Source organism: Barbus barbus (genome assembly GCF_936440315.1).
Source record: "Barbus barbus genome assembly, chromosome: 4".
In the NCBI taxonomy this organism is placed as follows: domain Eukaryota; kingdom Metazoa; phylum Chordata; class Actinopteri; order Cypriniformes; family Cyprinidae; genus Barbus; species Barbus barbus.
The window spans coordinates 15,243,232-15,315,320 of NC_136732.1; the positions used below are offsets into that span (position 1 = coordinate 15,243,232).

At 34.9% G+C, this 72,089-nt stretch overlaps 3 protein-coding genes across 3 annotated transcripts in view; 1 reads left to right on the forward strand and 2 right to left on the reverse strand.

Moving 5' to 3' along the window:
* Positions 1-33,395: 33,395 nt before the first annotated feature.
* Positions 33,396-36,895, forward strand: LOC306861271 (large ribosomal subunit protein mL64-like; the record flags this gene model as incomplete). Its single annotated transcript, XM_079403455.1, is given in 3 exon segments — positions 33,396-33,701; positions 33,705-33,787; positions 36,562-36,895. Coding segments are annotated over 3 exon segments (699 nt in total). The 5' UTR covers positions 33,396-33,419.
* A 773-nt stretch (positions 36,896-37,668) lies between these two features.
* LOC306860305 (tetratricopeptide repeat protein 39A-like) lies at positions 37,669-57,131 on the reverse strand. The gene is made up of 18 exons (XM_079401931.1): positions 56,889-57,131; positions 55,414-55,518; positions 52,598-52,729; positions 48,117-48,175; positions 47,817-47,884; positions 46,768-46,832; positions 46,463-46,562; positions 46,305-46,370; positions 46,074-46,182; positions 43,097-43,164; positions 42,682-42,741; positions 42,314-42,475; positions 41,105-41,196; positions 40,692-40,812; positions 40,457-40,568; positions 39,203-39,317; positions 38,999-39,115; positions 37,669-38,868 (listed from the first exon to the last, which is right to left on the reverse strand). The coding sequence occupies exons 1-18, from the start codon at positions 56,921-56,923 to the stop codon at positions 38,757-38,759; spliced, it is 1,698 nt and encodes a 565-aa protein (XP_079258057.1). The 5' UTR covers positions 56,924-57,131; the 3' UTR covers positions 37,669-38,756.
* A 4,296-nt stretch (positions 57,132-61,427) lies between these two features.
* LOC306865825 (tetraspanin-1-like) overlaps positions 61,428-72,089 on the reverse strand; it is a 13,869-nt gene continuing 3,207 nt past the window's right edge. The window contains exons 2-8 of the mRNA XM_079410653.1: positions 70,353-70,431; positions 65,924-66,139; positions 65,503-65,577; positions 65,311-65,418; positions 64,807-64,932; positions 64,591-64,683; positions 61,428-63,736 (exon numbers count right to left, since the gene is read on the reverse strand). Of these exons, the coding sequence (XP_079266779.1) occupies positions 63,677-63,736; positions 64,591-64,683; positions 64,807-64,932; positions 65,311-65,418; positions 65,503-65,577; positions 65,924-66,139; positions 70,353-70,409 (735 nt within the window). The 5' untranslated portion in view covers positions 70,410-70,431 and the 3' untranslated portion in view covers positions 61,428-63,676. The remainder of the gene's footprint in view (positions 63,737-64,590; positions 64,684-64,806; positions 64,933-65,310; positions 65,419-65,502; positions 65,578-65,923; positions 66,140-70,352; positions 70,432-72,089) is intronic.

Genomic DNA, 72,089 nt, shown 5'->3' on the forward strand with positions numbered 1-72,089 from the left:
AAACAGCAAATGTATTACTAATTTAGTTTAAACGAAATTATATTAAACAATGTAATTATTACATATGCTTTTAATATTCTCACGATTTCATTATTTAACTAAGGAAGAGGATGTGTGACAATAGACTACTGGAGAAAAAAATACACTTGACTGTGTAGAATTAAAATATAGCTAATATTTAAGCAATAACAGCAAACTCTTAAAAAGTGCCATTTAAATTCCGTCATTATTACGGACATAAAAAAAAAAAATCGCATGTCAAACTGTCCGCAAATTAAATTATTAACATGAGAATAGAGAATTTGTGTTGGATTGCTTTCTTAAAATAAGTCTGAACACTAGAATGCACACGATTACAATTAAATAAAGCGCGTGGAAAAACACCGGAATCATGAGCACTGACTGAATCATCGGCTGTTGATGTTGTCATATTTTCCCAGCCATTTTTGAACGGTAAGATCCCAACTAAACTTTGGACTGAAGGAAGAACACACTGATGATGTGCAGGTGCATTTCAAACTGACTAAAGAAGACCTTCAACCGAGAAAAAAAGCCTCTATAAGCATATACTGTGATTATAAATGATGCACAAACAGGTGGGCTAAACATTGCGTTATTGATTTTACCACCACTGCAAACGCTCAATAAGAGAGGAAAGAAAAGGCGTTTTATTGTAATTTACCAGGGTTACAACAACCAGCTGATAGCTAACTAATCTTTATTAAAACTGACAGTATATTTAAATTACACAAAAAAAGTAAAATGTGTTATTGAATGCACGATTTCTTTTAACATTTTGGTCTAAAAAAAAAAAATGCTTGGAAGAAAAAAAGTAGCCTAGTTGAAAATAGTAGTACAAGTAAGTTTTTGTTTTCTTTGTTTTCACACACACACACACACACACACACACACACACACACAATTGTCTGAGCAATATGACCCATGTGACCTTTACACCTAAAGGCCAAAAATAAAATTTCTTGCAGCTGTATATAATTTATGAATAATTGTTTTTCATATATTTATGATTCATAAATTTTTAGCTAAAAATATATAAAAATTTTGGTGTACAGTTTATCAAAACAGGCCAAAGTTGAACACATTTTATTGTCGGATTGAATGCCGTTGAATGCAACAACATTAAGACATCATAAGACTGAGGCTGAATCCCTCTCAAAAATAGTTTGCCATCACACCTGATTTTTGTAAGTTCAGAAATCAACTATAATAATATAATAGCTTTACTAAAACAAATACACTAGGACATTTCACTATAGAGCATGTTATTTAACCCTGGTTTATTTTAAAATCTAGATGTATGATTTAAGATTAAATGTACAAACAAAAGACAAAGTTTTTTTTTAAGTTTCCTTCTTTTTTTTTTGAAGTACTAGATAATGTCTGCTTCGTTCTTCCCTGAATCGCTGAAAAACAGGAGGGTCATTTATTTCATGCAGTGCAGATTGAATTTAGGCTCTGCTGCTTGTTCCTTGGCTTGGCTTTAATTTCTGACTGCCTGTCTTTAATTTAGCAGGGCTACTTGGAGCTGAAAAGACAGCCATGAAGCTCAGATTCAGCTAAGCAACGGCCGGGGCCAGGAATGCTGACCTTGACGGGTGAACCGGGCCAACGACTGAGGTAGTGCACAGCTATAATCACACATCCCTCAACCTAAAGCTCAAGAAGCATCTGAGCCATGAATATGCCTGGATTAACCATTACACCTCCTCTCCCGTTACTGTGCATGTCCAAACATCTACTGTATATACTGTACATGCACTGCCCATGTTACAGCGCATAATCTACACTGTGTAATGCATAGAGCAAGCATCACTATTAATAATTTTCACTTTAGAGATGATAAAATCCCATAGACTTTCAAGAAGGGGTCCGGGCCAGAGATTAGAATATCAGAAATAACTGAGGTTAAACACCCTAGTAACCACCTAACAATAGCCTGATAACAATGCAGCAGAGCATTGTGTGTCAATGTTCTGAACTCAATTTCTTCAGAAAATGTAAAAAAATAATTCATTATTATAGTGCTAAATTAGAATTGTACATGGAAAATGGACAGTGTCATATAAATGTTTAAGATAATTACATATTTTGAATTAAGATGAAAAAAAGGAAAGTAGTTGAAGAGAAACATTTTCTCAACATTAATTTTTTTTTAAATCTATTTATCTTCACTATAGTGATAAATCATATTTGTGTTATGCTCATATCATTACTTGTGTAATCAAATCATATCATTGTAAAATAAAATAAAGAAACTGAATGAATATCCAGTAGTGGTGACATGTAATCTTTCCCACAAGACCTTCACACTTATAAAGGCAAAGCTTTTTTCTTGTATTTTTCATTTTAATAATTGGATTAATAATAATTTTTTTTTAAATCAACTAAATTTATTATTTTCTAGGACTCTGTAAAAGAGAAAAACAAACAAGCGTGACATACACTTCACCAAAACAGGCCAACTAACTAACTAAATATGATAGAATAGAAAATGTGAAACCTGCAGCCAACATTTACAGACTGACTAAAAATGTACAAATCACTTTATTACCACTGTAGTAATAAATCATACATGTACATGTAAAATGGACAATGTAATATAAATAGGTTAATTGTAAAATAAAATAAACAAAGAAAAGCAGTTGACTATATATCCAATAGTTAGATATATACTGTAATCTATATTACAGTTAATTAATTTTGAAATCAAATCAAATACTTTGATTGTAAGAGAGAAACTGAAGATGACTGACATACACTTCAATATCACATGTGAAGCCTGCAGCGCACATTCACAGACTGACTGCAGTAGAGAAAAATGTCCGAAATGTGTTACCTTCAAAGCAAAGTGTGTTAACCTTTGTGGGCTCGGGGGACAAATCCCAGGGAACTGTACCTAATTTAAATGTTCAAAGTGCCCTTCATCTTAAAGGTGTATGTTGCCGTCCCCTGAAGAGCACATGTTTAATCTGGCAAAGGCTGACAAGACTTTGAAAGCATTTTGAAAAGTGGAACGAAGCAGAGGCTGATAAAACGTGGTGAGATTAAACTATTTGACTATTAAAAGCTTTACAAATATATCAGAAGTTACTTTAATAAAGGTTTCATACGTTCAAAGTCCAAAGTGAGCTCAACATTGGTTTGTATTGCCATAATCTACCATCATAACCTAAACCAGTACATGTGTGGCTAATGCATCATAGAAGCGGGATATAAAATCACAATGCTTTAAAAAAGACTGAAGCCTCTCGGCCTGACCCGAGCAAGTCAGGTAGATCACGTATGCTCAGCGATGAGATAAACAATGGAAAGCTGCGCTGTGATTGGTCAGCGGCCATGAGGCTCCATCGGGATTGGAGCAGAACGCAGCTCTCTCACCTTATCAGGTTGGTGCACAGCATTGCTGCAGGAGAGCGAGTCTCTGGAGGAAACGCCTGCGAGCTCCGCGCTTATCTTACACCAGCAAGAGGGCTTCATGCCTCTGATTAAGAGAGAGAGAGCCTAACTCATGTGTACCTTCAGGAGACAGTGTTCTGGGGTGACAAAATAATGCATGTCTAAATATATTGTATGTTTTTACTCGATCATAACGCACACTTTTGATTAGGAGGAGATTATTTGAATATACAGAAGTTAATATATTTTTTTCTAAATATAAAATTTAAATATTTAAAACATAAGACTACTGATCAAAAGTTTGGGGTCTGTACGATTTGTTTTTGAAGGAAATGAATACTTTTATTTAGCAAGAATGCATTAAATTGGTTAAAAGTGATAGTAAAGACGTTTATAATGTTACAAAAGATTTCTATTTTAAACGAATGCTCTTCTTTTGAACTTTTTATACATCAAAAATTACAGTTTAAACAGCTCTTTTCAAGATTGACAGTAATAAAAAATGTTTCTTGAGCAGCAAATCAGTATATTAGAATGATTTCTGAAGGATCATGTGACTCTGAAGACTGGAGAAATGATGCTGAAAATTCAGATTTGATCACAGGAATAAATTACATTTTAATATTATATATATATATATATATATATATATATATATATATATATATATATATATATATATAAAAACAACAGTTATTTTAAATTGTAATACTTTTCACAATATCACAATATTACTTTTGCACAAACGTTTGAAAGGTTGTGTACAGTATATAAACTCTAAAAACTAGGATTATACATTTTCTGAGGAAACGTATGTGGTGTTTGCTCATGCAAAACTCACCAACATGTTGCTAGGGTGCTGTGGGTGGTTGCCAAGTCGTTACTATGCAGTTGCTAGGGTGTTCTGGGTCGTTGGTCACTGGCCCAAATTAAAAGAGCCCACTTCATGTCTCTGTGATTATCCGATCACAAGATATGCTTTGAGTGCCTCCCGTTTTCATTCGCTTTATCATCCATGAGGCAAAAAACGCAAAGTCTAAAAGTTTAATACTTTGGGTTAAGGGTTTTAAAATTCTTTCAAAAATCAATAATAGTGATGAATGCCTTAGGAAAACTCCATGAATGTACACTGTAAACTTTGAATATCTGACTTCTTATGTGGCCGAGCATGCTAATGGAGAAAGAAAAGATTAGAACGAATAAAAAAACAACAAGAAATGCAACACACTGGCCTGAATATGCATATTAGTGCAGCAGGGTCAAAAAAAAGTCAAGATCAAATCCATCAGATGGGTTGGCTGGGATGTCCAGTGTGTGTGTGTGTGTGTAGTAGTGCTGCATCTGGTCTGGATCCAGGCTGGTCCAGGGGGATGCAGAGCATTAAAGCCAGTGGCTGCTGGGGGAGAGGGGTTGTCCTCCCCTGGAGAGACTGAAAGAGGAGGCCTGCTATAATCTGCTTCCCTGGCTCTTCATGAAAGAGAGCAGAGGACACACACACCAGAGACTGACCCCCTCCTCCAGCTCCAGCCTTTCTCATCTGTTATCACCATACACCTCTCCTGCCCCATCTACCGTTCTGCTCCTTCCCTCCATTCTTCCTCAATCCTCATCTGTCTTCCCTTCCCGGCTTAGTTCTTCAGTGCTAAAACCTGCTCCAGCCTTTTTAATTTTACGGTCTCCATCCTTCAAGACTTTTTGGTTGGTGCACAGAAGACTTTCTATAAATGCACAATGTGAAACGTAGGGGTGCTTCCAAAAACCCTGTTTAATTGCTCACAGGTTGAGCTTTCATAGTTCAGCCAATAGTCAACATACAGTAAGAGTATAGAGCTATAAAAGAGCATATGCTCTTTGATGAGAAATGTTCAAGTTCACAGTAAAAACTGCAACTTTGTCTCAAGTTTGAGACATTATTGAGATTTTTCTCAGGAGAAACATAAGGAGACTTTAGCAAAGTCCATTTAATATCATCACTGTCTAGGAGAAACAATTAAAATGTAAAAGAGATTGAATTCGTATTTGTCAAATAGCCAATGTGTCAAAATTAAGTACCTGTAAATGCATAATCAAAAACATGTTTAATCTAAAAACACCACTAAAGACATTTCCAGTGGAACCAACTTGTTTTGAAACATCTAAACATATTATTGGTCTATTTTGTTCACTCACTTGTGAATATGAACTCCAAAACGTCTAAATTATGGGCCAGTTTTTATCAGATCTCATTAGGGATTTTTATTTTCTGTGGCAAGAAACCAATATGTGAATATGAAGAGTCTTTAAATGCATCATCAAAAACACATTTAATTTCCATAAAGACAAATGTGTTCCAAAAAGAACCACTGAAGAAACTTATTTTTATCAGTTCATTTTGTTCGCTCGCGTCCAATGATGGATCAAATTTTGTTTTAGACCTCATTAGGGATTTTTACTGTGGGTAAAAATGAAGAATATGGGAATATGAAGAACCTATAAATGCATCAAAAAAATTTTCATCTCCAAAGAACCATAAAGACAGTTTAGTCTCATCACTAATTGGGAGAAACAATCAAGACATTAAAGAGATGTCATTAGGGATCTTTATTTTCTGTGGGAAGAAACCAATAAGTCTCTATGAAGAGCCTATAAATGTATTATCACAAACATGCATAATCTCCAAAGAACCACAAAAACAATCCCAGTGTGCCCCAAAGAACCTTATTTAAAAAATAAAAATAAATAAACATCTAAACTCATTATTAGCCCATTTTGCTTGCTCACTTGTGAATATGAACTCCAAAATGTCCAACTGATGGGCCATTTTTTGTCATTTTTTTTAATTTTCTATGGGTAATACAAATTCATGGTTAATCTCCAAAGAACCACAAAGAATTCCAATGTGTTCCAAAAAGAACCACAGAAGAAACGTTTATTTTCAAAGGCAAACATCTCAACCGATTATCGACTCATTATGTTTGCTCACTTGTGAATATGAACTCCAAAACATCCAATATGATGGCACAATTTTTGTTTAGATTTCATTTAGATTTTTTTTTTTTGTGGGTAGAAACCAGTATGTCAATATGAAGAATCTATAAAGGAGTCATCAAAAACATGTTTAACCTCCAAAGAACCATAAAGACAATTCCAATGTGTTCCAAAAAGAACCACTGAAGAACCTTATTTTTTAAAAGTAAACATCTCAACTGATTATTGCTTCAGTCTGTTCACTCACTTGTGAATGTCCAAATGATTGGCCATTTTTTTGTCAGATAAAATTTATCTTTATGAATGAAATTTGTTTTGTTTTGTTTTTCTCAGCGTTTCTCCATATATCTCAGACGGTGTGATAATGATGATACTTTCTGGGATCGTCTTCCGTTTTCTCTGGCTTTTCTGTCGGCTGTCTTTCACAACTCCTTATTTTGTGGAATCAGGCCACAGAGTCTGGCCTAGTCTCACGGTTCCTCTCTTCCACCATCTCATCGAGGGGAGGGGCTTCCTTGGCAGTGCCAGGCTCTGTTTGGTAGAATGGGTCCAAATTAACATGAATATTCATGAGCCCACCCCTCCCTCTCCTCTCCTAACAGCGCATCAACACTTGGTAGCAGCACATGGCGGGACAGCTGTTGCAGGCCAAAGCGGGCATCTGTGCACAGAGAGACAGAGATATGGACCGGGAGAGAGGAAGAGGTGTGGACATCTGTAGCCAGGGACTGACAAAAGATTGGATGGATGAAGAAGAGAGGCGAGACGAGAAGGAAAAAGAGAGGAAGTTGGACTAGGACAAGGGAGCAGGATTATTTGAACAGATGACAGGGATGTGCTAGTGAGCGAGAGGAAGAGAGATCGCTGGAGGATTGGAGAAAGATGAAGCGGCCAGGAGTCAGTGGAATATTAAAAACTAGAAATTCAATTATAAAAGATGCTTTTATAGATCAAAACAGTATGGAAAAGTTTCTGCCATTATGATATTTATATACTGTTGCTAGGTCAAAAAAGTCCACCACCAGGATCTTTTGGTCTCATGTGGCTCAAGTCCCTTGTTTAATGCAAATCTATCGGAGTTTTTAACCTGTTTTATCGTCCAGGTCTGGGCATTTAGAAAAATAACAGCAAACCTCTCAACATGATGTGGGGAATATTCTCCACAATATAGTTTAATACTTAGGAGGTTAAGGTTTGTTCAGACCACTAACCCTAAGTATTCTCTAGTAAACTCTACTAATAAAAGTTCTTCAACGCTTCTTTAAGACCTTGAAGTGAAGAACCATTTTTAGTTACCGCATTCTCACAGAACCAAGTGGTGAAATGGAAAAAAGCAAGCTCTCAAGATGCATTTTTAAAAAGTTGAGCTGACTTAAAACATGAGCTGAGAAACACAACAAAAGACACAAGACACAAGGCATGAGCACAATGGTCAAAGACATCCGTCTAGCACAAATATACATGGAAAAACAATGGAAAAGTAGTGCAGTGAAATCCAAAAACAAAATTAATTTTAGTTTTTTGTAATGTTTCTCTATATATCTCAGGTAGCATAATAATGAGGATATCTACTGGTCTCTATATGGCTCAAATCACTTGTTCAGTATAAATCTGGGATTTTTTATCCATTTTATTATTCACTAAGTAAAAGTCTGAAAGACATTAAGGAACATAACAGCAAACCTCTCATGATTTAGAGGAATATTTCTTAAATAAAGTTTAATACTCAGGGTTCAGATCAATAAGCCTATATTGTCTAAAGTTGCATTGAAAAACACAAGATGCAAGCAGTGAAATGCAGAAATAAATAAATAAATTGAGATGTAAATTGAGATCCTTCTTGGGTCGCGTCAATTTAAAAAGAAAAAAATAGGGTCGCTCTGAAAAAAGTTTGAAAACCACTGCTTTAAAGCACCAATACATGGATGGTTTTCCTATAAAACTAGAGAATAAAGATTATGTGGAACTCAAACAGGTTCTTCTATGACGTCAGGCTGTAAAAGACTTTTTGGTTCCAGTTGGAACCGAAACCAAACTTGCTCAATCTCTAGAAACTCCAACCTCACACAAAGCCATTTCCTTTATAATCTCCCTTTTTTTGCCACCCTTCAACATTAAACTCCAATGTGCTCTATGTTTTTCCTCAAAAGACTTAAGCTCTCCTCCAGTCTTATTACACACACACACACACACACACGGGGCGCCTGGTTCTCGCTGCCCTACATAGGCAGTAACACAGCAGGCAGTCTCTACGAAAGGCCCATGAGGTTTAAACTGTGTCAGATCCCCCGATAAGGCTCTGCAGAAGTCTCTGAAATCTCTCATCTAAAGACCCTCTGTGTTTAGGGGTTGTGCTTTACATCGCTTTCCATGATTAATTAGACTTAATTGAAAAGGGGGAAGTAGTACAAAAATGTAAATATTCTCAGATCCAACATGGGCAAACCAACAATTATACAATATTTTGATAAAAAAAAAGATGCCCTTTTGAAGCACTTAACTTAAATTCAATTAACCAAATATAATTTAACATTAAAGAATATTAATTACTTTAATTATTAATTAATAATAATCAATGTTATATTATCTGGTTTTTGTCTCTCCAGGAAGGCCATATAATGTTGTGAAAGGATCGAAGCAAGGGAAACTGTATGTTTTTGCTATTTCATACAACCAATAGTATAAAAAGTGAACTTAAATACTTACTAAATCAGAAAAATAATCCAATCAGAGTGCATAGCAATTCAATACACAACAAATTCATTCACCAGCATTAAATGAACTTCATCCAAAGAAAATGCAAGCACCAACAAATCTAGATAGATAGATAGATAGATAGATAGATAGATAGATAGATAGATAGATAGATAGATAGATAGATAGATAGATAGATAGATAGATAGATAGATAGATAGATAGATAGATAGATAGATAGATAGATAGATAGATAGATAGATAGATAGATAGATAGATAGATAGATAGATAGATGGAAAAATTATGTTTGATTGCAGTCTGGTGTAAAATGAGTTTCAGGAAGTGGTAAAAAAGTGGGAAACAGTGTGCTAAGCGAGTGAAAGAGAGCGAAAAGAAAGAGAGGGTGGTCATACCATCAGCCACGACCTGGCAGAGAAGTCATAACACAGCTGCCACCTGAACCCTGGGTCATGCTGCCTGTCCAGCGCCATTCCCGCGCCCTCCTGCCAGAAGAAATCCTCTTCCTGGGATGGCGGAAAAAATTAATAAATAAAAAGAAGAACGCAGAGCGAGCACCAATCAGGAGGAACGTGCGGGCAGGATGCAGCCAGCATGCATGCCTGTGTTTGTGTGAGTATGTGTTAGCGAGAGGGAGAGAGGACTTTGACATAGAAAACACCAGGAAGTGCAATCCGGGCAGCTGTAGCCATACGGAGCAGCGCCAGCCGCCAGCCGCCCGCCTGCCATCAGCAGACGCACTAACATACCGATCCTACACAGCCAACCAACACTGGGCTCTGGGTGTCAGCAGAATGTTTGTGTGAACATACAGACAAATATTTACTTCAGAGACAGCGTTTGCAGGAGTAACATGGTTCATGCTGGATGTGCGTTGACGTGCTGGTCAATCTACACACTTCCTACGTTTACCTGCCTCTTTTTTCATTTGAATTTACCTTAGTCAAATTTAATTGCCAATACTACAGCACAAACATATTGTGTTTGCTCGTTTTTGCTGTCTGACACAGGTTCTTATGAAACGATCAAATGAGGCCTGTTGTACGCGATAACTGAAAGCCAACGTGTTTTTCAGATCGGTTGGCTGGATAAATCATGATCCTATAATAATTTTAAGTATGTTTTACAGTTCAGCTACACTGAGAACTTGCCTGATGAACACATGATGTCTGAAACTGTTGTAAAATGTTCTAGCAAATAAATAGAACCGCTCCCTAAATATTAGGCCAATAAATCAGCAGATATTTTGCCATAAAAAAAACTAAACTAAATGAAAAACTACAGAAAGTTTTAACAATGAATTACACGTTGCGTTTTGATTAAAACATTTCTTGTAAAATAAGCATTCATTTGAATAAATTATTTTTTTATTCATTTGGTTGTTATAGCACACATTTTTATAAATAAAAATAGACAAATTTTATTTAAAGCTTTTAAAACTTTAAGTAATATATATATTATATATATTAAAAATATATATATATATTAAAAATACATAAAATTATAAAGTCAAAATAGATATAAAACAATTTCAATTATATAAAATTATATTGAATGTAAACCAAAAAAGACAAATAGATTTAATATTATTTCTGTTATTTTAAATATATTAATAAAATATATAATAATAAATAAAAATAATTTTAAAATGTATTCATTTATTTAAAATATGTAAATAAATACAAAAGTAAAGACAAAATGTATTTAATATTATTTTAACTACATAAAACATAAATCAAATAAAAAAACCATAAATAACATAAAATAAATTAATTTTATATTATTTCTGTTATTTAAAATATATAATTTACAATTTTGTATAAAGTAATAAAGATAAAATGCTTACAGTTATTTAAAATATGCAGTATAAATACAAAAATAATATTTAATGTATTTCAAATAATTTCAGTTATTTAAAATATATAAAGGAAATAAAAGTGCATTGATGAAATGTTTTAACTGATTTAAATTATATATATATAAATAAATTAAATTAAATACAAAATAATAAATACAAACTTCATTTAAAATGTTTTTGATTATATCAAATATATAAATAGCATAGTTTTTAAGAAATACTATTAAACTGTGGACCACTATCATTTAAAAAATAAAAACAACATTGTTTGATGTAGTCCATGGTAATTATTTTGTCAGTACTGAAGTTACCATGGTAAATACTCATGCTGCAGTAGCTAATGAAATATGTAAAGAACAAGCAGGCGTCCTTCAGTTTTCTTTAGGTTAGGAGCAGCATGTCAATTCCTTCTTATTTTTATTTTTTTTAATTAAGTAGCATTCCTCAGTTCAGACTAGTTCATTGAAATATTTGCGTGCTGATTATCTGATTATCCTCGTCCAGCCGCATCTAAACGGTGCAGTCATGCATGCATGTAATGTGTGAAAGTGAATAACAGAGCACATGCAGTCCTGGGAGCAGCAGCGCTCTTTAGAGATGCACAAAGCTGTGATGAGGACCCTGCGTGTCAGATGAGGCACAATTATAAGTCTGCTTATGGTGTGATGGCTGCTAGTGCAGGACTTGGCACGGCTCCCTAATTTAAGGGAATCAAAACACGCTAAACAAGAGTTCTTTGTGTGCGTGTGGGAGACTGTGTGATGCAGGACTGGCACTAAGCTGGCATGGCGTCAGAGAGAGAGAGAGAGAGAGAAGGGAAAGCATCGCGTCTAGATCACCTTGGGTAATATGGAAATCACAGGAGAAGAGATGTTATATTGCGACCGGCTTCAGTTGTGTTTGTTTGAATGCACATGGATGCACAGAAATACTGCGGCCTGTTATGGTCCATAAATGTACTTGTCTTGTACTCTTGTACTTGAACTTTACAGATAATCAGGATGTCAGCTTGAAGTCCATTTTCATATTTTTTAACCATCTATTAAAATGTTTCCAACATCAAACCAATTTGGTCATTCTAACATTATGACATAAACCCCGTAAAAATCATCAGAATTCATCAAATGCACTGCTGAAGTACAACTGAGGTACGTGCTGTTGTTTTCCCGTAAAAAATGCCACTTCCTTGACAATGTCATAAAGGAACTGATTTAAAATTCCACTTACGTCCACTTGTATAATATTGTGATAAAATTGTAATACTGTGATCTAATATGATGTCTATGTTTTTAAAACAAACAAAATGACATTACTTCAATGTAAGTGTTATTGTGCATCATAATCGCTTAAGGATTGGGTTTGGATGGTCATTATCACCTTAAAATTAGGTTTACATACTGCGTTTTGATTTAAACCTCAATGTAAAATTTTCTCGACAATTTGATTTGTCAAAATCACGTAAAGATTACTCATCTTTTATTGGAAAATGAAACAACATTTCATCAAACTTTGATAATTGCATTAATATTTTAAACAACAGAGAAGATATTGAACTACATTTGAGAAAAATCACCTTCAGCGAGTGAAGAACAAGCTTACATTCATGTGTGTCATGTATTTTTTTCTGTTAGGCCACTATTTTCACCTTCTTTTTCGAAAGCGTTCACACAGGCTTCTCATAAATACTTTTTTGACAGACAAAATGTTAATGCAGCTGTCGTAAATTTGTAACAAAAATATTTGATCTAAAATATAAGATCCTCTTGTAAATAATAGTGAGAAATCACTTTTTAGATGTTGTTCCATTAGCACCCCTTAGCAGATTTTGACTCATTTCTGTGTGAAACAGATTAAAAAAAGAAAAGAAAAATGCTAAATCTTACGCATCCATTTAAAATATTACCTTAATTTTATCCATCAGAAATTGATTGTATCACAAAAAGTGTTTGGAAGGCTTGTAAAATAAGACTTGGGTGTTGTTTCTTGCAAAGGTTTCACGGTAGAGTGAGTATTTAATAAAAGAATACAAAGACAAACAATACAACTGGACTAATGTGCAATGATGAATCTTTCATGATGAGACCAGAAACGTACATTAAGAAGCTAAATGTTTGGTTCTTGGGCTCCAAAAGAAAATTTGAGTTACATGAGACAAACCTCAATGGATTGCACCCCTAAATTGACCAAAATAGGACTTGTTCTTTAAAAAAGCAGTAAAGTCGGTGTATAATTCACACTGTTTCTGAGTAATTTGCACATAGAAACAGTAAACACTAAACTTTGCGGTTCTCTCTGCTCTCTCTCTCTGAGCCTAATTTGTGAATCCACTGGTTTCACTTACTAAATCTCAAAGGTTTCTGGGCAACGTGGGTATAAAAAAAAAAAAAAAAAAAAAAAAAAAAAAAGTTACCATGGCATTTGTTTGGCACACCAGCGCCCGCGCCGTGCCCAGGACAGGAGGTTACCATGGCATCAGCAGGCGCCTCATAAAGCAAATGATTGTTGGGGGGTTTGTGTGAGCGTGTTTTCTGCGTGGCTCTGTCGCCCCAAATACCTAAATGTTATGCCAGCATCCTTTAAATACTAAAGGGCACGGGATAATGCCAGGCTGCTTCTTATCCTCGCTAGCTTACCATTGCTGTCTTTCCACTGGAAATCATTTATCTATCTGTCCGTCCATCTGTCTATCTCTCGAGCGCTCACCTCACACTTGTGGCACGGCCTGCCAGCTCATCTGCCACTTGATTCGTCTCCAGCTGCCTTCACCCAACAGCAAACCAATTTAATAAAAGTGCACATCAAAAGAAATCCAGCCAAAGTCTTGATCAATGATGGGCGATACCTCGCAGCAAGGAAAGCGCTTTTCTTATGCAAAGCCGAAGGATCTGGAAAATGTGCATTTCTTCTATACGCTGCCTTGTATGTGCAAATATGTCTCGTAAAGATGACCAAAGCATGTAAAAGGTGTATTTTTGAGCCAAATATGGATATTCCCTAAGTGTGTAAGCTGTGCAGAGCTAGTACAACACCTGTCCGAGCACCTGCTTCATTAAGAAACTGATTATACGGATCCCAAAAAATGCTGACTTAATTGATGTATGACATTATGAACAGACACAATAATGCGTAATCCCTCAGATTGCAAAAATGTAGTTGAACGGAGCACAAATGCTGCAAAATCAGAATGATATGATTGTAGAAATGGCAAAACTACAAATATTTAATATCTGCCCAGAGGAAAATAATATCTAAAATAAAAATACTCCAATTATAAAGAGTGTAAAATAAAAAGTCATGTTGGGAAAAACAAATTGCATGGGATGTGATGCATGGAATAAAATAAAATAAATACAAATTAAATTACAAATCTAAAATAAAATTTAAATAAAGCAGCCTGAGGGTAATGTCTCAATCCCAAACGCTCCACTGCCAATACATAAAATAGTAGTAAATTGTAAAATGGACTTAATGAGACAATCAAAAAACAGGTTAAAACCTCTTCTGCTAAAACCGCTAATGATACATTATTACTTTTCAGATTGCAAGAAGACAACTGACCTCTAATGCTGCAACATACAAATGATATAACTGAATAAATGACTCCAAATAGTGAAGCCTGTCCAGAGGAAAATAAAAGAAATCAAATCAAAATATAAACACAATAAAATTTTATTAATGAATTATATATCTACTTCTATATATATTATATATCTAGTTCTATCCACATTAACCAACTTGCAGTTATAGAGCAATATATTAGATATGTTCTCCAATCATGATCTGGATTTTCCACAGAAACTTTTCTTTATTTTATCAGACAGTATACTTCAATTTCTGATTGACATGTGCATGCATGTGCATTCAGAAAATAAAACAAAAGCTGCACGCTACATTTCATGCTAACAGCCTAAAAACCTACCCACAAAAAATGAGTCACATTATTGAAGAGGGAGAGAATGCACTTTCCATTCAAACCTGTCCTCACAGAGACTACACAATATTTCACAAATCTGACCTCTTGACAGTTTAACCAGATGTGAATACATCAGCCAGAGAAAAAATGATTTCTGTTTTTCTAAATGATACAATTTGGATGAAATCTGAACAATTAAGGAATCATTTATCCACATGCAATTTAGACACATTTGAGCTATTTTGCTTTTGACAGTCATAAATGAATAAATAAATACTTTTTTGTTAAGTTTTTTTTTTTTTTTTTTTAAAGGAAAGCATGTCTGACATATATGGCTGATAATAAAGACTAAACTCTTTTCATGTTTGGATACATTTCACCTCTTAGAAATGGGTTTTTTTTGAAAAGAACAGAATTGAACAGGTTCTTTCAAAAACTGAAACAAATGTCTTCAAGGAGGCGTTTCTGATTAAATCAAGAGAATCAATTTCTGAGAAATGTTTAGGTAATAGAATTGAGTAACATTACACAGGTCAGCATAAGGAGTCCATCATGCTGTTTTGGTTTTAATACAAACATCTGTTGATAATCACTAAAAAGCAAAAGGCACATGTTTACTGTAACGTATCATGTGGAAATTCCTGCCAAATCCGATGACAAACATTTGGATAAATATTCAAAATAAAGGAACAAGACAGAAAGCCTCAGTTGCTCTCATTGAGATTCATTTGGACTGATTTTGGAAAATATTGATTTAAAATATAAATACTTTAATTCACAGTTTGTAATATTAATATTTGTGGGTCTAAAAGGGTTACATATTAAATTACTATACAAAATCAACACTACAAAACTGCCTTAAACAAATATATCTTATTAAATCACAATATAATGATGAAGTTATTATTTATAAAATTATTCATGCACTGTTTATTTATTGTGATTAAATATAAGGTTTCCACTATTGACTGTGTTTTAAAACACTAAATAACACTCTTCACTATTATTTCTATGCGTATTTGTTTAATGCAGTCTAGTAAAATGCAGTTCTTTTATTCAATTTAAGGACATAAAAGCCGGAAAATGTTCCATGTCATTACAATTCTCAATGAAAGTGCACATTTCAATGTGTTTGGAATTGAAACACATCTTACTATGTGTGAAAACATGGTAACAATTAGTGGTTTGACTCACTGTCACTGTTATAGTACATAACATGCAGTAAGAGCAGGACTGGACAGGTGCGCGTGCTGCAGCGCCCCCTGCTGGATACACACGCGTCTCATTGTGGGTCTTCAACCTTTTTAAAGACCCCTTGAAGTATATAGAGATGGAGCAGGAGTCAGGACCTAGTGTTAGATTAAACAATCATTTGTGGACCACCTGCAGACGACCTGTTGATACACTATGTAAGATTATTAGAATATAAATATATGTGGATAAAATAATGGTAAATGTAATGAAATTATGCAATAATAAAATATGATTTTTATGCACCAAACACTAAAAGAGTAAAATCAAATCTACATGCTAAAAGAAGTGCTATTTATTAATGAGATACTATTATAGTTTTTTTTTGTAATATATATATATATATATATATATATATATATATATATATATATATATATATTTTTTATTTTTTTTATATATTTTCAGTTTACATTTTAATATTAGTTTAGTTTGTGTATGTGTGTGTTTTGTAATGTTTGCTTTTAATATGTTTATAAAGTTTTTATTACACCTAGTTGAATTTTTTTATATATATTTTGTTTTATTTCAGTTAATGTTTATATTTTAAGTAATGAAAATGGTACTTGAAATGAAAGCATTTAAAATCTTAATAAATGAATGTCATTGAATTATATAATATATCAAAGTTTTCAAGTTATATGAGGTTTTAGTGATTTTATTGCATGTTTTTTTGTGATTTTTATTTACTTTTGTTTTTTAATATGTCTAGTTATTAATTTTAATTCAGTTTCAGTTATTTCTGTTTTCAACCAAATGAAAATAAGAAATGTTGCTTTGCTGAAAATGCGTTAATTTTATTCAGTTAAAAGTTATTGCATTTAAAAACAAAAATGACAATTTTATGATTTTATCATATATATAATTATAATGCCAAAAGGCCTTTGTAAGATAACAACCTAATTACAATAAGTTATTTTTCCCTATTCAACATTCAGTGGCTCCAAATAAAATAATAAAAAATTTAAATCTTAAAAATTAATGAATGTCATGAAATAACATAACGAAATAGCAAAACAAATGGCATTTAAGTAAGTGAGTAAAGGGAAAGAAAGCATAAGTACACTAAAGATATAAAAACTGATTAGGTCACTGAGCAAAAATAGACATTAACAAAGCTGCACCATCACGTAAAGTCACTTGCGTTGACATTTTTGATCTAATTTCACACATATGATAATTCCCATAATGTCTATAAGATGCATGAGACAACACGAGTAACCGAAGGCGCTCTCTCATGATCACATCAGGAGTCTGTTACTGTAAGAGACAGACTGCAGTGAGAGGAGGGTTAAATCTGAGGTGTTTATTTTTTTGGCACATGAAGGTCTTGACTGTTTTATACATGTGGAAAACAGCTCCAAACTGATTTCAGAGCAAGACAGGTGCCAACACAACCATCTGCTTTGAGTTTCAGCTCTCCTCTCCTTTCTTTCCTACATGTATTGAACCGAAGTGCTGCTCAATGTCAGCCAATCACAGAGCAGCGTGTCTCACCCTATATGACACACGGGTCACTCAGGACACCTTCCTGCACTGCGCTCACTTGTTATTCTTCCTGTATATCGGTGCTCCTCAGTCATGTGTTTCTCGTCTGCAGTTGGTTCAAAATGCTGCAGCTTGGCTTCTTTATGGGAAGCGCAAAATCAAATATGAGTCCATCACGCCTGTTCTTATTTCATTGCATTGGCTGCCAGACAAACATAGAATTGATTTAAAAATTATACTGTTTGTCTATAAATCTCTCCATAATCTGGCTCCACAGTACCTATCTGATCTGTTACAACCATACACTCAGTCAAGAGTACTCAGATCTGCTGATTCTGGTTCCTAGGGCACGTCTCAAAAATAGAGGTGATCGTGCTTTTTCTGTTGTTGGACCTAAATTGTGGAATAGTCTCCCAATTCATATCAGAACTGCCTCAACATTATCTGTTTTTAAGTCTACTCTTAAAACTTATTTCTTCTCCTTGGCATTTAATATTTTTTGACTTGCTGTGCAATGATTTTTTTATTTTAGTGAATCTCATCAATTTTACAGTTTGTTTTATATTTTCTGTTTTATTCTTTATAAACTTGTCGACTTGTTTTTGTTTTGCATACTCTGTGCAGCACTTTGGTTGTTTTAAATATGCTATATAAATAAACATTGTATTGTATTGTATTGTATTGTATTGTTCACACTAGGCTTTTTAAGTATTTTGAAAGAGAACTGAATCAGTCACATATATCTCCCAGATGCAAAATCTCTGCTTTTATTAATACTGATCTATATACTACAGTTTTCAGTTTCATTAAACTTGTTACAGGCCAATAATTTCAGCTATTTTTAAATGCATATTTTTCTAGGGATTTGCTTTATTATTAAAAAAATGTACCGTTCCATAACCGATAGTGGATTTCACCAATAACGATAACTTAAGTTGGACCACACTGACTGATAACTGAATAATCAACTGATTTTTCAAATGGATACTAAATGAAAACAAACATAACTCTCCAAGTAAAACAGTGCTGAAGTGTATTACAAAAAAATAAAACAGTACCAACCCATAAAAATGTACTATACATCGTAAAAATTAATCGTGGGTCTTGTCATTTTAATTTACAAAATTAAGGTCATAATTAACTAACAAAAAAGTTGTGGTCCAGTGTTGTAAAAAAATACTGAGAATATTTCACTAATAAAACCAAGAGATATATAATACTAATATAACCAAGAGAAACTTAAGCAGTTTTGAGGCTTGAATTTAGGAACTGACATAGCTGATAAAAATGAAGGAAAGAAGCCTACCTATTTATTTTAAGAGAATTAGCTCAATTATTCAGTTTTATTTTGGCCGTGACCGTTAGTTCCCAGCATGCTTTGCATATGGCTGGATATGGAGAGTAAATGTTGTTTAAATTAAGTGATATTTTATGTGTTTTTGAGTGAAGGGAAACATCTGTTAATGTTTAATGTTTAGTTATGTTTGACATTTGAAAGCGTTTCTGTTATGTTGACGTTTCTGTAGTTACCATTGTGCAAAAGAGTACAAGGTTATGGATAACTATGTACTAACACTATGAGAAATGGTGTTCAATGAGCAGTAGCATGCTAATGCCAGTGCAGTTACAAGATTTCTCCTGCTTTAGCTGTCTACTTACGTATAGAGTCTTTTAATTGTACAAGATAACTCAAAGTCTTAATTAAAATCACAGAGGTTTGAGTATCAGCTTAAAATAAATGACTTTTCTAATCATATTAAATTCATTGTGTCATAGATTCAATCATTTACAACCCGAATTCTGGAAATATTGGGACATTTTTTAAATTTGAATAAATGAAAACTAAAAGACTTTCAAATCACATGAGCCAATATTTTATCCACAATAGAACATGGAGAGCATAACAAATGTTTAAACTGAGAAATTTTACACTTTTATCCACTAAATGAGCTAATTTCAAATTCGATGCCCGCTACAGTTCTCGAAAAAGTTGGCACGGGGGCAACAAAGGGCTGTAAAAGAAAGACATTTTTAAAAGATTAAGCTGGGAGAACATCTAGCAACTATTTAAGTTAATTGACATCAGGTCTATAACATGAATAGCTATAAAAGGGATGTCTTAGAGAGGCAGAGTCTCTCAGAAGTAAAGATAGGCAGAGGCTCTTCAATCTGTGAAAGAGTGCATAAAAAAAGAGGAGACCTTCCAGCGTGTTATCAGCGTTCAGTTCAAAAGCCAGCATCTCTGATGGTATGGGGGTGCATAAGTGCATATGGTATGGGCAGCTTGCATGTTTTGGAAGGCACTATGACTGCTGAAAGATAAAGGTTTAAGAGCAACATATGCTCCCCTCCAGACGACGTCTATTTCAGGGAAGGCCTTGGTTATTTCAGCAGGACAATGCAAAACCACATACTGCAGCTATTACAACAGAATGGGTTCGTAGCTGAATTGGCCTGCCTGCAGTCCAGATCTTTCACCTATAGAGAACATTTGGCGCATCATTAAATGAAAAATACGTCAAAAGCCCGATTCGGACTGTAATTGTTTCTCAGGAGGACGTAAGTGATTTTCACCATATGCAGGGGCAAGTTGGTGATTTAATTGCCGTCCGAATCCAGGACATTGGTGTTTTTCTCTCACCACCCCCGTAAAAATCCCCGGCCGAATTACCTACTGTTTTTTTGACAAACACCAAGTTTGTGTGGTAATTTAATTGCCATCCGAATCCACATCTCTGAGTTTACAGAAGAAATCGATTCAAAATTCAGCGTTTAAACTCTTTTTGAACCCTCCCGAACACCGTACGGTAACTGTTGTACTTCGGTGCAATTTGAGAAACAATTACCGTCCGAATAGGGCTAAAGATGACCACGAACTCTTCAGCAGCTGGAAACCTATATCAGGCAAGAATGGGACCAAATTCCAACACCAAAACTCCAGAAACTCATAACCTCGATGCCCAGACGTCTTCAAACTGTTTTGAAATAGAAGAGGAGATGCTACCCCATGGTAAACATGCCCCCGTCCCAACTATTTTGAGACCTGTAGCAGGCATCAAATTTGAAATGATTTCATTTTGTGCATAAAATTTTTTAATTTCTCAGTTTAAACATTTGTTTCGTTATCTATGTGCTATTGTGAATAAAATATTGGCTCATGTGATTTGAAAGTTTTTTACTTTTCACTTTATTCAAATTTTAAAAAAAACTTTCCAACGTTTCCGGAATTTGCATTATATAATTGTTACCATTGAATATTAATATAGCCTATTAATTATACCTTGACTATTCATGTTAGTTCATATAGTGTATTAACGAATGTCAACAAATACAACTTTAAAATGTAAAAATATGTGAAGATGTGAAGACTAGATGTTGAAATTAACATTTACATTAATCTTAATTATATGGAAACCCGTTTCTGCCACTGAATAATAAAAAAAAAGTTATTGCGACTTTTTAACTCACAATTCTGACTTATTTTTCCCACAGAATTTTGAGATATAAACTCACAATTCTGAGAAATAAAGTCAAGATTACGAGATATAAACTCACAATTCTGACTTTTTTTTCACGCAATTGTGAGTTTATGTCTCAGAATTATGACTTTTTAACTGGCAATTGCGAGTTAAAAAAGTCTATTTTAGAACATTTGAAGTCGGAAGTCGTGGCCTAATGGTTAGAGAGTCGGACTCGTAATCCAAAGGTTGCGAGTTCGAGTCTTGGGCTGGCAGGGATTGTAGGTGGGGGGAGTGAATGTCCAGCGCTCTCTCCACCCTCAATACCACGACTGAGGTGCCCTTGAGCAAGGCACCGAACCCCCAACTGCTCCCCGGGCGCCGCAGCATAAATGGCTGCCCACTGCTCCGGGTGTGTGTTCACGGTGTGTGTGTGTTCACTGCTGTGTGTGTGCACTTTGGATGGGTTAAATGCAGAGCACAAATTCTGTGTATGGGTCACCATGCTTGGCCGTATGTCACTTCATTTGATTGGAAACTGAAATTGGATGGGTTTCTGATTTGTTCTTATGCTGCCTGAATCATTACTAGTTTTAAATATGCAACTTCGCTTAAAGACTAATGCATAAAAGTGACCAGCTGGATAAGAACTAACGCAAATTGATGGTAACAATCGTGACTTGTGTGAGTTTTGATCACATTGTTTTAACAGCTTGAGGTGCTGCTAATGTAGCATCCTCTCAGCCTTGATGGCAAAAATACTGTTGTTCTTTCTCTTCTAATGCTGCATCTATTCAGCAAATTTATTACTTTACAATTATGCAAAAACATGTACTGTAGAGTACTGTATATGTACGGTTTCGCTGTCTTTTAAATCAGCATCTGAAGTGTGCTTAATTTTTGTTTAAAAATTGTCCTTCCATATCATCTCGATTCGTATCTAGAGAGCAGAATATCACAGAGACACGATGGTGGTCAACTCTTGTGACTTGGGCCAGTAAGAAACCAATAGCAACCACTCAGAACATCCCAGCAACTGCAAAACAATACTATGGCTACACATTTGCCTTCTGGCAGTAAGGACCACTCAGAGAATCTAAAAACCTAGTTAAATTATTACCTTTTTGGATGCAAAACAAAAGCTGTAAAAAGTTCAATGCCATTTTAATTTGCAATAAATGCAGTGTTTAAATCTGTTTTGGGATTGTAATGCTGTAACTTGCTTTCTGTTAAAATGTGGTGACAATTTGTGGTTTGACTAAATGTTGCTGTTTTAGCACATAAAAACTCAGCAACTAATGAGACTGTAATGACAAACTCATTCATGAAGTTTATTCGTAATGCAGATAAAGCACCATCTTCTGGTCATTAGTTAGCACTGCTGGTTGGTTTCAAACACTTTGTAAATCAAAGATAACCTCTTGAGCGCAAACAAATAGGCTACTTTGTTTTTGCCTCTGAGACCAGACATGCAACTGTTTTAAGCTAATGTATCTTAAATATATGATATGTAGCATGTATGAGAAAGATATTCTCATATGACGTTAGATGAATCTGAGCTTTACTGTAAGAGACAGACTGCAGTGAGAGGAGGGTTAAATCTGAGGTGTTTATTTTTTTGGCACATGAAGGTCTTGACTGTTTTATACATGTGGAAAACAGCTCCAAACTGATTTTAGAGCAAGACAGGTGCCAACACAACCATCTGCTTTGAGTTTCAGCTCTCTACAACCCCAGTGCTGCTCAAAAACGTCAGTAACCACATAGAAACAGCCTAGCAACCACCTAGAACTCTCTTGCAGCAGCATAGCAATGCAAAACCATACCAACTGCATAGCAACATCCTAGCAACCACACAAGTTTTAAGGTCATTGCACACCGAGTCCAATTTTTTCACATTCGTTTTTCCGTTTTTTTCGTATTCCCCATCCTTTCCTATCAAAATGCATGCTACGGATGCGAAAACGCAGAAAATCGAACCTGATCCGAATTTTTTTTGACAGACGAAAGTTTCGGAGGCAGTGTGCAAACACACAACATGAGGTCGTATTTATTTTTTAACGTACAAAAAATTCAGACTAAAATCTCGGACTCCGTGTGCAACGACCTTTACACGGGAAAACCATAAAAAATTAACAAATAAATATAGTTCCTAGTTTGCAAAGAAATGTATTAACTTTGATTAGTTAATCGGAAAACCCACTGCTTTGGTAAAGAAACGAGAGAACAGCACGTCCACAGTTTTCATTTTCTCTTACCCAGGTAACAAATTCAGGTTATAGAAACATTCAGTGTTGGGGAAGCTACTCTGAAACTGTAGTTTGACAAGCTACAAGCTACTCGTAAGTTAAAGTAGTTAAACTACAGTCAAGCTACCCTTTTGGAAAAGTAGTTAGCTACACTACAAGTTACTATCAAAAAGTAGCTAGCTACATTGAAACTACTTTTTATTTTTTTGAACAACGTATATTATAAATAACTGAATAAGTGTCTGAGGAATGTTTTAAGTAAAATATTTAGTGTTTAAAACAATGCAATACAATTATGATTTCTGTTTAATTATGGTTTTATTACACACAACACTCAAATATCTCAGACTGTTACAAAAAGTGTAACCTTTCCTTGTCGTTTCTTTGAGAGACATGAACTTGCACAAATAAGGCCATGGGTAATTAACGTTAGTTGTTTCTCCATCCTCCAAATCTGCCGCCACGTCTTGCTCCATCATGGATAATATGGGTGTGTCAACCCACTTCTGTACGTCAGTGAACCGTTAGCCGCAAGATGCGTGATTAAACAACAGGTGGCGGTAATGGCAAAAAATGAGTTTGTAATCTAACAAGAAGAATATCCTTGCATCACGCTGATTCGCGCAGGCTCGACAAAACGCAATGTAGCTTTTGCTCGCGCTACACCGCTACTTGCTGCAAAAAGTAGTTAGCTACTGGAAAAGCTACACTGTTTAAAAAGCAACTGAGCTACTGCCAAGCTACTGAAAAATGTAGTTAAGTTAGTAGCGTCGCTACTTGTAGTTAACTACTCCCCAACACTGGAAACATTGTGTACTGTACTGCACAACACAACGAAATCGCCACAATACAGCGCATAGGACTAATTTTGTAGTGTTGTGCTTGTTTTGTTGTGTTGCAACTTGTTTCCGTTGTGTTGTGCTAATTTCGTTGTCTTGGGACTTGTTTCCAATGTGTTGCAACTTGTTTCTATTGTGTTGTGCTAATTCTGTTGTGTAGCTTGTTTCATGTTGCGATTTGTTTCCATTGTATTGTGGCTTGTTTCCATTCTGTTGTGAAGATTTAGTTTTTTTGCAACTTGTTTCAGTTGTGTTGTGTTAATTTCGTTGTGTTGCGACTTGTTTCTATTGTGTTGTGCTAATTCTGTTGTGGCTTGTTTCATGTTCCGACTTGTTTCCATTGTGTTGTGACTTGTTTCCGTTGTATTGTGCTAATTTCGCTGTCTTGCGACTTGTTTCCAATGTGTTGTGGCTTGTTTCCATTGTGTTGTGTTAATTTCGTTGTGTTGCAACTTGTTTCTGTTGTGTTGTGGAGAGTTTGTTGTTTTGCAGCTTGTTTCCATTGTGTCGTACACTACTGGGCCACCATAGTTGTGGGAATACCTTTTGAAATGTTTCTAAAACATTGAAATGACCTGTATTCTTGTTGTGAATATAATGCTATTTAAAGGTTACAAAAATGTTTCTTATGACTTTTTCCCAACTTTATTTTCACCCAAAATATAACATTTGAACTTTTATTTTTAACATTCTAAGAACTTTGAGAACATTTTGTAAACATTATATAACTTTCAGATGCATCATTCAGATTTTCAAATCACCATTTTGTAAACGTTTTGTTTTTACTGTTCTTTATTCCACTTCAGGGATCTGAAAAAACAGAACTAGAAACAAAATAAGGCTGCAATAATTCAACATGTCAACACTCAGGCCGTCCTCAGTCTATCTGTGCTGTCCTGATCTGAACCCTGAGCTGGCTGCCCACCACGCGAGGAAAGCCGTCCACAAATCACCTTATGGAGCGGTACATACACTCCGGGCCGCTGCCAACACGCCGCACGGCGCCACTGGGACCTCAACCCAAACACAGGAAACCGAGAAGACCTGAACTTTATGTTCCATACCGTTCCTTTGAGCCGTGTCCAACAGGCACAATAGTCTACCTAGAAAAATCCACCTCTATTTTCTTCTGGAGAATTCAGCATAAAGCCTCCTACCCTACACATTCCAGAACCATGAAGTCTGAAGTTGAAAATATTTTTCATCAAAACAATCATTTTCCAGGCAAAGTTTCGAATGAAAATGTTTTCATTTAAATGAGCCGGTATTTTATGCAAACTCGCCTAACGCGAGGTGACAGGCCTCATTTAGTGGATGGCGCCCGCGTTTATGAGCCTCATTATGTGAATCTGTGTGGCAAACGCTGCCAACTAATGAGCTCATTTAGATTAAGGTGGGCTCTCGACTCGGGGGGGTGGGAAAACAAACACGCAGGTGACAAATCGTGCGGGGGGAACTGAATCTTTTATCACTGCAGAAAAGCGAGCTTATGTCTTGAGCGATTTCCTTTCTTCTTGGCGTCTGATGGCTCGGGCCAAAGGATCAGATGCCAAGTAGAGGAGCGCTGACCAGCGGGGTTTCAGGAGAATGTAAAGGAGCGACTGCCACTTTGCAGGTGTTCCTTTTAAAAACCACCAGTGCCAAACAATTTTGGCACGGCTCACGGAGATCTCGGGGGGCCGATGCTTTTAGTTTGTTTGTCTTCTCTTTTCAGTGCTTTACTCTTTCTGATTTAGGCTTCTTTTCCTCCGGTCGTCTATTAGCAACAAAACAGACGTGTTCGCCCCCTTTTCTTTCTCTTTTAGATTTCTGTCCTCAATGACTGTTTTTGGTGCTCTTCAGAATTTTAAATGTCACTTCCTCCGAATGGCTGCTTTAGTCCCCTGCAATCTCACAGCAAATTAACATATTGAAGTTAACATATTATATTTATTTTGTAACAAAGTCATAAATTTAGTTTTGCACACAAACATCCATTTCAAAAGAAAATCTTAGCCTGCAATTTATGTATTGTGATAGACAAAAAGCAGTTTAGGGAAAAACAGCAATACATAATTACAAAATAACTTTCTTTACACATAAATGGTAATTGATAATGTTTTTCCACACAGCCATTTCATACATTTTAAGACCAAGTAAAGAAAATGTAACGCATAAACTGAAGGAAACACAATACTTCAATATACTCTTTAAATATAAATGTCTAGAGAGAACACGATGAGTTGTATTAGCACCACTTCAAAGTTTGAAAATGCAACTTCCATTAGATGTGATTGAATACCTCTCAATCACTAGAATCACACTGAAAACAGTTTTTCATTAGTATTTTTGTCTTGTTTTCAAGTACAAATGTTTAAAGATTCTTAAATCAAGATGCACTTGAGAAGCAAAATGACATACGATAAATCTTGTTTTCTGAGAAATTGATTTTATGATTAAAACATGAACAAGTATATGCCAGTGGGCTCAGAAAAAAACTATCTTATTTCAAAAGGCAAAACAAACCACATTGAAAGTTTGCTCTTGTTTTAAGCATGAACTCATTAAATTTTGTTCAGTTTTTCAGAAAACAAGACTTTATATCTTCATTTTGCATCTCAAGTAAATGTATATTAATTTAAAGATATTTGTATAAGAAACAAGGCAAAAAATACTAAAGAAGATTTTTATTTATTCATTCATTTATTTTTATTTATTGCAGTGCATGCAACATTCAATGCCTTTTCAGTGACTTCGTGAATATCAAAGACTTTCTGCTCTGATTTAAGATCTTTTTAGGCCTTAAAAGAAACCTGACATTACTTTTGTAATCTAGTTTACATATTGCAAAACAAACAAACAAACAAAAAAACATGCACAATAAAACCAAGAAATGTGCATGTGGAAAATAAATGTGTAAAGAAATTTGCAATCTTCCGCATTCTAAAAACAGCATAGCATGCTAACAAGACACTCAGCAGTCAGCAACCACCTACAACACCCTAGCAACACAAACAAACTGTTCTGAACACCCGGGCAACCACAACTGTTTTACATGAGGAAAGTAAATATGAAAAAAAAAAGGATTTCAAATTGATAGAATTTGCTAGATGCTAATTTAAACCGTTCAGGGATTAGTTGCAGTTTTTTAAGCTTCTTTTGTTTGTATTCCTTTATAAATATGAGAATATTATATCAAAGACACATCTCATATTGTTCCACTAACAACCACTCCAAACACTGGAGCAATTGCTTAGCAATGCTTGACAACCTCCTACAACAGCCCAGCATCATGACAGCTGCAGAGACACCACTTTACTTCAGAAATCTAGTTACACGTTATTGCTAAATCAATATAGAGCTTTGGTTCAAAGTAAACAGGATCATAGCCAAGAATGTTAATTGCAGTGTGGTCTAATGGATGCCTTGCAGGTATGGAAGACTTTCAAGACCTCAGCATACTCCATTATGAGTATTCACTAACTCTCTCGTTTCGAATGGATAAAAGAGTTACTTTAACTCATCTAAACATCTTAGTTGTTGTTTTTATTCAGCCACAATTGCCTTTGGCTTGCTCACTTTTGCTACAAATAAGTTTGAATTGAACTGTGTGTGTGTGTGGCATGGGGTGAGCCGTTGACATCTGATATGAGATACAGATAAATAAGCAGACAAACAATCCTGGAACGGCACTGCTAGAATGATAAAAAAAGCCCAAACCATGATGATTATTGATGAAGATGTGATTAGTGTTCGGGGAGCAGCTTCTCTACCCACTTGTCCCCCTGCAGAAATCCGAAGTGGGCCACGGTGGCACCGGCCATCAAGGGCACCTTGGATTTGCAGATGTTGTAGCTGATGACAGATGGCACTGGCACGGCACGGGAGCGTCGGGACGGTGTCTGCACCAATCCAGAGCCACCTGCACCCCTCTGCCAGTCTACCATACCCGCAGCAATGGATGGACGCTGCGTGTGTGTGTGTGTGTGTGTGTGTGTGATGAGTCAGCTCTCAGGGAGATCAGATCAACCCCAACAAAGGTGAGAACATCAGATGTATTTGAGATCTCTTCATATGATCTCTGCAAAAGAAGAGCTTCAATGAAATTACACGTTTAGGCTGATATTTTTATCATAATGGAAAGTTAATCTAGAACCTAGAAGTCTAGGTTTTAGTTATACTGTCGGCTTATTATTAGTATCAAAACATAATGCATGAAAAATAGTGTATAGAAAAATATGTAACAGTTGTTTCGAAGTTGATATTACAATATTAGATATTGGAATATTGGATACCTATTTAAAATTTTTGAATTGTTAAATGTTAACACTGTATTTAAATAATGCTTGAATGCTAAATGGAAGCACTAAGAAGACATGGATTTATTCTCAGAACTGCTCAGATAATGATGACATTTGAATTCATTGACCATTAACTGTATTTATCGCCTCTGGCATCGCATCCATTTTCAAAGCATCAGTAGAAGGGCTCAGCGTCTGATTGGACGACAAGCCCTGCTCAGTCCCCAATGGGTGAAGACACAAGAGACGGACACGAGAGCATGACACAAATGTCAAATCGCTTATTAATGTGGAAATACACAGCCATGGGAACAAAACCTGCTCTCATATTTAAGAGTGGCACAAACAGGCAGCAATGTTTGTGAGGAAGAGTTTTATGAAATCTTGGGACAGCACAACCAAAAATTGAAATAACAAATTGTTACAAAACTGTATGACTTACTTTCTTCTTTGGAAGACAACGATATTTTGAGTAATGTGGGTAACCAAATAATTATGGTTCCTTTTGGTTCAATGACAATTGTACAAACAAAAAGCTCAATGGAAGTCAATGGGAATTGAAACTGTTAAGTTACGAAATTTCTTCAAAATATCTTCTAAAAAAAACATTCAACTGTTTAAAACAGCCACATGATTTCAACATCATGTGTGTCTAGGGTGATCAAATCAATAACTTACACTGTCTGTGCAAAGTTAAATTCATTTTTTTCATGTAAAGTTATAAACCGAATAATTTTTGCACAATATGCACCAGGACAATTCACTTTATCCACTTAGAAAAGCATGCAAGGTCAGCACTAAAAATATGATTTTGTCTTCAGAGCTCAAATAGCTAATTTTTTATACCAAAATAAATGCAAGTTATTTAATAAAAATGTAAGCTTTATCTGCTTTTAAACCCCAATTACACTGTAAAAAATATATATATTTTTCGAAGTTGCACATTTTTTTCTACTTCAATGTTGTATTTCTTTGCAACTGTTGTCTACAATTTCTGTGTTTTAACAAACTAAGGACAAATTAAATAATTTCCATATTTTAATTTTGAGCTCAAATTGTTTGAACCTTTCAAACTTGTCTATAACATGAATAAACTTTGGCATATGTCTCATTGCTTCAATCCATAATCAGTTTGATGAAAACACTGTAATCAAAAACACTTTTATGATAATAATAGCTTCGACGATGAGCTTCAGGGGTTATCAAGCCGCTGTGCTTTAATAATCACAATGCTTGTATATTTTTTTACCTGTTAAACAAAGCCACAAGACACTGAAAATGTCTGAAAAGGAGCCAGACTGAGTTATGACTAAGTTTTCCTAACTTCGCATCCCATTATTCTCCCATCCGCCTCTAAAATGCATTTTTCTGTCTCCCGCGGTGACAGAAACACATTATTAACTGGAGCTCAATGTGGTACATCCATTATTGAAAAGCTCCCCGCTGAACGTGCTCCCCTCCTGAGGTGCTTTCACGTGTAGTTCTCGCTTGGGTTCGTTCCCAGTTTAGTGAAGGGGAATCATTTAAACAATGACATGGAGACTTCCAGATCCGCCTGGAGGATGAGAACATGAGCAATGTCGCACTCTGCATGTGCGCTGATCGTTTGCTTCTGTCATGTCGGGCCTGTGGAGCAGTCATTTCTACAGTATGGCTATGTTCAGATTAGCATACTACTATACTATATATTCTGTGTGCAATATGCAGTTCTATGCCAAAAAATGCAATAAACAGCACCATGATCCCGTATCCCACTATGCGAAGTGCTCATCTAGTTCCAGACTGATGAAGAACGAACCACTAATGTCAATCCCAAATCACCTACTTCTTGACTTGGGCTGCTAAAAGTATATAAAAAGACTTAAAAGATTTGTGCAAACCCTAATCATCTAGTTGAGAATAAAATGCAATGAAAGCATTAACTGAATAATGGAAGTGCATATTTTTCCACAGTTGCAAGCCTGTTTCCACTTCATAGCAAAGAATACAGTCAATTGTGAAATAAAGTATAAAGTCATAGAAATGGGCTTCCATAATTTTCTGGTTTACTCTTGAAATTCAGCTAATAAATCACTCATGTTTTTCCTCATTTGTATGCTGCACTGGACAAAAGCATCTGCTAAATGACTAAATGTAAACGTAAACAGTGAACAAAGCATCATTACCACATATGTATAGCACTTGTAATGCACATTAAAAGCATGAGAGACATCTTGTTTACAAAAATGGCATCTGGGCATTCCCTCGACTGTACTCGGGTTATTGTGGGTGGGGGACACAGCAGCAAACGGGAATAGAACCATCCCATAATGCAACATCTCCATGAATTTCTCATGAGTTGGTTGGAAATGTGGTGGCCTGTAAATATTTAATCATAAGGCCATATGGATGGTCTCTTTGGATGAACTCACAAGAGCAACATAAGAGAACAAATCCATCCATAGTACCTATACAACTGACCTTTCTCGTTTACCAGGAGCATGATTAACAGTTATAACAACTAAATGTGACAAAAAACAATGTTGTCCTGAGATATCAAATGAATATTCAAGGTTCAGTACATCTGTTCATCTTAACTGACAGCATGGCATAACGTCAGTCACAAAAAAAAAAAACTTACAAAAGAACTGAATGGTGCCAATTTCAATTATATAAATAAAATGAAAACAATGTGTGTTGCTAACCATTTCTGTGTAAAGTTATATTCAATTTCACAACTCTGTTGAACTAACAATCAAATGCTATAAACTCTTACATGCTAAAATGGCTGTAAAAATGATGATTTGTCAGCGCTGTTGGGCTACGGGCGTCCCGAGTTTGAGTCCCGTCTCATGAAACTTTCCCGATCTTAAAATTTTAATACTATAAAGATTCGTAAATTAAATTATTTAGCCTCTTATTTGGTTTTTATAAATGTTTTATAAAATGCAACTAAATCTATAGCATCTGTCTACCATATTGTTTACTTTTACATTGAGCTACATGATCAAGTTCAATACTTTAGTTGTTTTGAATCCCTGACCATATGTGTGAGTGATAGCAGGCCTAACACTGACGCTTGCCTTAGAAGACACATCTACACTGAAGAAACCTCTGCATTAATGCCAGCAGACCTGATTTTCTCAGATGGTCGTGTCTTTAAAGCTTCTCAGTTGGCAGCGATCACCAGCGTCTAAATTAAGCCCGGTGTCGCGCATGGCATGCTGTGGACCCCTCTCAAACCCTCAACCCCCCGCCATGGGAACTTTCGAGTTATAATGATGCGCTCGTCGCAAAACAAAAGCTCTGACATCTGTCTCTCCAAGAGGCGCATTCTAAAGCTGCTTGTTTGTCCCATCTTTACATTTTTGAAAAGAAATCAAAACTAAAAGAAGAGTAGCGGAAGGAGGGGAGGGGTTTGTGATGGAGAGGGAGGGCTGGAGCATTTAAAACAAAGGCCTTTTTCTTCCTCCGAGTGTTTGCTCGTTAATAATCCAACCCTCCCATGCTGCGTTCCAGAAATTCAAAGTGGAGTTTCTGCTCATCTGCTCTCTGAAGCTGGCGTGGACCATTAATAAGAACAGAAGTAGACCGCATGCAGCCCTATGGGTTAAAGAAACGCTCAGGGAAAAACCTAAGCCCTCTTAAGACTCTTCAAACATGATAATTCATCCATTCATCAGCAAATTATGTGTGTCTGTAAAATAAAGTGAATCTGTAAAGCTTCACATTCTAAACATTTGCTATCACTTGATTCAGCTGACTAAGATCACATCATTCAAATAAACATCAAATTTTTTATTTTTTTTTGCTTATTTATGTATAGATAAATGTATAGATTTACAGGTGACTACAAAAGAAAAATGAAGAGACATAATATGTGTATATAATCGAGGAATTGATCTTATTCAATTATAATCATAAAACTTGTGTTTTTACTATAAGGATCCTAAATTAAACAAACATTTTTTAAACATAAAATTAAATTACTAAAACAAAATTTAATGTAAAAAAATTACAATTCATTTTAAAATTCATTTATTCATTAGGATCAATCAATTTATGTTGATTTTGCTACTGTATCAATTTAGAAAAATAAAGTCATTAAACTAATTAATATTAATATGACAGAATATTTGTTCTGTTGTATTTATATTATTTTTGCACTTAGAAGATTATATTTTATTATTAACTCTCCAGTCATTTGTGTTGTATTATTATATTTCCTCTTACTTTAAAGTAATTAAATTAAATAAATAAGCAATGGAGCCAAAAAGGCAAGCAGAGATTTAAAATCAGCAATCATCTTTGTTTTTCTAGCATGGTCTGGACTCGGGGATAAACAATACCAGCAGGACCAGATCCATTTAAGACCTTTATTTCCAACAATAGGATCCCACTGTGCCGTTTAACTACCGGAAAAGATTGAAGGGTCCAGCTTTGAGGACAGACAAAAACTCTGAGGATTGAAATAGCATTGTTAAAGGCCCCCTGGGGTGATGATTAAACTCCACACGAAAATGATCAGGGAGGAGCGAGACCAACGTAGACAACACACAATCTAAACAGTACATGATTCTCGGCACAAATCATCCTTTACAGCATAGAACAGGAAAACATAAGGCATGTGATCTGCTAAAGACCCAAAAAGTCATAAGTACAAATAGGCTAATAATAATAATAATTATTATTATATTTTAAATAATAATAATAATAATTATATAGCTTTATTATTACTTAAATTATAAAAATTAAACCAATCAAAACTATTAATATTGCAATAATGCTAGTGTAGTGTAAAATGAAACAAACGAGTATTTATTCATAATAATAATAATCCCAATATACATAAAAAAATATTAAATATTATTAGACATTATATAATATTAGATGTCCTCAAATGATAATAAAACAAAAATCGAATCAAATTCACCAGCAGAGGGCGTCGTGACGTCAGCACCACGTGCAAAAAATTTGACGCTCGAGGTCACCGGTTTGTCATCAAACATGGCGGCCTCCTTACTAAGCAGGAGGACAGCCTTATTCTCTGGCGTTTTAAACTCCTTTCTACCTGCTGTAGTCCAGCAGATCGCGCACTATAACCCCAGACCCCTCTGGCTGAATATAAAGAGCCCTTACATACCGAGTAATGAGAGCGAGAAGACCCCCGAGTGGCAGAAGACCGAGAAGTATGAGCGCAGGCTGTTTGGCCGCTATGGAGGCGCGTCTGGAGTGGACCCGGCCAAACTCTGGCCCTCTTACCCCCGGCTAGAGGAGCTAGTGGCCGAGTAGAGAGAGTGGCATCCTCCGATAGAGGTGGTGCTGGAGAACATCGCGGCCAGAGAGAGGGAGAGGGAGCAGAGGCGGATGGAGAGGTCAATCAACCTGACTAGTGTCTGTTTGCTATCAGCAGTATTCAGCAACTGACTGTATATATTCATTAATAATAGCTGTTAACCCCCAAATTAAATCTCTCTTTATTTACTTACCCTCGCGTGGTTGCAAACGTTGATTTGGGTGTCTTACAGTGTCCCAGCTTTAGTTTTATAACGAAAGTGGTTGGGACTTCTCCTGTCAAACTACAAGACACCTTTAAATAATCGTCTTTTAACACTTTATGGCGGTTTACAAACTAGCTTTTCCTGGGAGATTAATCCACGTGACTTGTCGGCTATATTGCAAGTTTTCTGAACCTATTTCTGATAGATTCGCGTGATGTAACTTACAGCGAAACTGAAGTCGTTATTTAGTGAACTGAGCAAAAAAACATTCAAAACTGGGCCTTTTAAGACAATACATAGTTGCCAACTCTCGCGAGACAAATAAGCAACCACTGCTTCAAAAACAAGCCCTATATATATATATTTTATTATTTATCAAAAGTATTATTTATTATCAATTGTTTACTACCAATAAATGAGCCTGCAGCATATTAAACTGAAAACACTCTTTTATCTGAAAAGCAAAAACTCAAGCTATTTTACAAAAATCAGCAAATTCAACATAAGTGGGAACAAAACTCATGTCCTGTGAGCAGAATAGGATTGGAGAGATAGAAAAGGAGAAAAACACAAGAGCTTCAAAGGGGAGCTGTAACATATATATATATATAGCCTAAAATATATAGGGTCATTTCTGTCCCAAGCCTTTACAGAAATATTACACTTGGTTGCAATTTTTTATATATTTTAAAATGAAACAATGTGTTATTTGAACAATTACACCTCCTTGAGCCATCACTGTGGCAATTTTTGTTTTTAATTAATTATAAAGAATTCCAAGCACCACAAAACTGCTCGTCCCCACAGCCATCTACAGAGGGAACGTGCTTTATTTCGAGGTGAAAAACAGGTTTTTCTACCATTTCAAATAAAATAATCTATATAATGATCAAATAAATGACATAAAAAACAAAATGCCAAATGAATATTATAGAAAAATATTATATTATAATATATTATATTAAAAAACGAAATATTATATAATATTATTAAAAAGATTTAAAAAAATCATTAAGCTGTCATTTATGTGTATTCTGAAGTCAAAAGGTGATCTACTAATGCATGTGGTCTAAGTTTAAATGTTAAAAAAAAGAAAAGAAATACATTTTAAGACATCTTGCCATACCAGGCTATTCGAACCAAATGTATTTACTCTTAGTATTAGGATATGACTACTTGTTTTTTTTTATTACAGTCCATGATAATTAATACATTACAAAAACATTGTAAAAAATTAGTCTAAAAGACTCCTCTAGGTCTACTTCTATCATCGCTTGGATTACAGCATCACGCGCCTTCTTTTTGAATGTGATTTTTCTCCAATGAGGGGCGGAACATTTGGCAAATTACGCTACGGCACTTATATTATTGCACTGGTTGGCTATTAACTGCGAGCAGACAGAGTGTCAATCAATGCATTGAAGAATACGGCGAACATAAATAAAGAGACGAAGTTGCTTGTCAGATTTCCCTAACAAGCAACCATATTTTTTTAAATAAGACCAAAAAACCGCAACCCGCGACCAGGGATTTTTTCATGCAACTTTACAAAAAAAAAAAAAGTAGCCCAAATTTGCGTATAATACGCAGACTTGGCAACTGTGGACATATCACGAAGTTAAAGTTTTAAGTCTAATCTTATTGGTTTGTGTGGTCTCATGATTTTATTTTTATGAATTTTTTTATTTTTATAATAATCTTTGTCTTATTATAATATCAGTGTTTACTGTATTATTTTGGCAGGTGAATTTTGCATTTGTGTTTAGTTTTTTTCCCTTAGTTTTTTAGATGGAAACAGTAATTTGGTATGAAGCTTCCCTTGTTCTTAAATTGAAAGTTCACCTAAAATGATTTATTTTTATTTATTTTTTTGTCATTACTTACTCATCTTCAAGTTATTCCAAACCTGTATGAGTATCTTTATTTTGGTGAACCCAAAAGAAGATATTTAAAAAAAATATTGGTAACCAAACAGTTGTTGGTAGCCATTAACGTACATAGTATTTGGTTATCAACAAACTCTCATAGGTTTGGAACAACATGTAGTCCCATTTAGCAACTTGTTTGCAACCGTCTTTTTTAAGAAACATAATTAAAAAAAAATCACAAGTGGGGTGTAACTGGTGTGTTTTATGTCGTAGAATAAAACGTGAAAGTATCTTTGAGCCTGTGTGAACCATGGACCTTATTTAAACGATTTAACCAAAATCCCATTGACTCTGGGACGATGAACCGGAAGTGCTAAAATGCTAACTCGCTTCTGGGTTTTCGCCTACAAAATGACATCATAGTTCCACCACTCTATTGAAGCCATCAGTTCACTTTTTCTTTTTTATATAATCGTGTTTAACAGCAGAACTGGAGAAAACCTACATTACTCATGATTCTGCAAAGAAAGCTCCACCTATCAGAAATGCAGCCAGCAAAATGCACTGCAAGTGACAATCTCCCTATGCTCTCAAAATACTTGTTTATATTTAGATATATATTTTTCAATAAACTAGATTTAAAACAATTAGCAGATTTCACAAAAATTAAGCAGATATCACAAAAATGTGAATTTTCTTATTTAACATTATTTATTACCCGATCACAGCCATTGGTTTTTATACCGCTTTAATAAACTTTTCACATTTTTCCCCACACAGAGAGCAGATAATTGCTAAAAACATGGCCAAAATGCCCAAGATGATCGCCGACTGGAAAAAGCAGAAAAGGGAGGCAAAACAGATGCAACGAGAGGAGAAAATCAAGCGGGACAAACTGCTGGCGGAGGCGAGAGAGCGATTCGGTTATGCGCTGGACCCCCGCAGCGCCAAGTTCAAAGAGATGGTCACTGAAATAGAGAAAGAGGAGAAGAAGAAGATAAAACTTCTGAAACGCAGGAAGAGCAGGAGTCAGCGGGAACAGCGGCAGCTGAACCCCGCCAGTAACCCTCAGAGAACAAGGACTTTTATACAGTTCTACTGTACCATATTGTAAAATTGGTTTCTTTGTACATGTTATGATCTTCTCACAGTTTGTTTGATTTAAATAAAATCACTCACTGAAACAACATGCCTGTATCCGATAATACTTCAGAATAAACAGAGTTTAGAAAGTGAAAAACTGATATTCAAATAGCTTAAAGCTGCAGTCTTGTAAGTTTTGCCTCTTTGTCACCATCTCTGTTTGAAAACCTGAAATTGCAGTTACTTGTGGAATTATCTTCCTTGTGTGTGGTTGTGAGTCGGCACGGCTGCAGCGCGGATGAATCTGATGTTCTGAGGAGTATGTGTGGCAGTCAGTCACCGCACCCGTGTGGATTTTCACTGTACTTCAGAATCACAGATTCTAACCTGCATCTTGGAATATATGACCCAAATAAGAATTTTCACCGTATATTGTCATCTGAACAAGTAACAAGTCTGCCACGTTTGTTCTGACCAACTGAGGAAAAAATCATTACCATAAATCACGCTACCAATGGTGATTTAAATCTAAAGATCGGTTAGTTTATATCACATCAAACCGTGCAAAGTATTATTATAGTTAGACCATATTCTCAAATGATTAATGTTAACAACATCAGTATAGTGTATTATTAGCATGTAGATTTCAATTTCTGTACGGTTTAATCTAATTGTCATACCATTCAAATTTCATATTAAGAAATTCTTTTAACCCAAAAAGCCAATTATGCTCCCTTCGAACTGGTTTTCTTTAAAATACAAATCTTGTGTAATCCCAGGTTATCTGTAATCAGAAGCACATTTAAAACTGGAATATAATTTAATTTTATTCACATGCGTTTCATAAACACAATCCTTTCTAGATTACAATCTGCCATCAAAATGATACATTTAATGCTGCTGTGAGAAAAGGCTAAAGGATCCGCCACCTGCAGGATCCTCACGTGCGATAGCCTACAAGCCGGGACAACTCCTTTGTTTACAGACGTGACGTAATGACGCAGTGCCATGCTCGAATTTCCCGCGAAAAAGATAATTTTTAACCCCAAAAAAGTTACGGACTGCAGCTTTAATTTGATAACATTATTCCTCATTGAATTTTGAACGTTCTACATTAAGTAAAAAAAAAGCAAAATTTTTAAGAACAATTAAGCTTATGCATGAAAAAGCAGATGGTTGTGATTTGTCATGGAAAACGGATTTATTCATACAGTAACCCAGAGCATTTATTGCTAATAATTACATTGATTGTACGACTTAATTTACAATAAAATTATACATTTCAAAGATATTTTAATATCAATAATTGATTAAATATTATCTACTAATAAAATGTATTACATAAAAAATAACCATGACATTTGACAACTGAATATTTATGATTATTATAAACGTTCTTGAAGGAATACAATAATCAAAGTGTTCAATCCCACACTCAGCCTTACAATAATCAACATGTTTAATCATCATTACAACTTAGTGTAAAATGGTTTGTCTAAATGTTTGTAAACACTGTCAGTTTTCTAGTCATTTTCCCTAATTAAACCTGGACAAGACTTGAGAAAAAAAATATGAATTTGATTTCTAATGCTCCCTAAAATGTACATTTTAATACATTACAACACAAAGGAACTGAAACCCTGGTTTACATTTCAAATATCCATTCATCTACTTATTATCTGACTAAAATAAACATCAATTTGGCACTACAGATGAAGTTTTTAGTGTCTCCCATAGTAGCGCCCAAAAAAATGAGATGGGTTAACACTGGGCAGAACCACTGCATAAAAACCACACCGTGTCTTTGGTCTTTCATTCTCTCTGTAAAGTGACCATGTAACTCTGTGCTGGTTCTCTGAGAAGATACGCCATTGACTCAGGACCATCTTTCCTCACAAGGTTGTTATTTCATCTTGGTCACTGGTGTCAGCTTTAATTTTGGTGAGGGCCGCATGGACCCTGAACTGCGTACGAGACTCCATTGAGTACTCCTTGTAGTTTTTCCTGACAGGAGAGATGAGGAGAACATTTCATGATAACAATGCAATTTGCCACTTAAACATAAAGTGACATATCAGACTGAAGCCAAGAAATGACAACAGCTAACAAGTATTTTGTCCTAGACTGAACTCACTTGGCTTTCTGCAGTAGATGGATGGCTTGCTCTTTCCTCCCTGTGTCGATGTACAGGAGACTCATCTCCAGCAGAGCGTTAGGGACCAGGTAATGATCAAACTTCAGCTTCTTTTCACTGTTAATGACACAAAACATCTCAAACACCATCCTGAGACCGAACAAGCATTTGTGAAGGCAAATCCAGTAACGCAGAAGCACTGGCCTGCTGTAAACCTGTCTGAAAGAGTCCTCTGCCGCCTGTGTCTGGCCTTGGTTCTTCAGACACAGGCCTTTCAGCAGCAGGATCACACACGTGTCGTCCACAGAGTACTCATTCGCTACACAAACAGAGAGAGTACATGTAAAACAATACAGTACACTACTGTACAGGAAGGTCACATAAACAATATATAACTGAACAACAGCAGTTTTATGTAAGGCCTGCTATACCATACTCATAAAGGGAAATATAAGGGACTTTGTGTTTGTTCATGTATGTGTGTGTGAGAGAGAGAGAAATAAAATAGTTTTTTTCATTTTTATTTTATTTATTTTTATGTATATTTTAGTATGTCAACTTAAACTAAATAAAAATGTCTCCTTGGTAAGTTTAAGACTTTTTTTTATATTTTATTTTATTTCAGTTTTTATGGTTTTTTTTTACATAAAATGGGGGCCCATTTAAAATGAACTGAGAAAATGATAAAAAAATGCATCTATTATGAAATATTTAAACATTAGGATAAATGCATGATTAAAATCAACCATTTGAAAAAAAACATACTATTGACCATGCAATATTTTGTAATTAATAATACAGAAATTATGGTATATAATATATTATTTAAAACTGAGCAATTGATGATTTAAAACTTTAATATTGCTTTTTCAATTATGTATTACTTCATTGTTCACTGATAACAATCAATTGGTGTAAAGACCTATTTTAAAAGTCTTCTTTTATATCTAGACATATTCTCTGTATCCAGCATAGAGTAATACTGCTATAAATAACAGATTTCCCTAAAATGCAATCGGTGTAGTTTCCTATATGTGACCATGGACCACAAAACCAGTAATAAGTGTCAATTTGAAATTGACATTTATACACCTGAAAACAGAATAGATAAGCTTTCCATTGATGTAAGGGTTGTAAGGATAGGACAATATTTGGGTGAGATACAACTATTTGAAAATCTGGAATCTGAGGGTGCAAAACAAAATCTAAATATTGAGAAAATCGCCTTTAAAGTTGTCCAAATGGATGAAGTTCTTAGCAATGCATAATACGAATCAAAAATTAAGTTTTGATATATTTACGGTGGGAAATTTACAAAATAGGTTCATGGAACATGATCTTTTAAAGAAAAATCAATAATTTTGACTATTGCTACAAATATACCCATGCTACTTAAGACTGGTTTTGTGCTCCAGGGTCACATTTATTTAATACAGAGTGAACATTGTGTGGCATTACCTGGAGTGGCCTTTAGGATGCGCTCTGCTTCTAACAGCGTCTCCATCATGCCCTCTGTCAGCTCAGGCTGTTTGCTGATCATGGAGAAACCATTCCACATGTACATCATCTCCTGAAATATGAAGCGCAAATGTTGCGGACTTTAAAAAATATAACCATTGCATTACAACAGAAAGTAAAAGAAAAAAAAATACATTTAGAAAAAAGTGTGTTGAATGTGTTACGTTATTCTTACTAGCACAGGCACAGGAAGTCTGATTGGATTGCTGGCTTTGTACCGTCTCGCTTTACGAATGGCAAACTTCTCTGTGGGTGGAGATTTACCCGCTATCTTCTGTTTGTATGTTGGTACCTGTCTGAGAGACCGAAAGAGAGAGATAGGAAGTGAATAGGAATAAAAAAAATTAGCTAATGTCTCAGTTTTGATCATATTAACATACACCCAGTAAACCCAAAGAAAGAGAGACATACAAAAGGAAGTTTATTACTTCTGCTCCTGTGTTGGCAGTGCAATTACATGTAAGTGTATTTACATTTAGTCATTTAGAAAACGCTTTTATCCAAAGCGACTTACAAATGAGGACAATGGAAGCAATTAAAATCAACAAAAGAGCAATGATATGCAAGTATATATAATATGATATTTACCTGAAGAGATCCACCTCATTATCCCCGAACGGCCGGGATTCTGTGTCTGGAAGCATGCTGAGATAAGCCGCCTTCATGTACACGTACATGGCCTGAGAGAGAGAAAATCGTCATAATCCTTCTGCACACTGGAAACACACTGTATGTAATCACAACCAGCAACAGAACCAACCAGTTCAAACAAAAACCTGGCAATGACCCACAAAGCCAATTTACACAGCTTACACACGCCAGTCATTGTTTAAATCGCTGCTCCATAGCGTATCTTCAATTAAAAAAATTAATAAATACAGCTCAATCCCAGTTTTACACCTGTACGGTTTCACTTCATGTTTCTGAGGAGGAAGTCTGTCTGCAATAAGACAAGAAATATTGGCTAACGCTACTGTTGGCTAACAAACTGCTGAGAACATTTCATCAATCATGAAGAAATATGTCATTTTGCCTTTAGTTTTAGCAGATATCCTGCTTTTTAAGAATATTTTGAATTCCTAGTTTTCGGACCTTGTGAATACAGTAATTTTGGTGGGTAAATATCACATTCACACATGTAAAATGGCAGATATGGAAACCTTCCTTTATTTTTTCATGATTTTGTGAGGATTTAGTAGAAAGAAAATGCTCCTCCAAATAAAAATATTAACTATTTTATTGCCGTCCTGATTCAAATCTTTGCTAAAGTCATAAGTCCAGTCCATTTCATTGAGACTTGAGGTACAAATGTCCAAAATGTGTAACTTTATAAATGAACAAACAAATTATATAATTTTAATCTGACAATAATATGACATACTTCAATTTTAAAGTGTTTAAACACCTTTAAAATAGTCAAAACATGGAAAATTAAGTGTATTGCTTCCTAGTTTGTATTATACAAAAAGGAGACTTTTTCCCAGTACCAATAAAAAAAACCCACACTTCATTTACATTCTGGGTGGAGGCCGTTTCAAACGTGTGACGCAGAAATGTATCTATACAGATCACAATTAGACAACCATGACATGGGTGTTTCTCACAGACATACAGTAAACTATACTGCCTTTAGGATTATTAAGGATGCTGTTCTTTTAATAATTTCACCAAAACATAATGCAAATGAACTTCCAGATCTGAACTGAAACATTATGTTTCAGATTGTCATTAGGCGTAAATCATGAAACACAAGAACAAATGTGTGTATAAACTGTTGTTTTTGAGCAGTTGGGTCACCTTAGACCAGCGGCTCTCCTGGCTGAGCAGGTCTGCGTAGAAGTACGCCATCTTCCAGTGCCTCTTAAAGGTGTAGCACCACATCAGCTCCCAGTAGCACATGTGATGAAACTGTTTCCAGGCCTGCTGGGCCTTACAGCCGTCCTCAAACAGCACCACCGCCTGGACATGCAGGGGTACAGTAATGACAAAACATCAGTGAACAATCTACAAGCCTGTGTATAATGTTAGCCTCAATTTCTTACACAACATTGTAATTTAATTTTGCATGACCATTTTTCACAGTTTAATAGTAGTTTAATTGTCTTCTAACCAGTCTGAAGTCTTTAAAATCATTGGAATAAAAAGAATAAAAAGGCCAGATTAACCTCATCAATGTTGCCCTTTATTTCTTCAGCTCGACCTTCAAAGAAGAGAAAAATCGCTCCCTGGAGAGAGACAGAATTAGAACATGACCCCCCAAAAACACCCAATAAAGACCCCATGTTACGGCTTGATTAGCAGTTTTCTTTTCTATTCAGGTTTCTAAATATCTGTTTTCATCTGAATAAAAATATGTTCTACATATACAAAGATTTTCAAATGTTTAAATCTGTCAAATGTACATTTGTCAACGAGTATGTGAGTCAGCTCAGATTTTGACTGTATGGAGTCTTTAACATAAAAAAAGAATAAAAGTACTAGAATTTAAAACAAAACATCTTTTTAAAATGTGAACATGGCCCTGAAATTCTAAATAAATTCATTTATAAAAGAAGTAAAAAGACAGAAGCAAAAACATACACGTGGGTATCGCAGTCGAAATGGCTTCAATAATCGCTCTGCCTCTTCCACCTCACCCTCTCCAGTACCTACACAAAACATCACTTCATTAATAACATAAAAATATCTGAGAAGTCTATCATTATTTCAATAGGATACACTAATGTTCAAAAGTTTGGGGTCAGTGAGGTTTTTTAAATGTTTCTGTAAGAAGCCTCTTTTGCTCACCAAGGTTGCATTTATTTGATCAAAAATACAGGAAAACAGCATTGTGAACTTTTTCAATCTAATCGTTTTCTATTTGAATATATATTCAAATGCAATGTAAAATTCAATTGTAATGCAATTCAAATGATGCAAAGCTTCATTTGATCAGCATCATTACTCCAGTCTTCAGTGTCACATGATCCTTCAGAAATCATACTAGTATGCTGATTTGCTGCTCAAGAAACATTTCTGATTATTATCAATGTTGAAAACAGTTATGCTTAATATTTTTGTACAAACTGATGCATTTTCTATCTATCTATCTATCTATCTATCTTTTTTTTTAGATATTATTTTATGCAAAAAATTAGCTTGTTTCAAGTTTGATGCCTGCTACAGGTCTCAAAATAGTTGGGACGGGGGCCATAGCGTAGCATCTCCTCTTCTTTTCAAAACAGTTTTGAAGACGTCTGGGCATCGAGGTTATGAGTTTCTGGAGTTTTGGTGTTGGAATTTGGTCCCATTCTTGCCTGATATAGGTTTCCAGCTGCTGAAGAGTTTGTGGTCATCTTTGACGTATTTTTCGTTTAATGATGCGCCAAATGTTCTCTATAGGTGAAAGATCTGGACTGCAGGCAGGTCAATTCAGCACCCGGACTCTTCTACTACGAAGCCATGCTGTTGTAATAGCTGCAGTATGTGGATTTTCATTGTCCTGCTGAAATAGATGTCATCTGGAGGGGAGTATATGTTGCTCCAAAACCTTTATATACCTTTCAGCATTTATAGTGCCTTCCAAAACATGCAAGCTGCCCATACCATATGCACTTATGCACCCCCATACCATCAGAGATGCTGGCTTTTGAACTGAACGCTGATAACACGCTGGAAGGTCTCCCTCCTTTTTAGCCTGGAGGACACGGTGTCCCTGATTTCCAACAAGAATGTCAAAGACACAGAAAAACACTTTCAAGGACTTATTCATTAACTGTTCCCATCTGGTGGAATGACCTGCCCAACTCGATCCGAATCCTTACCCATCTTCAAGAAACGGCTAAAAACTCATCTGTTCCATCTTTACTTGACCCTCTAACTCTAGCACTATCTATTCTAATTGTATTTTATCTATGTCTTTTTATTAAAAAATAACAATAATAATAATAATAATTATCTGTACTGCGTTAGGCTAACCAAGACTTGTAATAGCACTTGCACGTTGTTGCTCTTTTGTTGGTTTTGATTGCTTCTTATGTCCTCATTTGTAAGTCGCTTTGGATAAAAGCGTCTGCTAAATGACTAAATAAATACATAAATAAATAAATAAATAAATTTGGACTCGTCTGACCATAGAACGCTTTTCCACTTTGAAACAGTCAATTTTTAATGAGCCTTGGCCCACAGGACACGACAGCACTTCTGGACCATGTTCACATATGGCTTCCTTTTTGCATGATAGAGCTTTAGTTGGCATCTGCAGATGGCACGGCGGATTATGTTTACCGACATTGTTTTCTGGAAGTATTCCTGGGCCCATTTAGTAATGTCAATGACAGAATCATGCCGATGAGCGATGCAGTGTTGTCTGAGGGCCCGAAGACCACAGGCATCCAACAAAGGTCTTCGGCCTTGTCCCTTACAAACAGAGATTTCTACAGTTTCTCTGAATCTTTTGATGATGTTATGCACTGTAGATGATGAGATTTGCAAAGCCTTTGCAATTTGAGGTTGAGGAATGTTGTTTTTAAAGTATTCCACAATCTTTTTACGCACTCTTTCACAGATTGGAGAGCCTCTGTCCATCTTTACTTCTGAGAGACTCTGCCTCTCTAAGACTTACCTTTTATTATTATTATTATTATTTAGTCATTTAGTAGATGCAAAGCGACTTACAAATGAGGACAACAAAAGCAATCAATTGTAGTATTAAAACAACTAAAAACAGATCCAAAACTAAAAGCTAAAACTTTATAAATACTACCTATACACATTTTAAAAATAAAGAAATTAAATAAAAATGACAAATGCATACCACAAAATTTCAAAACTTAACAATTAAAATGAAAAACAAAAAAAATAAAGCTAAAAACAATTCAAAATATTAAAGAACAAAAGGTATAAGAGTATAATAATGATTCTAACATAACACTAAGCCAAACAAAAAAAAAAAACTAATATATATATTTATAAATGTGTATGTATATATATATATATATATATTTATGCATGTATGTGTGTGTGGTTGTACATATACACATTTTATATATTATATATATATATATATATATATATATATATATATATATATATATATATATATATATATATATATACACACACACACACACACACACACATCAATTCATTTCCATTTAGTTTGTTAAAGTATTAAAATAACTCAAATTAAACATATTATTCAATTATACTTTTATAGCAAGACCTGATGTCAATTAACTTAATTAGCTGCTAGATGTTCTCCCAGCTGAATCTTTTCAAATGCTTTTTCAGCCCTTTGTTGGCCCCGTGCCAACTTTTTTGAGACCTGTAGCAGGCATCAAATTTGAAATGAGCTCATTTAGTGGATAAAAGTGTCACATTTCTCTGCTTAAACATTTGTTATGTTCTAACAAATGTTATCTATCTATCTATCAATTCAAATATGTACTAAAACATTAAAAAGATGGCAGAATTTTTGGATGAACTATCCCTTAAGTTTCCACAATTAACTAAAGAAACACATCTTGCAATTATGATGCAAGCTGTCTGCTTTTTGTGGGTATCAAATACAAGTTACCTAAAATAAAGGAGAGGAAGGTGTAGAAACAGAGCAGGAGGAGGGCGCACAGCATGGAGCGCAGGGTATGAGAGGTGGCACCTGCGTACAGCTGAGAGATGCCAAATTCCTACACACCCAAACACACACACACACCAAAGACTATTAACAAAAAAATAAACACACGAACAAGCACACTGGCATGTCTTTCCAAAAATGAGAACATAAGTGTAATCTGAAGTAAAAAAACACCTTATCTCCAGAAAAGCCAGCAAACTCTAGCAACTTGAGTAACCGGGCAGGAAACAGTGAAAGAGTCTGTGTGACAGTGAAGAACAGCAACACAGTTGACAATCTGACAATCAGTTTAATCATCAGGAATATAGATGCAATATTCCAGATGCACATACCAAATTGAAAGCCCCAATCCCAAACGAGACTCCGCCCTCTAAGTGCTTGTGGTTTGGTCCTTTGAAAGCTGTATCTGATTGGACGAAGGCATGCAGCTCCCTGCATGAGAATGATGGCGTCATTCACAACAGACAAATTCACTGAATAGTTCAATTCAAGGGCATGATTTTGGCACACAAATGGGAATCAAATATAGGTTATTTCTTCTGGGTTAAATGGTGCAGGTGTCTTGATGACACCAATTATTCTCATTAGCGAACAGTAAACACCACAGATTTCCTTCACTTACTTGCTACAGACTTACTTGTATATGAGGTAACTGTTCCGTACTTTGATTCCTCCTTTAATAAAACTAACCATATTCTCATCCTGTCAACAAACAGCGAATGAGAAATCAGGTGCATATCTGAGCTCTGGAGTAGGATTAAGTTAAAAGTGGCCTTAGGCCTCAGGAATAGTTCAAACCAAAATGAAAATTTGCTGCAATTTTACAATTCATAGTAGCAGTGAATGGGTGCCGTCTGAATAAGAGTCCAAACAGCTGATAAAAACATCAAAATAATCCACAAGTAATCCACACCACTCCAGTCCATCAATTAACATCTTGTAAAGTGAAAAGCTGTGTGTTTGTAACAAACCCATCATTAAGGCATTTTAAGTTTAAACTGTTGCTTTTGGCCAAAATATGAGTTGATAATCCAAAATAATGTGTCCTCCAGTGAAAAAAGTAAATACCCGTTTTCCTCTCATATCAAAATCCACCATCATATTGGTTAAGATCTGTTCTGGACTGTTTGATTGTAAATGGTGCTTGATCTGTGCATATTTCTCTCCTGATTCAGACCAGATGACTTTTTCACCGGAGAAAGCAATATTATGGATAGATGACTCATATTTTAGCCAAAGCAATTATTTAAAGTTAAAAACACCTTAATGAAGGATTTTTTTTTTTTTTTTTTTACAAACACATACCTTTTCATATCACAAACTATTAATTGATGGACTGGAGTGGTGTGGATCACTTCTGGATTATTGGGATGTTTTCATCAGATGTTTGGACTCTCATTCTGACGGCACCCATTCACTGCAGAGGATCCATTGATGAGCAAAATCTCCAAATCTGTTCTGATGAAGAAACAAACTCATCTATATTTTGAATGGCCTGATCGTGAGTAAATATTCAGAAAATTTTAATTTTGGGGTGAACTATTCCTTTTATCTGAGGTTAAAAAAGATGTTAAATTCTACATGTTAAGGTTAAGACCTCGAAGATGCCAAAATGCACACATAGTTTAAACAAAACATCCGAGATTTTCCGATTATTAGTAAAATTTGTCTTGAAATGTGTCAAACCTGTAAGAAAGTGAGAGCGGCTCTGTGTAGTAAACACTCAGCGTAACAAACTTCAGCATGGAGCTGCTCTATAAAACATCAAATACAATATAAAGCTTGGTTGTAAAACATTTGATCATACAAACAGACATTAAAAGAAACATCTTATACAAATTGTTAACTGATTTTGGCTAGCTTTAGCCTAGAATTGACCAAATTCATCATTCGTCAAAATAAATACTGCGTCACATAATAGATTTGTTTGAGTTTTATTCCTCCTATAACAGCAGTGTGAGATGGACATTTCTAGAAAAACCGCACCTTCTGAAAGATCATGATTTGCTCCTCGGCTCCCAAGACCACCAGACTTCCTACGGAACCTGAGAGAGAACAGCAAGAACTCAAGTGATGAGTGGACAAACACACAATAACAATGTCTAACATATTTGATCAGACTAAAATCAGGCACAAGAATTTTCTTACGGAAGATGGATGGGAAAAAATTATTAATTCAAAAATAAAAATGTAAATACATAGACTACCATCCACTTGTTATAAAAACAAAACAAAAAAAAGAATACTTTTATTCAGCAAGGGTCAATTAAATTGATCAAAACCGGCAGTAAGGACATTTATAATGTTATAAGATTTCTATTCTATAAGACTTCTATTTATCAAGACGAAATGTATCACCGTATCCACAAAATGATTATGCAGCACAAAGGTTTTCAATGAGAACTAAATCTTTCAGATTTCAGCATATTAGAATAGTTTCTGAAGGATCATATGACATATGAATAAATTACATTTTACAATATTAAAATGTATCAAATGTAAAATAGAAAAAGGTTATTTTAAATTGTAACAATATTTCACAATATTACTGTTTTTACTCCTTTAAAAAAAATCTTACTGACCCCAAACCTTTGAACAGTAGTGTATCTCTTGACATACATTTTGATAAAGCCTTGTTTTGATAAGCATTTAAGCATTGTTTCAGCTGAATAACATGAGCAAAAATCAGCAGCCTACAGAACACTGCAAGAGGAATAAAGTAAAAGAAAAAAGTAGCTCATTTAAAATGTACTCAGAGTAAAAATTACTTTGTTACATTTTAACAGTGGGAGGGACGCAAAAATGGTGTCAAACTCAGTTCCTGGAGGGCTGGAGCCCTGCAGAGTTTAGATACAACCCTAATTAAACACATCTGATCCAGCTAATCTAATCATTTAGGCTTATTTGAAAACTACATGGTTGGAGCACAGTTGGAACTAAACTCGGCAGGGCTGCGGCCCTCCAGGAACAGAGTTTGACACCCCTGGGATAGGCCTATAAATCTCAAACTAGTTGTTTTTAATTAAATGAATCAGTTATTTAGAATAATAAGGCATTTGGGCTGTTACCAGGCAAATTAAATCAGTATCAACAAAATTCATCTTTTGGAATGCAGAGGAAACACAGAAGCTTCATCTGAAGTGGCATGTAGATGTAATTACACACTGTTTAATGCAGGATATGAATGCATTTAGCCTACAGTTACAAATGCAGAAATAATGTTTTGATAAGACACAAAATGTTGAATACTCGTTTGAAATTATAAAAATAAAAAAAATAATTTAAATGTGAAATTAAAACCGCCAGTAGGTGTCAGCAAGTCACGGTTAATAAGTGAGTCATTGCGATTGAACCAAATCATTTAAACAGTTGATTCATTCAGGAACGAAACACCATCATTGCTCAGAGACACAAAACTGTGCTATGGTGGCTGTGTTTGGAATTATTTTTGTTGTCGAAATAGAGCAAAAACAGGCAATATGGTGTCTAAAACGCAAGTCTCTTAATTAACTTCTTGTTTTTTGAACTGTTGTAAAAAATCTATATGTAATCATGCTGATTTTTGGAGAAAAAAAAGTCACTCTTCGTGTGATATTGAGTTACTACAGGTACATCTCAAAAAATTAGAATATCGTGAAAAACTTTTTTGTAACTTATTTCAAAAAGTGAAACATTCATATATATTTTAGATTCATAACATGTAAAGTAAGACATTTCAAAAGTTTTTTTTGTTTTAATTTTGATGATTAGAGCTTACAGCTCATGAAAGTCAAAATCCAGTATCTCAATATATTAGAATATTTATATTTGAGTTTCATTAAACGACCATCCCTACAGTATAAATTCTGGGTATCTCTTGTTCTTTGAAACCACAATAATGGAGAACACTGCTGACTTGGCATGGCAATGATTCAGAAGACGAACATTCACGCCCTCCACAAAGAGGGTAAGTCACAGAGGGTCATTACTGAAAGGGGTGGCTGTTTACAGAGTGCTGTATCAAAGCATATTAAATGCAAAGTTGACTGGAAGGAGGAATATGGGTCGGAAAAGGTGCACAAGCAACAGGGATGACCGCAAGCTTGAGAATACTGTCAAGCAAAGCTGATTCAAACACTTGGGAGAGCTTCACAAGGAGTGGACTGAAGCTGGAGTCAGTGCATCAAGAGTCACCACGCTCAGACGTCTTCAGGAAAAGGGCTACCAAGCCACTTCTGAAACAGAAACAATGTCAGAGGCATCTTACCTGGGCTAAAGAGAAAAAGAACTGGACTGTTGCTCAGTGGTCCAAAGTCCTCTTTTCAGATAAATAAAAATTTTGCATTTCATTTGGAAATCAAGGTCTGGAGTCTGGAGGAAGACTGGAGAGGCACAGAATCCATGTTGCTTGAAGTCCAGTTTGAAGTTTCCACAGTCAGTGATGATTTGGGGTGCCGTGACGTCTGCTGGTGTTGGTACATTGTGTTTTATCAAGTCCAAAGTCAATGCAGCCGTCTACCAGGAGATTTTAGAGCACTTTATGCTTCCATCTGCTGACAAGCTTTATGGAGATGCTGATTTCCTTTTCCAGCAGGACTTTAGCACCTGCCCACACTGCCAAAACCACTTCCAAGTTGTTTGCTGACATATGGAATCTAGGGTATATTTTCAAGAGAAAGATGAGAAACAGTCGATCCAACAATACAGACGAGCTGAAGGCTCAGCAGTGCCTCAGGCTGATCGCTTCCATGACACACCTTACTGATGCTGGAGTTTGTGCTAAAGGAACCCCGACCAAGTATTGAGTGCATAAATGAACATACTTTAAACAACTTGAACTTTTCTGTTTTGCAAATCCTTTTTTTTTTGATTGATCTTAGGAAATATTCTAATATTTTGAGATACTGATTTTTGACTTTCATGAGCTGTAAGCTCTAGTCATCAAAATTAAAACAAAAAAACTTTTGAAATGTCTTACTTATGTAATTATGCACTTATGTATTTATGTAATGAATCTAAAATATGAAAGTTTCACTTCTTGAAATAAGTTACAAAAAATGAAGTTTTTAACGATATTCAAATTTTTTGAGATGTACCCGTATATGGAATGATATATATACACATTTTCTGCCTCTATATCTTCAATTTTGTGATCATTCTGAATGCATTTTAACAGACTGAATCACGCAGTGAAAGAACGTGCTCTAAATGCGCGCGTGCACTAGTCTAATCTACTAGACTTCACTGCACTCTGTAGGAGAGTTTTGTTTGAATTTTGGCAAAATACTGATAATGTCAAATCGCACATTGTTAAAACAACAATTACGACATTATCGCAGACGATATATATCGCACACCCTGCACCACTGTCTTTTTGGCCAATTTGTGCAAAACCTTTTGCTAAACTGTCAAAGCTTCATTTTAACCACCAATGCAACGATGCAAGTGTTTAACTTACATGCTTGCGAAGAGGTGATGTCGAGATTTTATAAGTTGCTAGTTTGGTCTCTCAAGGCAAACACAGCTTACACTGCATTATAGAGCATAAATATGGCCAGGGGTTCACTTCATTTCATTCAAGTTCAACTTCAGCCAAATATGACGGGGTTTGGTTTTCAGCTGGGTCTGCATCATAACGCCTGTCTTGTCAGTCTACATCTTTCTTGTGATTTTAGCGCCAGTTTGTTCTCTTGCCCATTATTTACTGCAGTAGTTTCCAGGGAGCGATTGTTTTTTTTTTTTTTACTCAGTAATTAATGTTTTAAAATGTAGCGAAGTACAATACTTCAAACAAAATTTACTTAAGTAAAAGTAAAATTACAGATTTAAAAAAAGTAGAAGTACACAAAAAAGCTACTCAATTACAGTAATACAAGTAAATGTAATTTGTTACTTTCCACCTCTGATTATCGATTTTTATTTTATGCCAAAAATCATTAGGATATTAAGTAAAGATCATGTTCCATGAAGATATTGTGTCAATTTCGCACCCTAGGCCTATATTAAAATTTTAGGTACACACACACACACACACTCTACACACACTAAACGTCACTCTCCCAAGAGGATGTTTGGAGGGGTTTAGGAGGAGATCACACAGAAGTATCTCCTTTGTGACTCACTGTTCCTTAAGCAAACTGAAAGTGAGCTGATGTGTGACCATTGCTATGGTGAATCCACCCACATACAGTCATCTGGATTAGTGCTGCATTATGGGAACCACATGCTATATGTAGGACATGTATGGATCTCTTCCACTCCGTTTCATCTATGTTATATAAGTCCAGTAAAACTCCTCATTAGACCTGACCAGCTGTCTGTCATTTAAAGCCACACAGTTACATCTCCATGCAAATGCAAGCAAATTTCAAAGCAGCTGGTTTGGGTCAGCTGACATGGAAATTACCGCATTTGCCTAAAAATTAAAGGTCACAGGAGAAGGCCTCTCCAGGACTGAAACGAATACAGTGTTTTGGCTGTCTTTCTACCTCTGGCACACCTCCTGAGCACTCTTCATCGTGTTCCCAGCATGCACTATGTCGTCGTGTTGGAAGGTCATCATGGCCTGCATCTCTAATACTGTGGCATAGATCAGAGCGTGATACATGCTCTCCTTAGACCTGGAATACAATACAACACATGCTTTTACACACACAACGTGAGATCACACTCTGACACAGCAGGCTGCTAGTTAAATATAGTGAAGGTTAATGCCTTAAACTTCCTCTATGAAAAAATGTGAACGGAATTATCAACTCTGTCAGTATTGAACACTTATGTTCCTGTCACATTCATGCAAGAACACGCGTTATTTCACTTTGACTTGGTGGTTAACATGTTTCTGTTAGGGTGATGCAAGGCCCGTTCACACCAAGAATGATAATTATAAAGATAACAGCATAGCGTCCAACAGCTTACAGTTTTGTCGTCTGTCAATTTTTTTTTATTTAACAGCCAATCAGAATTCACTTGTGTAATTAGCAGTTAATTGACTTGATAATGTTTTTACTGTTCATCACCTGGGGGGAGGGGGGGACTGCTCTCAAAGTGATTCCAGTGATATCAAGTTTTCCCAGAAACATTTTTTACAAAATATTTTAATTATAAGTTATAAATACATTATAAATTATTAATATCGATGCTAGTGCTGTCAAATGATTAATCGCATCCAAAATAGACATTTTTGTTTTCACAATATATGTATGTGTACTGTGTATATTTATTATGTATATATAAATACAAACACATGTATGTATATATTTAAGAAAAATATGGTATGTATATATATATATATTATATATATATTTATATATAATATAAATATGTAAATGTATATACACGTAAATATTTTAAAAATATATACTGTATGTGTTTATATATACATAATAAATTAATAGTACACATACATATATTATGAAAACAAAAACGTTTATTTTGGATGCGATTAATCGTTTGACAGCACTAAATGCACATAAAAATATTTAAAAATAAAACATGTTTGGGCAAATTCGTCAATTAAAGCTTTAAAATAAATAAATAAATATTTTTTAATTAATCTCAATTTCTATAATATATATCATGTTTTTCCCCTAAATACATTTTTATTTTATAATTATTTAATTTAAACCCTTGTAAATAAATAATGTTCCTGAATTTATTTATTTTTTATACTCAAAAATTACAAATGTGCATTTGAAGCATTAAAATTAGGGCCGGGACTTTAACGCGTTAATTTAGATTAATTAATTACACAAAAATAACGCGTTAAATTTTTTTAACGCATTTTAATCGCACTTATTTTTGCACCGCGGAACGTTTCTCACTGGATGAGTTTCGGCGGACCGATTATACTGGAGCACCTACTAGCGTTCAGACAAAAACAAACCACAGTGAACATGGACAAAGAAGCTGATGAGACCGCTTTGGTTGGCCCTGTGGATGGGAAATTAAAAAATCCATATGAAAAAACTTACTTCTCACTGTTCTCAGGTCAAATATTTATATGCGATTAAAATGCGATTAATTTCGATTAATTAATTACAAAGCCTCTAATTAATTATTTTTTTTAATCGAGTCCCGGCCCTAATTAAAATAAATAAATAAAGTTCTGTTTACTACAAGCATGTGATGCAGTTTTGTCATCTGCCACTTTAAATGCTTTTTATCAGCTGGAAAAAAATCACTCAAAGTGAATCTAAATAAATAGTTGTGACTTCACTTTTCTCATAGAATTACAACAATTTATAAAACTTGAGACGCAACCTAGATCATGTGCTGTCTGTGTAGGTGCTACATTTTAATTTGAACTTCGTAACATTAAAAAAAGTATGCTCTATATAGCATGAACATGGGAAGTGAGAATGAAATTCGTACGTATACATCCACTATGTTGTTACTGTCACATGATATGACCTACTACCATCAGTTGTGCCTGTGGCCTCATAGGATGGCAAAGTGTCCAATCACGCACTTTAGAATCCGGGCAGAAATAGTAAGTAAACCGGGTACTTTTCGGCTACTGTTTGAATACTATGCATTTGGTCTTACTACTATTTTGGCATACTGTGTTTTGCATATTATATAGTAGGAAAGTATTTTCATAAACTGAATCCCATGTGTTGCCATGCCAGGATTTTCAAACAAACAGAGTAAAGTTTTGATAGTTCTTCAGGGAAATTAACCTACAATTGGCCTACTTATAATTGTCTCTGTGCATTAAAATGAAATTAGAGAAAACATTTTAACAATAAAAAACCCTGCACCTTTTTAAAACAGACTAGCCCAAAAATGTCCTAGAATACTAATAAAATAAAGATTTATTGCCTGAAACCAAGAATTATGTACTTCCAGGTGGGCCTGTATATAAAGATAAGTGCTGGAGTCACTTAAGCATGTGGTTTCCTTCTCAGAGTAAAGTTCCTCGCTCTTCCAGCTATATATTAATGAAGTGGCTCTATTGTCAGACATGAGGGTGTGATCTTTAGGTAAACACCTCACATCCTGGAGAAGGGCGCGCACCTGATGCAATTCTCTATCACAACAGAAATAAAGCATGCGGGACGACATCTACAATTACTACAAGTGCTTCAGAGGCCAGCACCTTTACAGCAGCAAAAAGACTACATTTTGGTGGTTTACAGTGACTGACTGAAAAACAGAGCATTATGGGGTTGGTACAGTAGGTTCCCACACCTTTACTAATTAGCTAGCCTGCTCTTAAGATCACTCACACAAATACTGGAGGAGAGGAGAAACTGGACGAAAGAAAGACAGAAACTCGTGAAGACAATAAGACTTCTCTCACCGTGGCCGTAGTTTGTCCAAACTCTCACTGAAGTGGTTGTTGAGAAACAGATCCAAGGCCTCCATGCATTCATCAAGACAGGCCTGTAGGGACATCTGTCTGGAGCTGATCACACACACACACAAACAATGAGCAGAAGTCATACACTTCTTTCTCTATATAAAGCTAATTCAAGTGACTACATTAGACTGTTATTAGTGGTCACTATGGACACCCCCCCCCCCCCCCACCCCAGTATCTAGAGTGCAAGTTTCCAATAACAGATATAATACAGAGAAATATATTAATTTATGATGTTGAACAGCTGAATGAAAGCAAAGAGAATATGCAATCAATCCCATAATATAATAATATAATATATAATATGGCCTAATAATAATAATAATATAATTAATTAAAAATGCACAAAAGGATATAAAAAATGAGAAAAGTAACAACTGACAAAGCTTTAAAATAAATAAACTCATATGCGTGTTACAAATAAATAAACAAAATAAATAAAAGTAAATTTACAGAAAACTTTAATTATATTTATTTATTTATATATTTATTTAATTATGTTTTATTTTATTTTATTAAAGCTGGTTTTGTCATATTTATCCATCTTCTGTGGACAACTTTGCCCCAAAACTCCCCAAGTGAAGTAAACCCACCCAAACACAAGCAAAGCCACTTGGTGAAATGAATGACATTTACTACTAAATACCAAGACACCATTCAGACCTGTCAGCAGCGCCCTTTATAAATTATGAATGCTACCCGATGCAGAGTTTTTCAGCACATGACCACTGAAGATATATTTAGCAGGACTAATTAATGTCAACTGGTTGATCCTGCTTTTAGATTAAAGAGCAGATATACATTCATGGGCTCTCAAAGACATACGGCCCTCTGGCACTTGTTGCTTATGAAATTTACAAACCAACCAACATGCATTTGCTTAATACATCTTGTTAGAGATGCAAAAACAACTGGTTTAAAACAATTGCATGACTTTACAAGTCATTTAAAGGTATCTCTAATCTTTAACTCTCTGGAGCCGCAATGACTCAAGTACAAACACAAATGCAATGCAGAATATGGCTCACACACTGTGTCACTAGTCAAGGTGTTTGATGTTTGCTCAGCGTACACAGACTGGGCATGGACAGCCAGCGCCTTTGGATAAGAATATGAATATGTCCCAACGCACTGCAAATGATTTCACTTTAACAACATTAAGAGCACATTTGCCAACAGTGAAGCTTTCCAAACCAGACTCTATTGTAAAACAAGGAAGGAAGAGATGTGAAAACTTGACATGAGGAGAAAAAAACTGCCAAAACTAAACATAGACTCACTGACTCAGCCATTAAGAGACGCACAGAACCGCAAGCATGAAAGTTTTCAGTTGTGCTGAGTAGCAGAAACATGAGAAGGCACAGCATTGATGCAACACTTTTAAAATAAACATTAATAAGTCATCAACGACTCACTTTTCTGTAGCAGGTGCATTTTTCCCAGCGGACATGGTGTATTTTGTTGTTTGTTGTCCTCTTCTGGCCCTTGTGGCCACACACACACACACCTCCTCTCCCCGTGAAGAGCTTTCTCTCAGAGCTCCTGTGGAAAGTCACTCTCACTGCGCGTGAAGATGCTGCATGGATGAGGACTGCTGGAGAACTCGAGCTGGCAGGGAATATGGATCAGTGCTCGGCTCGATTGGCACGAGTGGGTGTGTGATATGAGAACACGGACTTCTTGACCCCTCCTCGAGCTCACAGCAGGTTTGATGGCAGGAGACCCGAGCGAAGGGACAGGAGTTAGTAGCGCCATCTAGTGCTGGGGTGAAGAAGGGACTCATATGACGAACGAGTTATATGTAATACAAATATATAAAACTGCCTCCTCATTTTAAAACGCCACTGGTTTGTATGTAGGCAAAATAATTTACTTCCTTTTATTGTCATTTGTTTCATTTAAATCTTTGTTTAATTGGGAATTTTTCCCAAGCTTTTTGTATTTCTAAATATTTTAAATGCATATTTAATTGTATCTAATATTTATTAATGCATTTATCGATTAATTTATTCACGATTAAATACTCTAAAATATATTGAAAATATATATAAATATAGGGTGAAGTCTGCTAAAATGGGCTATCAGGTAAAATGGGCCAAATAAGGTTGTAGCATGATATCTCTTTACATTTTTACAGAAAATCACAATAACTGATCTTGCATTGTTGCTTCAACACTTGTTGACATGTAACAATCATTCTTTATTGGTCTGAGTTTTTTAAGGCGGGCAGGGCAGAGTGTTACATGAAGCTCGTCAGAGAAATTGTAAGGTAACTGAGCCTGACATAGACAATTTCATTAATCACTATTAAGGGTACTAAAGCAATTATAAGTAAGCAACAAAGCAAGGGTTTATGAACAATGCTTTGATATGCTCTTTCAAATAAAAAGCTTTAATTTTTGTGAAAAAGCTCATTTTAGGTAGAAATGGCTGGTTAAGCTAAAATGTATGGAGCGATTTTTGTGCCAATATTTATCAAACAAATCCAGTGTTTTGCAAATAAACACAATCTGCTTTGCAAAGATAAACTCGACTTTCAAACAAACGCAAAGTGATTTTCAAATACAAAACTGTTTGAGAGAAAATGAAGAGGTATTCACAAATATATGTATTGTGTGTTACAACTGTGAGACTCATTTGCCTTTTTATGAGGAAACTTGGCTTGATTTTCTCACAAATACAACAGGCTGATTTTCTCACACGAGTGCGGGCAGATTTTCTCACATGTGCAATTGAGCAACTTTCTTTTCCAAAACAGCAGATGGCGCTGTTGGTCAATTTACACTAGTCTCCCGAGACCTGAAACACCTCTTTACCTTTTCAGACCAATATGAGTGGGGAACAGGTGAGTTTCTGTCTTACTAGATCTATAATTAACCATTTAGATGTTTTCACAAAGCAACCCTACTACAGTGTCAGTGAAAATCACAACAAGTGCTGTAAAGTTGTTAACATGATTGATTAGTTCAAAAATCAGAGGTGACCTGGCTAAACATCTAACTAGTCTTTCCCTATAAAAACTGATCCATTCTCCGTACCTCTTATCCTCTGTTGGATCGCAGGATATAGAATATATATATATTGATACAATTGTTCAACATTCAAAACAATGCAGGGGTATAACAATATATCGTGACACAATATATTGTAATACTAAAATGCAAATGTATAGTGAATAGAGACAATATTGTGTACCAAAAATGAAAGCATTTTGAATTTTATTTTTACGTTAGGTCAAGTAAGATTTATTGTCATTCTGCTATATATGTTGAGACACAGTCTACAGTGGAGAGAAATGCTGTAGGCTACCTCTGCAGTAAAAGTTTAAACAAGTATAAAACTACACATAGACAACCTACTGAAAGGAGTAGGCTAATCTAATTATACAAATAGGCTACGATAATTAAACTAGTTTATGTTCAGGTGAGCTTTATTGTGATTCAGCTATATAAATGTACCAAAATATAATCTAAACATTAATATCCCTTATGAAAATTAGCCATGATTTTACTAAATAAATACCATGGTATTTGTAGTAAAGCTGCCTATATTGAAATGGTAACCTGCAAAAAAAACATGGTTACCACACTTTTACTATAGTAAAAACAATTTTAATTTTCATAAGGGATATCATAGTTTATCATATTTATGTTTATATATAGTAATATACATGCCTTGTACAACATTTCAAACTAAAAGTGGCCTGTAAGGAGATATTTCCTATTTCAACCAATATACCAGCAGATTTTAGTCTGACAATAGCCTGTTTGGAAAAATTCAACTAAAATGATGTAGCTTTTTATATATGGCCCAGCAACATTTTAACTCGTGAATTGAAGAATAAAAGGCTACCGTCAGGAATTATATTAGTGGCTCTTTAAAATGCAAACGTTGGTCATCTGAGTCACTCCTAGAAGAGTCCTCGCTGTCCAGAGTGTGTCTTCACCCGTGTAGCACGCTGTTTATTAAAATGCTGAATTTAGTATTATATCAGCGTGATCCTATCACTTGATCCTTCTCCCCAATTGACAGGACAAGAGTGACACCAGAAAATAAATATTCATCATTTTGCTAAGCTAAAAAATACGTAATTATTTTAGACAAATGATTGCACAGTTACGTCATTTAAAAAAAAAAAAAGTTTTAGATATTGCACTAAATAATGTGATTTGTTTTCATTTTTTTATTAATAATTAATGACCTCTTGGGTGATATTACTATATCTGATACTAAATTAAATTGTCTAAGCTTTCATTTTTGGTACACAATATTGTTGCTATCTATTATACATTTGCATCGTTTTGAATGTTGAACAATTGTATCAATATATATATATTCTATATCCTGCGATCCAACAGGGGATAAGAGATACGGAGAATGGATCAGTTTTTATAGGGAAAGACTAGTTAAATGTTTAGCCAGGTCACCTCTGATTTTTGAATTAATCAATCATGTTAACAACTTTACAGCACTTGTTGTGATTTTCACTGACACTGTAGTAGGGTTGCTTTGTGAAAACATCTAAATGGTTAATTATAGATCTAGTAAGACAGAAACTCACCTGTTCCCCACTCATATTGGTCTGAAAAGGTAAAGAGGTGTTTCAGGTCTCGGGAGACTAGTGTAAATTGACCAACAGCGCCATCTGCTGTTTTGGAAAAGAAAGTTGCTCAATTGCACATGTGAGAAAATCTGCCCGCACTCGTGTGAGAAAATCAGCCTGTTGTATTTGTGAGAAAATCAAGCCAAGTTTCCTCATAAAAAGGCAAATGAGTCTCACAGTTGTAACACACAATACATATATTTGTGAATACCTCTTCATTTTCTCTCAAACAGTTTTGTATTTGAAAATCACTTTGCGTTTGTTTGAAAGTCGAGTTTTTCTTTGCAAAGCAGATTGTGTTTATTTGCAAAACACTGGATTTGTTTGATAAATATTGGCACAAAAATCGCTCCATAAAAATGGGCCACAATTTTCAGCTAAAATGGGCTGCATACACACACACAGGGGCGTAGATGACTCCCACTTTCGGGCAAGTGTGTTAGCATAAAGGTTTTCAAGAGCCGGTGTGAATAAATACAGATTTAAATTCAAAGAGACAGGATAGTCTGTTGCATGACCTGATGTTTTATTTGGACCCAGAATAAGGCGAGATGAACGCTCATTACATGCAGTGTGTGTTCATTCAGACTCGAGGAGGGCGCTCTCGCGCAGAAAGTTGCACCATTAAATTCCTAATAGCCTATATGAAATGGATGAAAACTATGGAGCTTATAATATGACAAAACTATTTGAATTTGAATTGTGTAAATTTTAATTATTGACAGTGTCATTTAACAAAACTGAATATTATGTGGCACTTAACATAGTTCTGAATTTGATTTTTTTTAAACTTGAATAATGAACATTTGAAATTAAACAACTGAATTTTTTTATGGCAGTTTTTTTAAGACGCATTTTCAAACAGCGGATTTTTTTCTAAATTCTTTGACTGCAAATATCCAGTTTTAAAAAATACAGCTTCAAGTTTTCAAGATGAAGAAGAAATTCGGAACATCAAATTCAATATTTAAAATTCAAAGCGCAGAAATTCAGATCGTACAGAAAGTAGGTCAGAGGTCATCCACAGGGAAGAAATATAGTAATAAAGTAATAATATAGTAAATAATATAGTAAATAATAATAAAGAATCTTTAAAAAAAATTGCATTGCAGACAGTATGGTAGGAGGACACGCAAAGAAAAGAAACATAGAGATGAGAAGAGAAAGGGAAAGAAAGGAAGATGTCAGTAAAATGGGCTGCATACACACACACATACACACATTTACACAGAAATTGAGGGTGAAAATAGGTTTATAGGCCTACTGTAGATATGTATCCATACAAAATCTTAAGTCTTTAAAAAAAAAATACAAGCATACACACACAGATGCACAGAAACACACACCTATACAACATGATCAGTTCATTTTTAATTGCATTGTTTAATTAAATATTCATTCAACGTTCCATTTAATGAAATACATTTATGGTGTTGCAATGGCACACTAAAGACAACAGTGTCAATTTACTGTACAAAATAAAATGATTTAAGCTGAAATTACTTGTGTTGTTCTTTTTTTATATATATTGGCCCATTTAAAATGAACAGCTGGCCCATTTTACCTGAATGTTGTGCCATGGCTCAAGAAGGTACCTGCTGATACTCTAACTCTCATAATATTAAAACTTTTATACTTTCACATTTAAAAATATAAATATATTTAAGAGACCCATGCTAATTTATAAGAATATCATTAGATCTCATGCATAGCTTATTTGATTATAAATCATTTACCAAAACGTGGCCCATTTTAGCTGACTTCACCCTATATAAAATACTTATTTTACTTATTTACTGTGTCTTACTCAAACGTTTAAAAAACACAGATAATATAAAGAAATATCAGGCAGCTTAAGTAAAACACATGTAAGCATGTTCATTCTATAGATTTATAGCTTTTCAAAATTGCAAAGTGTATAGCATTTTTCTATATCCAATCAAAAATAATATAAGAACCCTAAAAAAACGAGGAGGAAATTTAAAGATGGGCTACACAAGTCAAAAACTGAAACATAATAGTGCATATAGGCCTGTAAAGAATTCACTAATATTTTGTACATCTGATTTCAATTCTTTTCAAAAAATTTTAAGCAGGCCTGTATAAAATTATATAAAAATAATTACGATTATCACTCTCTTTTAGATAACCAGTGACACCAAATGTTTTTTTCCCCAATTAAATAGGCAATACTTTCTTAAATACCTTTCTGTAGGCTTCTTTACACCATCAGTGTTTTTTTTTTTTTTTCCGCATTGAAATACAATTAAATCAAATCAAAAAGAATAGAAAACAAATAACAATAACCAGTAAGAAGAAAGTGATCATAATTCAACTAGTTATTCTTATTGCTTTAAATGAGTTTAAGGGTTGTTACAAGGGAAATATGAGTAATAAAGACATCTAAATCGAATTGAGAAAATGTTTTTTTGTGAATAAAAAAATTGTACTGAAACACTAACATAAAGAAATGAACAACAAGATCAATAGCATGGTGATGCCAGAAACATTTAAACACAGTTTATCCATCTTAGCCCAACCATTAACTACTGCAGTGTATCGTTGGACACATCGATGGTAACTTTCTTCCACTATAGAGGACAGTAGAGTTAATTATACTGTATTTTCTATGAGACATGAAGCTGCTTCGCCGCCAGAGAGCTTCACGGCAGTACAGGACGATAGTAAATGTTCAGCTAATACTAATTAATTAGTTAGTAGCCTAGTCCAAAAACCAGCACAAGGGTGTAGATTATTTATGATATTTTTCATATTACTTTGGGTAGGGATTTGGGAGTTTAGAGTTTTATTCAGCGATCAAATTCCTCCCATTAAAAGTTACCGAATAGAGAAAAATGTATTTTCAGGACATACAATATGATGACAGCCTACAAGAACATCCTGTCAGGGTTTATTTTGTGATCATCATAGGTTACATTAGTAGAGTTACAGTTAAAGAACCTCAAAATAGACATCTTACAATAACATTTTAGCAACAAGATATATATATATATATATATTTTTTGTAAAATCTTTATACATAACAGATTTTAAAATAAAATATTTTGCTTTATTACACGGACAGGCAAATTATTTAAAATGGCTTTGGTTTTTAAAAAGTTTCCAATAAATTACAATCAGCAGCTTTTGTTAGAAAACATTTGGCCTTTTTTTGGTCATTGCACATATAATGTCAATAGGAAAACCCTTTAGTGTGTTCAGAATTATAAAACAATGTCTTGGGTGTTATGCTATTAAACAATGCATTTTTTAAATAAGAACACATCTTGCATAGACAAAGTAAAAAAGTAAACAAAAAAACAATCAGATACATTAAGCTTCAAAACAGCTAAAACAGCTCATTTTAACATAACTACAGTATAATGGGCTCTCTCGAAACTCATGTTTGCAGTCAAAGTTTAGGCTTAACAGTCTGAATTTACTTATTTTGTGGATGCCCAGAGGGATTTGTAACATCATATTGTTTTTTACAATTCGAAATGGTTGAAAAAGTCACAGTGGTATTATCACAGATGATCCACCTCGTCCTCAGTAACCCAGAGGAGTCATCAGAGACATGTTCAAGCTGAAGGTGAGACATTAATTCAGTTTTGATCCGATTCTACAATACAGGATCATGGAGACAATCATCGCTGCAAGCTGAGAATGAGAACAGAGAGAGAAACAATTTTGAGTTTAAATAAAAAGCATTAGTGTCACAGTACTTCAGAAATGTCATAAAGGCTTTTTATTTCTATATATATACATAGATTTAGGTTGTAATTATTCTCTTTATGGAAATAAATGCTTTAACCATCAAAGACTACAGGCAATCAAAGTTTACTCTATTTATTTCGATAAAAGGAATAGAATTTGCTGACAATTTAACTCAGGCCATCCAAGATGTAGATGCATTTCTACATCTTGGAATTGAGCATTTCATCTCTTGCTCATCAATGGATCCTCTGCAGTGAATGGGTGCCGTCAGAATGAGAGTCCAAACAGCTGATAAAAACATCACAATAATCCACAAGCAATCCACACCACTCCAGTCGTGAAGTGAAAAGTTGCATGTTTGTAAGAAACAAATCCATCATTAAGCCACTTTAACTTTAAACCGCTGATTCTGGGCAAAATATCCATCCATAATTCATACTCCAGTTAAAAAAGTCCATCCCCTTTGACATCAAAATAAAGAGCTTTTAAACAGTGCTTTATCTGTGCATATTTCTCTCCTGAATCAGACGAGACGACCTTTTCACTGGAGAAAGAAATATTACAGATAGAGGACTTTTAAAAATGTCTTAATGGTGGAAATGTTTTTTGCAAACAGGCAGATTTTGTCTTCACAAGATGTTAATTGATGGACTGGTGTGGTGTGGATTACTTGTGGATTATTGGGATGTTTTTATCAGATGTTTGGACTCTCATTCTGACGGCAGCCATTCACTGCAGAGGAAGTGTGCACAACACGCTTTTAAAATGTGAATACAGAAAGAAAGTGTGTCCAGTACCTCAAGAGCAGCGATTCCCAGTGCTACAGCTATGATGATAACTGCATTATCATCTACCAGCTTCTTCAGTGCTGGGAAACAGCCTGTTATATTCTGAGGGGAAAAAAACATAGACAAGTGTTTATGATATTTATATGCTATATGATAAAAAAAAGCATGAAAAGCATGCAAACTAGAATTGATTCAAGGAATAAACATGCTAAAAGTTAAACCCACCGAATTAAAAGCTGTGGTCTCCATACATACAACGTTATCACAGCACTGAACTGGGTAACTCTTGGTGTCGTTCACAAAGTAAGAATTTGTGAAATCTGTATAGTTGTTGAATCCACAGCACTTCAGCTAAAGGAGAGGCAGGAGAAATAAACATTAGCTAAATTCAGCCAAATATACTTGAAGTGATATTTCTGACAATGGACGTAAATGCTTATTTTACTTGCTCAGCTGTTGTGGTACACTTTTAAAAACTGTTCTTATGTAATACTATTTTTATATGAGGCACAGATCTCAAATTATCAAATGTACAATATTAAACTGGAAGATGCTTACGTATTAATTTATTTGAGAATGTTTGGGATTTTGTTAAATTTTAAGAAATGTTCTGTAATAATAATAATAATACAACCAATGATGCAACTACTACTTCCAATAATAATGATAACCTAATAATAACAACAACAACTTTTATTTTTCTTCTTTATCAACTAAAGTGTCACAAACTGTGGTCATGGTTGTGTTCCAAAGTCCAGTGACATCCTTATTTTTCCCATAATCGTTTTTGAGGTTTTTCACAACTTCGTTTCCCAACTGTTTTATCAGGTTTTCAGCCTGAAATATACAAATGAGGAGGTTTGAGTATTTCCTTCTTTACACACAAAGGAGTATGTTTAAATATGGTGTGTGCAGACTTACTAGAGGCTTAAAGACCAGCAGCACAATCGCTCCAGCGACTTCAGCAATGAACACAATCAGAATAATGATGAAGAACTAAGGAGAGAGATTGACAGACAGATTCAATAAATGAATCAATGAACAAACAGAAGTCCACCACAGTATATGGCCAGTACATACAATTATATATATATATATCATTTTTAACCATTTTAAATGTAACCATTTTTGCTTCCTCAAAGATCTTTTCAATGAACACAGTTTTTAAAGGAACCTTTTTTTTTGTTAAAGCAAAGAACATTTTAAACATCTTAAGAACCTTTTGTGGAATAGAAAGGATGGCAAAGATTCTTCATGGAACCAAAGATGTCCAATAAGAAGCTTTATTTATAAGGGTGTACACATTGTGGGAAACTCATTATGTGTTGTTTCTTTGACGTACCAGCAGCAGCATACACCTGCTCTCTCTGATTGCTCCACAGCAGCCCAAGAAGCCCAGAATGAGCAGCACAGCGCCCACTGCGATGAGAAGGTATCCCACGTTCAATACCTGCCCCAGCTCACCTGGAGCTCCTTGCATATTCTGCAGGAAACTCAGGACAGACCCACTGTCCACCTTCACCCAGATCCCCACACCCAGAATACCCGCTCCTGCCAGCTGCACAACAAAAACACAAATAGACTTGATTTAAGCATGTGCCATTGATCTTCATATCAACACCCTAAAATGTATTTGCACCACTAATGTCACTGTTGAGAAAGCAGACAAGAGGCGTGTTTTTATAAGTTTGAAGCAATATGATTTGAATTTGACCCAGCTAAACCACAAGGAAATGAGATGATTTGCTTGTTTGTTTGTTTTTATCTCTTACTTCAATCTAAAGGAAAAGCAACCTTTTCATCACACTTCAATATATGAGTCAATATCTGCTAAGGGGTAATAATGGAACAGCAGTTTTAAAAAGTGATTTTTCCCTATTATTTACAACAGGATCTGCATTTTCATGGATTTAAATAAAAGACTTGTTATAAGAGATTAAAAAACAAATCACCCTTCCTAGTTAAAAAAATATTTTGATTTCCAAAGTTGAAATTTTGACAGCTGAATGTAACATTTGGACCACAAATCCAGTCGTAAGTGTCAATTTTTCGAAATTGAGATGTATACATCATCTGAAAGCTGAACAATTAAGCTTTCCATTGATGTATGGTTTGTTAGGATATAACAATATTTGGCCGAGATGCAACTATTTGAAAATCTGGAATCTGAGGGTGCAAAAAAATCTAAATATTGAGAAAATCGTCTTTAAAGTTGTCCAAATGAAGTTCTTAGCAATGCATATTACTTATCAAAAATGAAGTTTTTATATATTTACAGTAAGAAATTTACTAAATATCTTCATGGAACACGATCTTTACTTAATGTCCTAATGATTTTTGGCATAAAAGAAAATTCGATAATTTTAACCCATGCAGTGTATTTTTGGCTATTGCTACAAATATACCCCAGCGACTTAAGACTGGTTTTGTGGTCCAGGGTCACATTTTTGACAAGCCAAACATGTCAGTCTCTGAGTAACATCATTTATTTAAGCAACAAAATAAACTGCTTAGTAAAATAAGCACGTCTTATAATAACCAAAAATCAAGTTCACCCCTTACGCATGTTATCATGTCTGTCAAAAACTCAGGCTGGCTGGTGGTTGGAATATTAGGACTAAAAGCATCGACATAACACTCTCATGGGCATCAATCACTTCACTGAATACTTGCCAGCTAAGAAATAAATAATTATTACCTTATGATTAGAGATCGACCGATATATCGATTTACCGATATTTTTCCCGATATTTAAGCATTTTTCCATAATCGAATATCGGTTTTGTAATATCGGATTCCCCGATAAACACTGCCATCTTGTGGACGTTTTCAGAATTGCGCGCAGGATCGCAATTGCAGCGCATCTGAGGGGAGACGAGACAGCAAGGGCGTGCAGGTTGATTTGCTGTAGTTAGTAAACTATTTAATATTACAGGCATTAATGCACAAATTAGATGTATTACATAAATGCCTGATATATAGTTTAAATGCAACTTGGCTCTAAGAAATATGATAAATAAGATACTCTGTCAAGCCCTGTCCCTATAAAGATAGGCTATAACTTTGCCTGAAATAACACAGCCATGAATTAGCACATGGTGGAAATAAAAGCGCTGAATTTAATTCTCTCTGTGGTCTATTAGTCTCGTGAAGTCGGAGTCACATAGATAATCCGTCAAGTCCTCTCCCAATAAAGACGTAACTTTGCATGAATTAAATAATACAGCCATGAATGATTGCATTTTGGAAAGAAAAGCATTGAATGTAATTCTCTCTCTGTTGTCTATATGCTCATCATTAGTCTCGTGAAGCCGCTTTCATATTGCAGTTCACTCAGCGGTTGATGCTCAAGAAATGCTCAGCACGGCCACCGCATGTAACTTTTAACAAGATTCACTTTTTTGAAGCACCCTAACACTTACTATATAACCATTATTTCGTTTATAAACATCTAAATTAATACAACTCTATGGAAATTAATTATTTATTATCTCCGCCATCGATCGCAGTTTGAGTAGCCTATAGTTCTGTGTAAAGGCATAGATAAACCGCGCTGTCAGCAGCATAATTTAGAGCATGCCAGTTGAGAAATGCAATAAAATACAATGCTTGTTATATTCCAATATTCCAGAGAATATTATTCCGTGAATGAACATTATCCAGTGAATTATTCTTCACTCTTTATCCTATTAAACAGCTTATAAACCTACTAAAACTGTAGTTAAAAATGAAGTTGATATGACTCCTTTCCTTTATTTTCTCCATTTGAAAACATTAGACTTTCTATGTTCATTTTGCTTACTGCTAATATTAGTGTTGCTGCTAAAGCTTTTTATAAATAAAATGTTTTTTTATTGTTGTAATACGAAGATTAAATTTAACATGACAGGGCTCTAGACTGCGACCAAAATGGTAATTGTTTGCGAGTTAAAATTTGACATGGTCGCATTTGTACGAGTGCCAGGTCTGCGCTACTCCAAAGCGTCTGCTTCATACAGCGCGCGCTGCCAGCCGCAGCACATTATAGCAGGAGTCAGATTTCACTGATCACGAGAAGAGTGGTGCTTTCAGCGCGAGCGCTTCAGTAGAGCCTGGTTTATATTCGCCGCATCAGCACGAGCGCGAAGGTGCGCGTCGCGGATGGAGCGCAACGGATGGATTTGTTTTCAAACTAAAGTAAAAGACCGCTTCTTAAACCAGAGAAGGTGAACGTGGTGGTATTCTTGTAGAAAAAACATGCAAGTCCTGTCAGCTACAGCCAGTTTAGTTTTACTTTTCTTTTTGTTTTCGTTTTGAGAAGCTTGTTATCGTTGCTGTTTACGTCAGGTTATGCTATGGAGGCTTTCCTTAATTAAAAAATATATATATATTAATATTTATTTGCTTCCTCAGAGTTTGCTAAACATTCTGTAATATACTAGGTATATAGTACAGCATGTGGTGTGTCCTATGCCATGCCTCGTCTTATTCGTTTTTGTTGATAAATGTTATGTAAGAGTTTGTCATTGTCAACTTACTGTTTTATTGTTGTTGCGCTTTTTAATTAAGAATAACAATGAATCCATCTTTTGTTTTAGTCTTAAAAAGTTAAAGGTGTATAGATAAGCAAAACAGACAATGATCTTTTCTTGTAAAATGTGACACCAAGATCGCAAATTTGAAAGTAAAAAGTGCACGAAAAAAGGAATTCCTGTTCACAAAATTTAAATCACAAATAATACAGATGAAAAAGAACGAGTTGAATGTTGAAAACTTTCGTTACCATATAACTATAAACTATGATAAAAGTTCATCAGCATGCATTGATTAATCAAATGTTGTAGCAAAAACAAAAAACAAATTGCAACCAAATTATGTGCTCGTGCGCAAAAGTGAGATCAGTGGGAATAATGAGTCTAGAGCCCTGCGTGAAAGACTGCTAATTCTCAAAACATTTTTTGTTAAGATGACTGAAAGGAGGAAAAACCAAAGTGAAGTATGGACTTACTTCACGCAGTCATTTATTTACTTTATAACAGTAAATAAATATCGGTTCTGCATATCGGTTATCGGGAACATAGACATGCAAATAATTGGTATCGGTATCGGTTATAAAAAATCAATATCGGTCGATCACTACTTATGATCCATCTGTTTTCAAATCCACATCATTTAAATATATAACACTGATGTCTGTCAAAAAATAACATGCACAATACACTACAGTATTTACGAGAAGCACAGGTCCAGGAAATACACGCATTTACTGGAAAACCCACACATCGCTTCTTGGGAAGAAGAAGAAAATGGCAGCCTGAGTGGCTTTCAAGTCTGTCAGAATGAAACCGTAACATACCTAATACGTAACGCACATGATCTCTGAAACTGACAGGTGATTTTACTTTTCTCAATTTCTCAATTGTTTACAAGATTAAGGCAATTATCAAAGTTTGAGAACTTGGACAACTGGTCAATTTTTACACGATTTGTTGCATTTAATTACCACTTTACAGATTTTTAACCATATAGTCACTTCGCTGAGAAAATAGCAGCTGGATACATAGATGTTTTGGAGTGAGATAAACTATTTACAGTAGATGCATCTCTGTGTTTATGCAAAACATGGCCACAGTCACGGGACATTAAGCAGGTCAACCTGACGTGATTTGATAGAATTATTTTAAACATAGTCAATTGAAAAACCAGTGCAAATCAGGCTGGTTATTATAATGCTGAACAGTGTGTGCACTTCATATATATTTAACAATCAAACAAGCTTGAGCTTTACTTACAAAGATGATACCATTGAAGAGAAACATCATAGTTTTCAAAAATCCAAAGCAACCCATTTTTATTGGATGGATATGACACCTGAAAAAAATAAAATAATAACAATTAACAACAAAGAACTGTTTTTTTTTTTTTTTTTTTTTTTTTAAATAATAATTATTATCAGGCTTTGTTTTGCCCCAACACACATTTTGTGGTTTATTCCTAAATTAATCTCAATCTTTATTTAAAAAACTTGTTAACACTTACAGTTTTCAATGAATGAATAAACACAATCACTTAGATGATTTTGCGGAACAAAGTAAACCTTAAATCCAGGAAATGCAGTGAGGTTAAGTGGTTTTTCTGTAGTAAATAATTGAACTACAACTCTCAGAACACTGGTCTCACAGGTCAAATGTTCATGTGAACCATACAAACTCTTTAATAAGCTGCTCTTGAAAAGCAAACTTAAAATATTGTTACATTCTAAAAATATGCCTCACTTTAAGTACCTCAAACTAGTGTTTGATCTTTGCTCAACACTAAGAAATTATGAAATTAAGTACTCAAACAAATGCAATACAATACTATGCAAACATACTCTTTAAGGTCAGATGTGCGTTTTAATAGCGTTGTGAATAGACCAAAGGACCTGAGGTAATATTTAAAGAGTCACAATGGGAGAGATAAAAGCGTTCTTTACTTTTCCACACATACAGTCAGGTCCAAAAGTCTAAGATAAAAAACAACAAGATGCTGCACTATTCTAGGTCACTATTCAAATGCAAGTAAATTAGTGACATTGAGCTTGTGACTCCTTGCACAGATGGTCAGAATTTGGTCAGAACATACTCAAATAAAATAAAACATAATAATCGACAACTATAACTTGGATTTTTATTTGGGCACATGTTTTATGTATTTAAATAAATGTATTTATAATCATAAATTTAGAACTATAATTTGTTTTACATAATAAATTTAAAAAACATCAAGTAATATTTGATATCTAAATATTATATATTAAGTTGCAAAAACAGTTGCTGCAGTGACTCTATGGAAACAAGGGGAGGTGATTTTACAAGAGCATTTCCTTTGAAACACAATATAAAGTCTGAGAGAAAAGAACACAGTGCACCTTTCAGAGAGGCATTCATGTAACCTGATCGCCTCTGAACACACATAACATCATTTAATGAGCTATACTTCTTCTTATTTTCCACCAACATGACAATCTATAAGGTGCTGCCAGGTGACACATCACTTCCTGCTATGAGCTCAGGTCACTTATTATGCCTTTATAGGAATTTAAATAGGTTTGATCACACTGTCCGTAAACCTTTAAGCCCAATTGTAACCCAAGGGTTAAACACCACTCCATAAGAACCGCCACACAACGTGTGTGTCACATGAACTTCTCGCGTCTCTAATGGGAGGGCACAGTTTGTTTAGGCTTAAGATGAACAGAAGGTTCTGATCGGGTCATTGTCCAAAGACAGAGGAGATCCAAATTTAAAAACATGTTTCACAAGTACAGACTGTCAGAGTTACTGTCAAATGTGCATCAGATGTTATGACCGGTTGTGAAATATAATATCATTTAATTTAAAAGTCTGCTTAAGCCTCCTCATTATTTGGGGAATAAATATATTAAGATTTTTTATTATCATTATTATTTTTTTATACTCTTATTTAGCATGGGTGCTTTAAATTGATCAAAAGTGACAGTAAAGACTTTTTTAAAGTTTCAAAAGATT

Coding starts and splice junctions, on each gene's coding strand:
- LOC306860305 (XM_079401931.1), bottom strand. CDS start 56,923: ATGTCCGCTGGGAAAAATGCACCTGCTACAGAAAA. Junction 52,730..55,413: donor TTGGACAAACTACGGCCACG/GTGAGAGAAGTC, acceptor ATTGTATTCCAG/GTCTAAGGAGAGCATGTATC. Junction 39,116..39,202: donor TTCAGACAGGTTTACAGCAG/GCCAGTGCTTCT, acceptor TGTCATTAACAG/TGAAAAGAAGCTGAAGTTTG.